This window comes from Aotus nancymaae, unplaced genomic scaffold (assembly GCF_030222135.1).
Source record: "Aotus nancymaae isolate 86718 unplaced genomic scaffold, 86718_ANA_hifiasm-v0.15.2.pri h1tg000064l_1, whole genome shotgun sequence".
NCBI classification, from domain to species: Eukaryota; Metazoa; Chordata; class Mammalia; order Primates; family Aotidae; genus Aotus; species Aotus nancymaae.
The window spans coordinates 17270596-17341750 of NW_026988479.1; the positions used below are offsets into that span (position 1 = coordinate 17270596).

At 48.0% G+C, this 71155-nt stretch overlaps 1 protein-coding gene and 1 pseudogene across 2 annotated transcripts; one reads left to right on the top strand and one right to left on the bottom strand.

The window, feature by feature from the left end:
• The first annotated feature begins 13880 nt into the window (after positions 1-13880).
• LOC105723059 (proteasome activator complex subunit 2-like) lies at positions 13881-14624 on the top strand (annotated as a pseudogene).
• Positions 14625-39590: 24966 nt separating this feature from the next.
• On the bottom strand, positions 39591-54571 carry SPRY4 (sprouty RTK signaling antagonist 4). 2 transcript variants are annotated; one of them, XM_012460804.2, is made up of 2 exons: positions 54394-54571; positions 39591-44289 (listed from the first exon to the last, which is right to left on the bottom strand). In XM_012460804.2, exon 2 carries the CDS (start codon positions 44240-44242, stop codon positions 43343-43345), a length of 900 nt encoding a protein of 299 aa, XP_012316227.1. In that variant the 5' UTR covers positions 44243-44289; positions 54394-54571; the 3' UTR covers positions 39591-43342. The 2 variants fall into 2 exon arrangements, with proteins under 2 accessions (XP_012316227.1, XP_012316285.1); XM_012460862.2 differs by lacking the exon at positions 54394-54571 and adding an exon at positions 53437-53834.
• Positions 54572-71155: the final 16584 nt, after the last annotated feature.

A 71155-nucleotide genomic window follows, 5' to 3' on the forward strand; every position in this document is an offset into this window, starting at 1 on the left:
GAGAAAAAGAAAGAGAGAAAAAGAGAGAGAGAGAAGGAAAGAAAAGAAAGAAGAAAGAGAAAAGAAAGGAAGGAAGGAAGAAAGAGAAAGAAAGAAAGAGTGGTTAGTCTCCTTTGGGTCTCTAGGGCTTCACGGCACAGGCTCTATAGCAAAAAAAAATTTTTTTTTCTTGAGACAGGGTCTCACTCTGTCACCCAGGCTGGAGTACAGTGGTGCAACCTTGGCTCACTGCAATCTCTGCCACCCGGTTCAAGCGATTCTCCTGCCTCAGCCTCCCAAGTAGCTGGGATTACAAGCGCCCACCACCACACCTGGCTAATTTTTGTATTTTGAGTAGAGACGGGGTTTCACCATGTTGGCCAGACTGGTCTTGAACTCCTGACCTTGTGATCCACCGCCTCGGCCACCCAAAGTGCTGGGATTACAGGCGCAAGCCACTGCACCCAGCCTATAGCAAAATATTATAATAATGACAACTAAAAAAGAGGGAGAGAGTATTTTATTACTCAGGAAACTGAAGCCCCAGAAAGTGAAGGTTCTTATTTATTGATGGGTGGCCAAGAAGCAACTAAGCCAGGATTAGAACATGGAGTTGCTCCCTTTTCTCCTCCCCAGTTCTGCTGAATGAGAAGAATCAAATATAGTCCTAAAATTCCATTGAATAGTCATGATAAAATCTAGCAAATGAATGGTTTCTGTGGTCCAGGAACTTGGGAAAGTCTTGCTAGGCAGTACACATTTAGAGTCTCTTACGCGTAACTGCAGTCACGTATTAGTGAGGGCTGTAGTCATCTGAAAGCTTGACTGAGGCTGGAGGGTTTGACATGGCTGACTCCCATGCCTCAAAATTGGTGCTGGCTGATGGTTTAGGGCTCCTATATGAATTACCTCATGCTGTGTAACAAATTACTCCTGAATTTAAAGACTTAATGATAGGTTTGGCTGTGTCCCACCTGAATCTCACCATGAATTATAATAATCCCCACATGTCAAGGGCAGGGCCAGGTGGAGATAATTGAATCATGGGGGCCTTTTTCCCCATACTGTTCTCATTGTAGTGAATAAGTCTCCTGACATCAGATGGTTTTGTAAATGGGAGTTCCCCTGCATAAGCTCTCTTGCCTGCTGCCATGTAAGATGTGACTTTGCTCCTCCTTTGCCTTCCACCATGGTTGTGAGGCCTCCCCAGATATGTGGAACTGTGAGTCCATTAAACCTCTTTCCTTTAAAAATTACCCAGACTCAGGTGTGTCTTTATTAGCAGCATGAGAACAGACAAATACACTTAAAAACAATAGTATTTTAAATAAATATAGGATAAGCTGGGCACTGTGGCTCACACCTGTAATCCCAGCACTTTGGGAGGCCAAGGTGGGTGGATCACCTGAGGTCGGGAGTTCAAGATCAGCCTGACCAACATGGAGAAACCCCGTATCTACTAAAAATACAAAAAATTAGCCAGGCGTGGTGGCGCATGCCTGTAATCCCAGCTACTCAGGAGGCTGAGGCAGAAGAATTGCTTGAACCTGGGAGGCGGAGGTTGTGGTGAGCTGAGATCGCGCCATTGCACTCCAGCCTGGACAACAAGAGCAAAACTCCATCTCAAAAAAAGAAAAAATAATAAGATGAGGGTATGGGGGTAGGGTGGTTGCAAGATAAAACCTTTCTAGGACTGGGCACACCTGTAACAAAAAGGGCAAACCTTTCTACAGTGGTTCACACCTGTAATCCCAGCCCTTGGGGAGGCCAAGGCAGGCAGATTGCTTGAGCTCAGGAGTTTGAGACCAGCCCAAACAACATGGTGAAACCTCATCTCTATTAAAAATACAAAATAGCCAGACATGGTGGTGCATGCTTATAGTCCCAGCTACTCAAGAGGCTGAGGCAGGAGGATTGCTTGAACCCAGGAGGCAGACGTTGCAGTAAGCCAAGATCATGCCACCAGCCTGGGAGACAGAGCGAGACCCTGTATCAAAAAAAAAAACCCAAAAACAGAAAAACTTTCTAGGAGATAGCCTGGGTATCTCTGATGGCATCAACAGCACCAAATGCCGATAAGGATGCAAAGCAACAGGAGCTTTCATTCATTGCTGCTGGGAATGCAAAATGATACAGCCCCCTTGGAAGACAGTGTGGTGATTTCTTACATAACTAAATAAACTCTTACCATATGATCAATTGTATTCTTTCTTTTTTTGAGACGGAGTTTCGCTCTTGTTACCCAGGCTGGAGTGCAATGGCGCGATCTCGGCTCACCACAACCTCCGTCTCCTGGGTTCAGGCAATTCTCTTGCCTCAGCTTCTTGAGTAGCTGGGGCTACAGGTGTGTGCCACCATGCCCAGCTAATTTTTGTATTTTTAGTAGAGACAGGGTTTCACCATGTTGACCAGGATGGTCTCGATCTCTTGACCTCGTGATCCACCCGTCTCGGCCTCCCAAAGTGCTGGGATTACAGGTGTGAGCCACCCACCGCGCCCGGCCCAATTGCATTCTTTAGTATTTACCCAAAGGAGCTGAAAACTGATTTCTGCGCAAAAACCTGAACAGGAATATTTATAGCAACTGTATTTATAATTGCCAAAACTTAGAAGCAACCAAGATGTCTTTAAACAGGTAAAAGGACAAACTGGTTCATCCACAATGGAATACTATTCAGAGCTATAAAGAAATGAGCTATCGAGCCATGAAAAGATACAGAGGAAACTTAAATACATAGTGATAAGTAAAAGAAGTCAATCTGCAAAAGCTGTATACTCTATGTTTCCAACTATATGACATTCTGGAAAAGGAAAATCTATGGAAACAGTGCAAGATCAGTCAGTGGTTGGCAGGGTTGACTGGGGAGGGAAGGAAGGATGAATACGAGGAATGCATGGGATTTTTAGGGCAGTGGAAAGATTCTGTATGATACTGTAATGGTGGATCCAGGTCCTTACACATTTGTCAAAAGTCATAAAAGGTGCAACGCAGAGTGAACTCTAATGTAAACTATGGACTTTGGTAGGTAATAATTTATGAATATTGGCCATCAATTATAACCAATATACCACGCTAATGTAAGAGGCTAATAATGGAGGAAACCCTGAGAGGGAGAAGAGCTTATATGGAAACTCTGTACTTTCTGCTTAAGTTTTCTGTAAATCCAAAACTGCTCTAAAAAAGAAAGTCCTAGCCCTGGCAACATAGCAAGACCTCACCTCTCTACACAGATTTTAAAAATTAACTGGGCTGGGCACAGTGGCTCACGCCTGTAATCCCAGCTTTTAGGGAGGCAGAGGCGGGAGGATAGCTTGAACCCAGGAGTTCGAGACCTACCTGGGCAATATAGCGAGACCCTGTTCTCCATAAAAAGGAAAAAAAAAAAAGATAAAACATTAGCTGGGTATAGTGGCACATGCCTGTGGTCCCAGCTATTTGGGAGGCTGAGGTGGGAAGATCATTTGAGCCTGGGAGGTTGAGGCTGCAGTGAGCTGTGATCACACCACTGCACTCCAGCCTGGGCAACAGGGTTAGACCCTGTCTCAATAACTCAATAAATAAATAAGTCTCTTAGTTTTTAAAAGGATGAGGGCATGGGTGGGTTGGTCACACGACAAAACCTTTCTAGGAAACATAGCCCAGGTGCCAGTGAGGGCTTTGTGCCACACATTCTCTGAACAAATCAATCTTGAGGCAAAGATGCTCTGAGGATAATGATGTACTTGGGATAATATAATATCTCCACCCTCCTGAAATGCAGGCCGTGCTTGGGTGACTTTGACATTGCCTGGAGATTATATTTTTAATACATTTGAGCCAGAAAAAAGAGAAGCCCTTCATCTTGATAAGTTTTGTCTTCTCCTCTCTCCCCCTTCTCTTTATTGTCATTATTATAATGTTTTGCTATGGAGCCTGTGCCATGGAGCCCCAGAGACCCAAAGGAGACCAGGCACTCTTTCTAAAAGGGCAGAGTGAGGCTGGGCATGGTGGCTCACACCAGACAGAGTGAGGGAGTTGAGTCCACTCTTTCTCCCTCAGTGCAAGACCCCCCATTGCAGCGGTCCCTATAAAAATATAAATACATACATACATACATAAATGGAGTGAGTCATGCTTAATGAAAAGGAATTTTCAACAGAGGAGCATTGTTGAACAAAGCTGATATTGGCAGCCCCAGCCCCACACCTACCTCGGTGACTCACTCCATCACCTTTAGATTGGAAGTACAGCTGAGGGCACCCAGCCCACAGAGATTCCTGGGAAGGCAGGCGACACCTCAGATAACCTAACTGGCCACCGACAGCTGGCACTGCCCCATGTAAACCTCAGGGAGGAACTGTACCTGACAGTGGCACCAGATCAGTCCTCGGCTGGGGCAGATCTAGAGACCTCTCTCCAGACACACTGCTTAGTGGCTTATGAGTCTTACACATTTGTAACTAAACATATCCTAACATGGAGAAGAAAGAATTATAGGGAACAGGATAAAGAAAAGTACTGGGGGACGTTCTATGTATTTCTTTTTTGGAAACAAGGTCTCACTCTATTGCCTAGTCTGGAGTGCAGCGGCTTGATCAAAACGCACTGCAGCCTCAAAACTTCTCAGCTCAAGCAACCTTCCCACCTCAGCTGCCCAAATAGCTGGGATCACAGTTGTGCACCACCACACCCAGCTAATTCTTATTCTTCTTATTTTTTTTTTTTCGTAGAGATGAGGCCTCATTATGTTGCCCAGGCTAGTCTCAAACCCCTAGGCTCAAGTGATCCTCCCACCTGGGCCACCCAAAGTGCTGGGATTACAGGCATGAGCCACCACACCTGTACATGGGTGATATTCTGAATGTCTGCAAGCAGGTCAGAGAAACACAAACAAGCTGACTGTGTGTAAGTGCCAAAGGGTTTACGGAAAACCAGTGTGTGCAAGTGACAGAGCTCTCTGAGGTTCCCCAACAGCAACTGAACCCCCATGGAGGCTTGGAGATCTCTCCATTACAAGAATCATGATGGGGGCCGGACACAGCGGCTCACATCTGTAACCCCAGCACTTTGGGAAGCCAGGGCAGGCAGATCACCTGAGGTCAGGAGTTCAAAACCAGCCTGGCCAACATGGAGAAACCCCATCTCTACTAAAAATACAAAATTAGCCAGGCATGGTGGCACATGTCTGTAATCCCAACTACTCGAGAAGCTGAGGCAGGAGAATTACTTGAACCTTGGAAGGCAGAGATTGCAGTGAGCCGAGATTGTGCCATTGCACTCCAGCCTGGGAAACAAGAGTGAAACTCCATCTCAAAAAAAAAAAAGAATCCTGATGTAAGGATCTACTTCTCACTACAGAAGCCCATCCCACCCCTCCGGAGGTTACGATGAAGCCAAGTGATTGATGCTCCCAGTGGGATTCAGGACCCAGGACCAGTGATGCAGAGAAGCAGGAAAAGAGAATTCATCCTGGGTAGTAGCAGCCATGAGCAACTGTCAACAGAAGCAAAGCTAGTCCCGGCATCCAGTGGTGTCGTGATGACACTGGTATCCTCACCAGGTAGACTAGGGTCTATCTCCTTTGATTCCCGTTTGTTTTCCAAGCTTGATTCTTTACTTTTCTAGCAATTCTGTGGGCTACCTAGTAACTCCTAAATAAGTCCTTTTTCTGCTACACCTATCAGAGCTGTTTTCTGATGTTTGCTAGTAAGGATCTCAAGTGACTAGGCAAGGTGGGTAGTCAGTACTGCTAAGAAGAGGACTCATCAAGACTGATCAGGCGAGAAGGCTGTGAAGGTCTCCTGAAAAGAAACTGCCTGCATGTCAAGTGCAAGGCATCTGGGGACAGGCATTCCTGGGTTGAACCCCAGCTCTGTCATTTGCTGCCTGAGTGACCTTCAGCAGGTGATTTAACCTCTCTAAGCCTCAGTTTCATCGGTAAGAGATGTTTGACAGTAGCACCTACTACTCCTACATCCCTATCACTATGGAGATGATTGACTTCGATGACGCAAGTGGAGTTCTAGTTCAGATCCCGGTACAGAGCTGGTCTTCAGGGAATGGTCGCTATTGCAATCACCTTTAGCTCTCTTAAGAGGCGAGCTTCCTGACAGGCAGCTCCACTGCAACCTTTCTTGAATCTATTCATCCACCTCTTTATTCTTCATTCGTAGCAGAAAGGGAAAAATTCCTGATGTGCAGTGGGAGAAATTTAAGTTGGATCAGACAGACATGTGCTGGTAAATGTTTAATAACCAGCTCTACAGGAAAATAAAAGCACTGATCTGTGGCATTTGTGAATTTCCACCCCTCCATAGCTGGTTTCAAACAGCCAAGGTGATGCTGCTGAACGTGGAGCTGGGACGAGACGTGTGCAGTTGGCTCTTACGAGTCAGCGCCAGTGCGCCACTGGACTCAGGGGAGGATACCTTTAAAATACTAGGGAGTGGGGAAAAACAGGTGCTTTCTAAGCTCTGAAGCAGATTGTCAAAAGAAATTCCTCAAGTACTATTGGCAGGATGGGGGATGAACTCACATTATGCTTGACTTAAAACTCCGGAGTTTTCCTTAAATGATAGCCTTTAAACCCTCTCTCCTGCTCCCACATATGACCAGTCGGCTCTCTGGCTCTATTTGTTCCTTAAAATATCCCCTGCAGGCTGGGTGCAGTGGCTCTTGCCTGTGATCCCAGCACTTTGGGAGGCCAACACAGGTGGATCACTTGGGGTCAGGAGTTCAAGACCAGCCTGGTCAACATGCTGAAACTCCATCTCTACTAGAAATACAAAAATTAGCCAGGCATGGCATCATGGACCTGTAATCCCAACTACTTGGGAGGCTGAGACAGGAGAATTGCTTGAACCCGGGAGGCAGAAGTTGCAGTGAGCCTAGGTGACACCACTGCACTCCAGCCTGGGCAACAATCAGACTTTATCTCAAGAAGAAAAAAGAAAATATCCCCTGCATCCATCCATCCCTTTCTCTTCATGGACCCCATGGCCACCTTAGTCCATGGGCTCTGACTGTCAACTCTGAAATGCTGCACCCTGTCTCTGCCCCTTCCCACCCATTCTGTACTAGAACAGACCAGCTGTGCCGCCCCTAAGCCAGCTTTCATTGCGTCATCCTCATTCCAGCCTCACTGCCACATGGCTCCAGGCTTACTGTCCCATCCATTGTAAGTACTGCTGCCTGGCTGTCTCAGCTTTCACCTGGCCGCCTCAGTCTGGAAGTGGTCTATGCGTGAATCTCAGATGTCCTGCTTACTAGTGATGAGTTCTTGGGAAAATTACAGAACACTTTCTCAGCCTTTACTTCGTTATCTTTACAATGGTGATAATAAAAGAACTTTCTTAGGGACGTTTGAAAGGTCAAACAAAATAGTTCTAAGAAATGCTTGGTATAATACCTGGCCCCATTGTAAATGTGGGATTGAATATTGTCAATGACGACTCTGATGATAATTACTACTAGTGCTAATGGGGAATGGCAGCTAGTTGAAGGATCACTTTCCTCCTGCCTGCAATTCTACCGAACTCTCCTTTGCTAGTCCAATGCCACTTTTCTTTCGGCTTTAGTTCTGTTTTTTTCTGATATACTTTTTCTCTGCACTCATTAGCTCCTTTTTCTCTGAGCTTCTGGAGCAATTACACCCTGCAATGGAACATTTAATTCAATATTGTCCCTGACAATTCCCTGTTGATGTCAATCTTGTCTTCCTGGCTCATCTTTTTCAGCTTCCAGGGAGCAGGCTGCTCTATCATTTTCTCCCCTGGAGGGTCTTGGATCAGCAGCCTCAGACCGGCAGCCAAAGTGGCTGTGGCTGTGAATGGTACCGAGCTGTGCCTGGTATTTTGCCTGCACCATCTCATTTATTTTTTTCATTCAGCCAAGATTTATTGAGCACCAGCTATATGCTGGGCACTAAGGCTACACAATGAATAAGACAAGAGCCTCTGTCTTCCAGGAGCTCACGGTGTAGCCAGAGGAGCTAACCCTGAACACACAATTGCCCAAACCAATGTCCAAAGATGGACCATGCCCAAGAGCTGTGGACAGAAAAAGGAGGGTGTGCCAAGAGGTTAGAACAGGGGCCTGATCTGAAGAAGGATGGGGGTCCAAGCAGGAGCTAATCAGGGGAAGAGATTTCCCACGAATCTCAGATCCTGGGGGCCAAGTGGAATGGCTGAGTACGGAGGACCTGAGATAGGCGGGAGCAGCTGGAGGTGCAAGCAGGAGGGGGAGCACCGGCAGTGACAGGCAGACAGGCAGAGCCAGGCCATGCAGGGCTTCCCAGGTGGGTTGGGTATTTGGGTCTCTATCCTAAAGTTAGCAAGCATTTAATTATCTCCTAGATCTTATGCGGTAGCATCCATTATCAGCTCCATTTCACAGCAGAGGAAATTGAGGCCCAGAGAGATGAAGTCACTTGCCTAGGGTCACACTAGTCAGCCACAGAGCAAAGGCCAGCGCTGCCAAACACCCTGCCTGCTGAGTGATTGATGGCAGCACTGACCACTGTGAGCCTGCCCAGCCAGCCTTCCCACGGGCTGTCTGGAAAGCACCCTCTAATTGGAGCTTTCCGCCAACCAGGGCCAGCCTGAGGCCCTCCCAGAAGCACTGAACCAGTTTGGTGGGAGTAAAGATGTCAGCGGTTCTGATGTCATGACTGGCTTTGAAGCACCTCGGCTCCCACGGCTGCGTCCCTTCCCAGCCCCTGGGGAGCTGCAGTGAAACTCTCTGGGTTGTGTTTTGTTTGCCCCAGAAGTCTGGGGCCAGGGTACTGAGAAAGGGAGGAGGGTGGTTTATGGTGAGCCGTGTGATTTTTCAGGATTTAGCTGGAGTGGTCTTGGCCGAGAAGTCAACACTGGTACAAAGGGACCTGAGGAAGCGCCACATCCTGGTTCTCTGGGAGACAGGATGTGCTCAGGAATCTGTGAAAGAGGCTGCGTTTGTCTCTCAACTCCTCTGAGTCCCCTTTCGTCTAAGGCCTCCTTCCTTTCTCAGCACATCCCCAGGGAGATCTGGTCTGGAGCTCTTTCCTTGGGCCTCCCTGGGGCCCCAGCCTTCCCAGCCCGGCCTCCAGAGGGCCCCGCCCCCCACATTAAAACTGACTCAGATGCTACTAGGTGATGATGACACCTCAGGGTCAGACCCCAGGCGGCAGGAATTTCAGGCACCAAATGGAGGGCCTTTTGGCCCCCCTGAAGTCACCCTGTCACTCTGAGGAGATAATTCTTTTTATTTCCAGAGTCTTCCACGGTAGGCAGATTTCTTTTCATCCAACGTTAAAACCACTCGGTTTGTGGAGAAGAAGGAGCTTGAAGCTCAGTGCGCCAGAGGGGCCAGCAGAGCAGGGAGCGGTGGGAAGAAAATGAGACAAGCAACTCTCTCGCCTGGCATCCCGCCAGGGAAAGGCCTCTGCTTACCCTGATCCTGGCCCTTCTGCCACGGCATGACCAGAGGCCCTGGGTCAGGCTGCCCTTTATGGCCTTCTCATGGCCCTTCCTTCTGGCCGCTTGACCAAATGCCCCTGCCTGCGAGGGGGCTGCGCTGCTCTCCAGCTGGTTTGTCAAGGACCCCTGCTCCCACCTCACCCTATAAAAAACTTAGCACCTCCGGGGACAGAAGAGGAGGATGTGCAGCAAATTCCCACCAACAGTTTCGTCTGAGGGACAGGAAGGTTTGCTGACTCACCGGCCCTAAGGATGCACTCTCTGTGCTTTTCCTCTTGCGGTTTGGAATCTATCTGTTTGCAGCTTCCCTTTGGTTGCACCATGTTGTGTGTCTTAGGCTCCATCAGCATTTGGTCAGGACAAGTTGGCCTGTGGTTTCTCTGATGCAGAAATGGTGTCAACAGATCCCAGGAACCACTGATCTGAGCCTGCACACACCGCGCGCACACACACACACACACACACAGCCGCAAACAATGCCTTCAGCTCACCCTGACCTCCCTGCCCACCACACTCTAGCTCAGGGCCTTCCTGGCTAATCTCTGACCTGTCCTCTGCCTCTCTAATCCATCCTGTAAATGGCTAGCACATTAATTTTCCTAATAATAATTATAGCTAACATTTGGTGAGCATGTTCTGTGAGTCCAGTGTACCAGAAACTTGCATTATGTTGTCCAGTATCATATCCATGTTGTAACTGAGGAAACAGAGAGGTTGAGTAATTTGCCTAAAGTCACACAGCTAATAAGTGGTAGTACTGGGATTTGAACAGTCAGTCCGGATGCAGAGCCTGCGTGCTGATCATCATTAACACTGAATTTAAAACAAACAAACAAAAAAACCCCACTTCTTCTAAGTGTTTATGATGAAGAAAGCATTAGGCCAGACACTGAGGCCAATTAAACATTAGTAACATGAAACTTGCTTCCTCCTGCAGTTCTGGCCCCAGGGAGTTGACTTGTCTGGGAAGACAAGTAAGACGAGTCCAGAAATGGGCTATGGGGGAGAGGGTAGAGAACCTTCCATGGAGAATATGCACACAAAGGGCCTTTCCTACAGAGGATGGAGAAACCACATCCAGTTTGTGAGAATCCAAAGTTGGCTGGGCGTGGTGGCTCACACCTGTAAACCCAGCGCTTTGAGAGGCTGAGTGGATCACTTGAAGCCAGGAGTTTGAGACCATCAGCCTGGCAAAGAAAGCAAAACCCCATCTCTACTAAAAATACAAAAAATGAGCCAGGCGTGGTGGCGCCAGAAAGTTAGGAAGAGTTCCAGGGTGGCAGGTGGGTGGGGGATAGTTTGGAAGGTCAGATAGGGCTCAGGGTTCCAGGGGTGAGGAAGGACCAGATAGGAGCAGAGATGGTGAGTGATGCCCGGGAACTGCAGGATGACCTGAGGTAGAAATACCCTGATCACAAGACACAAATCCCTGACAACCCAACATTGAATTGAGGTTTAGTTTTATTTTAAGACAATGGGCTCTGGACTGTCTGGGTTCTCATTTCTGCTCTAGCACTTACCGGCCCTGTATCAAGACAAATAACACAACCTCCCTCCACTTACCTATCAGTTTCTTCATCTGAAAAGTGGGCAAATTCAGAGCTAGGACCTGGGAAGGTGAGCAAGGGCAGGTGCTGTGAATATAAAATTGAAGGGGTATCCCCCCGAAAACCTCAGTCATCAAGATAAGTAATGCTTAAATGCAATTATTTTTAGAGAGTCAAAATCAATGCAAAAAATCTGCAATGAACAAAGCATCAAACCTTTAAATAAAGGAAGCTTACACCAAGCTAGCCCGGAGCCTGAGACAAAAGAAAAAATCAGTAATAATGATCCTGTCTTAAGATAAAGGCACTTAGCCTGGGCACAGTGGCTCACGCCTGTAATCCCAGCACTTGGGAGGTCGAGGTGGGTGGATTGCTTGATTCCAGGAGTTCAAGACCAGCCTGGACAACATGGCAAAGCCCCATCTCCAACAAAAAAAATACAAAAATTAGCCAGGCATGGTGGTGCACACATGTAATTCAAGCTACTAGGGAGGCTGTGGGAGAAGTGCTTAAGACTGGGAGGTCAAGGCTGAGTGAGCTGTGATCGTGCCACTGCCCTCCAGCCTGAGCAAAATGACAGAGAGATCCTGTGTCAAAAAAAAAAAAAAAAAAAAGATAAATGCACTCATCTCACCCTGGTCCTGGCCCTGATTTGTAACACTAGGTATTGGGTGGCTGCAAGGATTAGACAAGATCATGCATGTTAAGTGCTGAGCGTGCATCTGGCAGGGAGTTCCCTGTAGAACCTGGGGATCCAAGGCCTGTGTTTTGAGGTGAGCTGGAGCCGTGTCTGAACACCTGCTCCCCGACTTCCCAGCCATGAGACCTGGGCCGCAGCCTGTTTCCTCATCTGTAAATGGTGAGAGCACCTTGTTTGCTGGGGTTGTTGGATGGGGTGTGATGGAAGATGCAAAGTGTTTCACATGGTGCCTGGCACGGAGAGTCAAAGGATCATGCTTGTAGCAGATGCCTGCATTCGCCAGCAAGCATATGTTGTATGTTGGATCCGCACACGGAGGCTTTCTGCTTGCTCCTGGTAGATTATTGCACTTGCTGGCTTTTCTTTTCTAATGAGTTTTCATTTTGTTATTGGGGCACGAGATTCAGCTGTGTTCCATGGGTCTAGCTGCCGAGTCCTGGAGTCTTACTGTATTCCTCTGTGCCATTCACCCCTGCAACTCTCTGTGGTGCTGCTCCTGACCAGACTTCCATACTCAGAGGGGCCTGGCTGCCCTGACTAGCAGCCCTGTCTACCCCTACCCATTCTCTGCCCAGGCCAGAACTAGGTTCTGGGTTGGATGATTTGGTGGTATTATCACTTAAATGACGGAGTCCTTTGCCTGGACTTCACAAGGCTCAGAGAGCCCTATTAATTCCAGGTTCTCACTCCCCGTTCCTTGTGCCCCCACTCTGCTACCCCACCCACCCCTCCACCTTGTTGGTGGGAACACTCCCCCACTCCCCCAGGTACCAGCAGTCCACCTATGACATCTTCCTTTGTGGTGCAGCCGAAGGTGCTCTTTGCTAGTGCCCAGACCTAACCATTGGCATAAAATAGCCATTGTCATTCAAGCAATGACAATGACCAGCCTGGCCAGTATGGAGAAACCCCATCTCTACTAAATATACAAAATTAGCTTAGTGTGGTGGTACATGCCTGTAATCTCAGCTACTTGGGAGGCTGAGGCAGAAGAATTGCTTGAACTCGGGAAGCGGAGGTTGCGGTGAGCCAAGATTGCGCCATTGCACTCCAGCCTGGGCAACTAGAGCAAAACTCCATCTCAAAAAAAAAAAAAAAAATCCCTTTAAAAATCTACCCTGCCACTGCCTACCCTCAGGAGGAGGCCCCAGAATGTTACCTGTGAGACCAGAGGAGCCATTTCCCATTGTGTTACCCTCAAGGCCTTCTCCGAAATGGGGCCTGGAGCCTGGGCAGGAGGTAGCATGGTGCTTCTCCCACATTCTGAGGGTTCCCAGAGGTAGGCCAGCCTGGGCTAGAGTCCAGGCTCCACCTCTTACAAGTTATGTGATCTGATCAAGTCACTGAATGCTCTAGCCTGTGTCCTCATCTGCAAAAATGTGCTGATCGCAATGGCTTGCTGTGAGGGCTAAACAGGAAATCAATGTTTGCACCCATGTTATTTATTATTTATTTATTTATTTATTTATTTATTTGAGATGGAGTCTTGCTCTGTCACCAGGCTGGAGTGCGGTGGCACAATCTCAGCTCACTGAAACCTCCACCTCCCAGGTTCAAGCAATTCTCTTGCCTCAGCCTCCTGAGTAGCTGGATCTGGTCAACAAGGTGAAACCCTGTCTCTACTAAAAATACTAAAATTAGCTGGGCATGGTGGCGCGCGCCTGCAGTCCCAGCTACTCAGGAGGCTGAGGCAGGAGAATTGCCTGAACCCAGGAGGCGGAGGTTACGGTGAGCCAAGATCGCACCATTGCACTCCAGCCTGGGAAACAAGAGCGAAACTCCGTCTCAAAAAAAATAAAGAAATTAAAAAAAAATAAATAAATACATAATTTTATCAAGTTTTAAAAGTTACATGAGGAGATATAAGGATAAGATGCAAATCCTGCACCTAGCAGTGATCAAATGGTGGAGGAAAGAAATATGAGTGAAAGACTGTATGGCAAGATAGAACTGTGAGGTGTCTGACACTTAGTAGGCACTCAGAAGTATTTGTCGAATAAGTCAAAGAAAGAAAACCAGACCGACATTAAAAATTAGGAGATATTTAGCCAGGCACAATGGCTCACATCTGTAATCACAGCACTTTGGGAGGCCGAGGCGAGTGAATCATTTGAGGACAGGAGTTCAAGACCAGCCTGGTCAACACAGTGAAACACTGTCTCTACTAAAAATAAAAAAATTAAAAAAAAGAGACCAGAGATCTAGCGACTAGAAGCAGCATGGCCAAGCCGTGTGGGGTTGCAAACAGGTGGAGGTCTTCAGGCAGAATCTTTTCCAGGAGGCTGAGGAATTCCTCTACAGATTCTTGCCACAGAAAATCATATACCTGAATCAGCTCTTGCAAGAGGACTCTCTCAATGTGGCTGACCTGACTTCCCTCCGGGTCACACTGGACATCTCCATCCCAGATCCTCCACCCAAGGATGATGAGATGGAAACAGATAAGCAGGAGAAGAAAGAAGTCCCTAAGTGTGGATTTCTCCCTGGGAATGAGAAGGTCTTGTCCCTGCTTGCCCTGGTTAAGCCAGAAGTCTGGACTCTCAAAGAGAAATGCATTCTGGTAATCACATGGATCCAGCACCTGATCTCCAAGATTGAAGATGGAAATGATTTTGGGGTAGCAATCCAGGAGAAGGTACTGGAGAGGGTGAATGCCGTCAAGACCAAAATGGAAGCTTTCTAGACAACCATTTCCAAGTTACTTCTCAGAACGTGGGGATGCTGTGGCCAAAGCCTCCAAGGAGACTCATGTGATGTACGACCGGGCCTCGGTGCATGAGCGAGATGAGGCAGCCTATGGGGAGCTCAGGGCCATGGTGCTGGACCTGAGGGCCTTCTATGCTGAGCTTTATCATATCATAAGCAGCAACCTGGAGAAAATTGTCAACCCAAAGGGTGAAGAGAAGCCATCTATGTACTGAACCCAGGACTAGAAGGAAAATAAATGACCCAAATTAAAAAATAAATAAATAAATTAGCCAGGCATTGTGGCAGGTGCCTGTGATCCCAGCTACTCAGGAGGCTGAGGCATGAGAATCGCTTGAACCCAGGAGGTGGAGGCCAAGATTGTGCCACTGCATCCAGCCTGGGCGACAGGGCCAGATTCTGTCTAAAAAAAAAAAGGAAAATTTTTGTGAGCAATCAGGCAAGGGTCCCTGGAAGATGATGAATTTAAGCTGTCAGAGGTCAACATCATTTTAAAGGAGCAGGCACTAGAGATACAGCAAAGTACATGACAGATACTATCCATAACTTCAAGGGGTTTACACTTTATAGGCAACATAAGTAATAGCAAATACTTCAGACTCACTAATTAATCTTCCCAAGTATAATAAGTGCAAGGCAGCGATACAGGGTACTGGGGGACTGTAAACTCCTGAAAAACAGGAACTGAGTACTGAATTTTTCTTTCTTTCCTGCTGTATTTATAAGCTAGATCTGAGGGATCTGCGTTTTTTTTTGTTTGTTTGTTTTTAATTTACAAATAAATTTCAAGCTTTATCTCTCTTTTTTTTTTTTTTTTGAGATGGAGTCTCACCCTGTTGCCCAGGCTGGAGTACAATGGCATGGTCTCAGCTCACTGCAACCTCTGCCTCCCAGGTTCAAGCGATTCTCCTGCCTCAGCCTCCTGAGTAGCTGAGACTACAGGCATGTGCCACACAACTGGCTAATTTTTGTATTTTTAATAGAGATGGGGTTTCACTATGTTGGCCAAACTCCTGACCTTGTGACCCGCCCACCTCGGCCTCCCAAAGTGCTGGAATTACAGGCGTGAGCCACCACGCCTGGCCTACTTAGATTCTCTTTTTTTGAATAGGTATTACTTGCACATGATACAAAATTTAAAAACATAAAAGGGTATAGCATGAAAAATCTCCATATATCCCTTCCCCGGAGGTCAGTGACATTGGAATTCCTTGTGTATCTTTCCAGAACTAGTCTCCCCACAATCAAACAAACTCATGTATAATTACGTAAGTGGGAGCATGCCATACTCACCAGTTAGCACTTACTTTTCTTGGAGATTTTTCCATATTGGCACATAATCTGTATGGCTGCATAATACTTCACTGTGTTCTATCACAATTTGTTTAATTAATAGCTCATTGATGGACTTGTAGTGTTTTGTTTTGTTTTTGAGATGGAGTCTCGCTCTTGTTACCCAGGCTGGAGTTCAATGGCACAATCTTGGCTCACCGCAACCTCCCCCTCCAGGGTTCAAGGGATTCTCCTGCCTCAGCCTCCCAAGGAGCTGGCATTACAGGCATCCACCACCACACCTGGCTAATTTTGTATTTTTAGTAGAGATGGGGTTTCTCCGTGTTGGCCAGGCTGGTCTTGAACTCCCAACTTCAGGTGATCCGCCCACCTCAGCCTCCAAAAGTGATGAGATTATAGACGTGAATCACCATGCCCAGCCTTGTTTTGTTCTTTTAAGTAATAGGTTTTATCTTTTTGTATTTTTCATAGAGACGGGGTTTCACTATGTTGGCCAGGCTGGTCTCAAACTCCTGACCTCATGATCCTACCGCCTCTGCCTTCCAAAGTGCTGGGATTACAGGCACGGGCCACCGTGCCCAGCCATAATAGGTTTTATCTTTTAGAGCAGTGTTAGGTTTACAGAAAGATGAGCAGAAAGTACAGTGAGCTCCACACGCCCCCTCTCATCACTTTTCCTTATTATTAACACTTTGCTTTATGGTACTTTTGTTACAATTGTTGAGCCAATGTTGATACATTATTATTAACTAAAGTCCATAGTTTACATTAGGGTTCATTGTTTCTATTGCACATACTATGAATTTTGACAAGTATATAACAACATGGATCTACCATGGCAGTATTATAGGGAATAGTTTCACTGCCTTAAAATCCCCTGAGCTCCCTCCCTCCCTCCCCAAGAATTCCTGGTGAAATGTAGCTTTTTCCAAAGTTATTTGTAGTTTGGTTCTGGGATCCTTTCATAACCCGACTGCAAGCTTCCTTTACAGCTTGTTCCCTGCCACCTGTGCTCTGGACACACCACATGGGGCCTGGTCTCTGAAACTGCCCTGCAGACCTCACTGTGGCAGGTCCTCGCCAGTCTCCTGCTGCCCTCCTGCGGGGTACACTCTCACTCCCGGTTTCAGGTCCAGCTCAGATGTCACCTTCTCTCTGAGGGCATTCTCATTGCATTCCAATCCCCATGCCCCCAAGTCCCCTAACAGAGTATGTGTTTATTTATTCATTTATGCAACAAACATAGAGGGCATCTGGTAGGAAACACAGGGCCATGAAGCCCAGCTTGCAGATGGGCAAAAGTTCCTTGAAGAAAATAAAACTGAGTAATGTGATTCAAGGTGCACGATGATCAGGAAGGTAACATTTAAGAAGGGACTAGGCCGGGCACGGTGGCTCACGCCTATAATCCCAACACTTTGGAAGGCCGAGGAGGGTGGATCACCTGAAGTCAGCAGTTCGAGACCAATCTGATCAACATGATGAAACCCTGTCACTACTAAAAATACAAAAATTAGCCAGGCGTGGTGGCGGGCACCTGTAATCTCAGCTACTCGGGAGGCTGAGGCAGGAGAATCGCTTGAACTTGGGAGGCGGAGGTTGCAGTGAGATCATGCCATTGCACTCCAGCCTGGGCAAAAAGAGAGAAACTCCGTCTCAAAAAAAAAAAAAAAAAGACTAAGGAGGAGTGTTCCAGGTGGAAGAAACTACAAGTGCAGACCTCCAGGAACATCTGCATGGCTCACGTATCTGCTCTTTCTAGTTGTTGTTGTTATTGTTTTGTTGTTGTTGTTTTGTTTGTTTGTTTTTTGAGACAGGACTCTATCACCCAGGCTGGAGTACGGTGGTACAGTCATACTTTACTGCAACCTCGAACTCCTGGGCTCAAGTGATCTTCCTACCTCAGCCTTTCTAGTAGCTGGGACCACAGGCATGCACCATCATGTCCGACTAATGTTTTTAATTTTTTTTTTTTTTTAAAGAGACAGGGTCGCCGGGCGGGGTGGCTCATGCCTGTAATCCCAGCACTTTGGGAGGCCGAGGCGGGTGGATCACGAGGTCAAGAAATCGAGACCATCCTGGTCAACATGGTGAAACCCCGTCTCCACTAGAAATACAAAAACTTAGCTAGGCATGGTGGCGCGTGCCTGTAATCCCAGCTACTCAAGAGGCTGAGGCAGGAGAATTGCCTGAACATAGGAGGCGGAGGTTGCGGTGTGCCGAGATCGCGCCATTGCACTCCAGCCTGGGTAACAAGAGCGAAACTCCGTCTCAAAAAAAAAAAAAGAGAGAGACAGGGTCTTGCTATGTCACCCAGGCCGGTCTCGAACCCCTGGCCTCGAGTGATTCTCTGGCCTTGGCTTCCCAAAGTGCTGGGATTACAGCCATGAGCCACTGTGCTCAGCCCATTTGCTAGTTTTTGAAGAAAGAGAACGATCCTTAGGCATGAGTTAATCTATGTACACTTAGTAACCAGCTGGGCCTGGTACACAGTGGAGCCTGGAAATGTACAGCAGGACTGTCTGATCCACGGCCAGGCCCTTCGCTGTGGCTCCTACCCTTCCCTGCAAACACTCCTCAACCTCACTCTCCCCAGCTGGGCGCTGGGGGCTTTGTTTGCTGAAACATTTGAGCCCTTGATACCAAGCCCCAATTACTCAAGGGAAAACTATTGCCTCTTTAAAGAGTTCAAAAGCCCAAGACTTTTTATAAATAGCTCGTATCCTTTCACCAGCCCTTAAGGCTGCAATTTATGGCCCATTTCCCCAAAGGCAGACAGACCTACAGACAGGTTACTTCCCTTAGAGTCCGGGTTCCTACAATTGTGGGATGCTCCCACTTCCTTTTTGCATTTTATGACCTCCTGGCTGGCTAATCCTGAAATTGGTTACATGGGAAGAAGGCGAATTGTGGAATTGTGCGAGGCTGCCGCTGCCTCGGAAACCAGAGGCCATACCAGACTCAGGGAAAGGCTGGTGGGTGCTGGGGAAGGCCTGGCAGCCTGGTCCCTTGCTGTGGCTGGCTGTTCTGGTATCCAGAACATTTCTGCAAGACAGACCCAGAGTGGAGGCCTCAGCCTGATAGGTCCGCTGTGGAGTCTACCACAGAGGGGCAGACAAGAGGCAAAACAAAAACGGAAACAAAAACACACAGTCCGGTGGTAATGCCGCAACATCAATGAGAAGCCGCTCCTCACACACACACAGGGCTCTTTCGTTTTTAGAAATGAAAGAGAAATGAAAATCAAAGAGAAATGCCTTTCATTTAGTTATTACAGATCTTCAGCGAATTGGATTTTTTTTCCTTTTTTTTGAGATAGAGCCTTGCTCTGTCATCCAGGCTGGAGTGCATGGCACGATCTTGGCTCACTGCAACCTCCACCTCCTGGGTTCCAGTGATTCTCCTGCCTCAGCCTCCTGCGTAGGTGGGATTATAGGCCTGCATCACCACACCCAGCTAATTTGTTGTATTTTTAGTAGAGACAGGGTTTCACCATGTGGGCCAGGCTGGTCACAAACTCCTGACTTCAAGTGATCCACCAGCCTTGGTGTCCCAAAGTGCTGGGATTACAGGCGTAAGGCCACCACACCCAGCCATGAGTAGGGCTTCTGACATCCTTCTGACAGATGAGGACACAGCTCCAGAGACTAGGCTGGGTTGCACAGCCAGGAGGTGGCAGACCATATCCTGATCCTGGCTTCAAAGGCAGAGTTAGGGGCTGGAGGTCATCAGAGCAATGAGAGGTAGGGAAAGAGAGTAGCCTTTGGGATGGGTGGACCAGCTTTCAATAGACTGTAAAGAGTGAAAGGGTGTTCTAGCAGGGGGCACAGCAGAAGGGGCAAGGCCTGTCACAGGACCACGCCAGCACTAGCCTGGCCCAGGGTGTGGGGAGGTGTGAGCCTCTTGCTGATATGTCTTGCAAATCTCTTCCATTGCACACTAGCCTCCTCCTTCCTTCCCTACAGTCTTTTCTCTAGTTCATTCCCTGTCACCCAGATGGTGAGGCAGCATCCAGGAGCACAGGCCGCGAGTTCAAATCCCTTTTACCAGCTTTGTGGCTTTGGGCAATTGGCTTATCCTCTCTGGTCCTCCTTTTTCTCATCTCTAAAATGAGCTTGGTAACAGCAGGACTGGGGTGAGCACTGGCCTCAACAGTGATGGCTGATACTGTATTATTCCCATGACGGTTGTCCTAGCAGTGCTCCCTTTCCCAAGTGCAGCTCATAACTCATCGCTTGCCCTGCTCAGAAGACCAGCACTGACCGTGTTTTTTGGTATTCAAGGCCTTCTAAGCTCCGATCCCAAACCTTCTCCAGCCCTACTCTGGGCCTCAGTTACCTTGTTCTGTCGATGGTCTGAAATCCTCAGAGGAGAGGGGACATACTGGCATGAATTCCCTATGACACCGTGGAATGAACATCAGCGTGGGAGTCAAGAAAAGCCCGTTCATAGTCTGGCTCTTCCAGCAATGCCATGTGAGGAGGGCACCTCACTTCCTAGAGTGCCAGTGGCCCTGCCTATAGGGAGGGGTCCTGGGCCTCTGCTGGCTTCTCTGGGAGGCTGGCACCATGGCATGCTTCACCTTCTGGAGCATCATGGATACCCTTGGAGTGTTTCCTTTTCCTCATTCAACAAATGGTGTCTTCATTTCATGCTGTCCATATAAAAGGGCTCTATGAAAAACCCAGAGTCAAGGGGCCCAGCAGTGTAACTTACAGGATCATCTTGCATTTGGCTCTGCCACCAAGCATGTGTATGACCTCCCAGTTGGATGGCCAGACTGAGAGGGCAGGCTCTGCGTCTGTTAGGTTCATCCCAGCTCCCGGGCCTGACAAATAGTGTTCAATAAATATTTATTGGATAAATTAATTATGCAAGAGAAGCCTTGAGCACTGTGCTCAGTGTCCAGGGAGCATGTTTGAAACTGTACTGTGAATCTCAAAGGCCTTTGGAAATGAACTCATGTTACTATGAATATGACGGTGAATGATAATCAACAGGTCACAGCCATGTGACCTGGAGAGCAGTGATTAAAGAACATGTTTGTATTAGTGATAGGGGCCCTTTGTCTGAGCAGCTCCCCTCAGCCCTGCTCTGGCCCTCTCTCTCCCTCTGAGGGGATGGAAGTAATGTCACAGTGTGCCTTCTAGCTCCTCTGTCCTCTGTATTTTACAGCCAACATCCCTCTTAATCCCAACAGCAATTAGGTCAGGTGAGAATGATGATACCCATTTTACAGATGATGAAACTGAAGCAAAGAAGGGATAAAGAACTGGTCTAAGGTTCCCTACCCAGTGGATGCAGAGCTGGGATTTGAACCCAAGGCCACCCTGAAACGCACATTCTTTGGACTACCCCATCCTTCCTGTATTGTGGCCTTCAAGCAGCACATTCTTTTTTCTCAGCATCCATTTCCCAGGCTAACAGGACCACTTGTGAAAGACCAGACCGACCCAGTTTGTTTCCAGCCTTGGACAAGCCCAAACCGCTCTGTGCGCTGGGTGCTGGCAGCAGTCGGCCGAGTGTTTCCGACAGTCCCTGAAGGGGTTGAAACTCAGGGCAAGTGGAAACTTCCCCCAATGTGGTGTTCAGAGATGGAATTTTTTTCTCTCTCCTGATTTTGAAAGAGTGAGGATGGAGGCTGCAGTCTGGGCTGTGCTCCTCGAGGCCTGATGATTTATTCATCAGGTGGCTTTGGTACGAACATTCCTCTGCAGGAATTTGTTGTAGAGGGAAGTGGAGAGGCAAGGAAATCCACAGGCTTGCACACCATCCCCCCTCCAACCCTCAACCAGAGGTGAACAATGACAAGTCTCCAGGGGAAAAGGAGATCTGCACCCCCACCCCAAGCTGGGTGCTTGAGAAGCAGAGATAGTATCAGGGCAGCAGGAAACAATTAACTGCCATTGTATTACTCAGGCTGGAGCCGGAGGGCGGGTAGGGATTGGGGTGGGAGATCTGCAAGTTTGTTAGCGCTCCTGCCCTTTTACACGCAAGTGTACACTAATCCCCTTGAGCTCTAGGTTGGCTAAGCCAATAGTAAGGTCAAGTTGATTATTTCCTTCCCTTCCCTCCCTCTCTTCCTTCCTTCCTTCTTTCATTCCTTCCTTCCTTCTTTCCTTCCTTTCTTCCTTCCTTCTTTCCTTCCTTTCTTCCTTCCTTTTAATGTGAATTCTGGCTTCACCATTTACTATTTGGGTGGTAATTTGCTTAAACTTTGAAGGCCTCAGTTTCCTTATCTGTAAAATGACAAAAAATAATAGCACCTTATGTTTTTGTGGTGAGGCTTAGGTGAAGAGCTAATCCATTTCAAATGTTTGGCATGGGCCTGGCATATAAAAAGAACACCCTGAGTGTCAGCTTTTACTGTGACTATTGTTGACTTAGCAAACAGTGCTCATTAACCTACTGTGTGCCATGCATTGTATTAGTGTTAGTATGGTCCTGACTTCCAGTAACACTTGATTAGTAAGAGAATCTCTTAGGCCATCTGTTCTGCTATAACAAAATCCCTGAGACTGGGTCCTTTGTAAACAATAGAAATTTATTTCTCACAGTTCTGGAGGCTGCGAAGTCCAAGATCAAGGTGCTGGCAAGATTTGGTGTCTGGTGAGGGCCTGGTCTTTGCCTCCAAGATGGCACCTTGAACACTGTGTCCTCCAGAGGAGAAGAATACTGTATCCTCACATGGCAGAAGGGATGGATGGGCAAAAGGACTTCACTAGCTCCCTCCAGTCCTTTTATGTGTCACTAATCCTATTCATAAGGGCTCTGTCCTCATTATTTAATTGCCTCCGAATGGCCCCACCTCTTATTTATTTATTTATTTATTTTTGAGACAGTCTCACTCTGTCGCCCAGGCTGGAGTGCAGTGGTGCAGTCTCTGCTCACTGCAACCTCCACCTCCCGGGTTCAAGCGATTCTCCTGCCTCAGCCTCCTGAGTAGCTGGGACTACAGGCGCATGCCACCACACCCAGCTAATTTTTTATTTTCAGTAGAGACAGAGTTTCACCATGTTGGCCAGGCTGGTCTCAAACTCCTGACCTCAGGATGATTTGCCTGCCTTGTCTCCCAAAGTGCTGGGATTACAGGCGTGAGCCACTGCGCCCAGCGGTCCCACCTCTTGATACCATTGCATCGAGGATTAAGTTTTAACATGAATTTTGGAGGGGATACAAATATTCAAACCATAACAAAGGGGATGGACATTAAACAGTTATAACACAGCATGGTCAATGAAACGCAGGCACATCATAACACTAGCACTTACTACATGTCAGGCGCTCTCTGAAGGTCATCACTTGCCTTATTTAATCTTCACAACTGTCTCGTGAAGCAGATATTTTCTCCCTCCTTTTAGATGCAGAGACTAAAATGCAAGACTAACCTCCCTTAGGCCACCCAGCTGTAGGAGGTGGGATGAGAAGCCAGGCAGCCTACACTAAGGGCAGAGGGACACCTGACCAGCCTGACACAGGAGAGTCTGCATGGAGGAAAGATGTCTGAGTTGACCTTGAAGGTCAAGTACATCAGGCAGGAGTGACCAGGAAGCAGGGGATTCCAGGCAGAGGGAGCAGCGTGTGGAAGGTTCACTCTGCTGTGCAAAGCTCAGAATTTAACCTGGTTTCCTTTGCCTTTAAAATGGGAGTCAACTGGGTCAGGCACAGTGGTTCATGTCTGTAATCCCAGCACACTGGAAGGTCAAGGTGAGCGAATTGTTTGAGCTCAGGAGTTTGAGACCAGCCTGGGCAACATGGAGAAACCCCATCTCTACAAAAAACAAAAAAATTAGCCAGCCAGGTGTGGTGGCACACTCTGTAGTTCCAGCTACCCAGGAAGCTGAGGCTGGAGGATCACTTGAGCCCGGGAGGTTGAGGCTGCAATGAGGAATGAGTGGGTGACACAGTGAGACCCTGTGTCAACAAAAAGGGGGAGTCACACTTTGTAGTGATGATAATTGTGAGGATGAACAAATGTATATATAATATGTAAACTGCTTTACACAGTGCTGTGGTGCATGAACGCCCAGGAAATTCATTCATTTGTTCATTCATTCAACACATTTTTATTGAGTACCTACCATAAGCCAGGTTCCTGGGCACTGGGAATATAATGGTGAGCAAAGACAAACTCCTTGCCCTCATAGAGCATACATTCCAGTAGACAAGACAGACAATAAACAACTAAACAAAAAATGTAAATATAAGAGCAGGTAGTGATGAAATATAAACTAGGCTAAGGGGAGGTAGGAGGTTGAAGGACAGAATATTTTGGACAGGGAGGTCAGATAAGCCCTTTCTGGCTGGGCACGGTGGCTCATGCCTGTAATCCCAGCACTTTGGGAGGCGGAGGCGGGTGGATCATCTGAGGTCAGGAGTTTTTGACCAGCCTGGCCAACATGGTGAAACTCTATCTCTACTAAAAATACAAAAATTAACTAGGTGTGGTGGCGGGTGCCTACAATTCCAGCTACTCAGGAAGCTGAGGCAGGAGAATAGCTTGAACCTGAGAGGTGGAGGTTGCAGTAAGCCGAGATCACACCACTGTACTTAAGCCTGGGTGACAGAGTGAGACTCTGTCTCCAAAAAATAAAAAAAGATAAGGCCTTTCTGAGGAGGTGGCAACTAAACAAAGCTGAATGAAGTGAAGGAGTGAGCCATGCAAATATGTGGCCAAAGAGCTTTCCAGACCGAAGGACCAGCACATCCAAAGGCCCTGAGACAGAACATGCTGGTGTGATGGAAGGAGTCTGAGGAAGGCCACGTGTCAGGAAGGAAGTGAGTAAGAGGTAGGGCGGGTGGGAGAGATACAGTCAGGGACAGGTCAGTTGGAGCCTGTGGGCCACTATGTGGGCTTCAGATACAGTTTTAAAGGAAAAGAGAAGCCACAGAGATGGCGGGGGGAGGAGGATTGTTTGAGGGAAGGAGTAACTTCTGATTTTGTGCTAGGTGTTAGGCATGGCTCCTGCCTCCCAGTGGCACCCAATCTAGTGAGAAGAGATGACTGTTAAACAGCCAGTGTGCTAAGTGAAACAACAGACAAATCAGAATAGCAGGACTTCCTGCATACCAGGCACTCTTGGAAGGCCATGATTTCTTTTATGTCATCTTCACAAGTGTCTCATGAGGGAGGTACCATTACATTCTCCCCTGTTCAGAAGCAGAGACTGAAGAGCAGAGGGGTGAAGTAGCCCAATGCCACACTGCTGGTAACAGCTCTCAGCTGATTCCCTGGGGAGGCAGGGGGAGACCTGTTTAGAGATAGATAATTCAGAGGGAGGGTGGTGGCTTGGAGGGTGGTGGCACACGTGGAGACGGTGAGAACTGATAGGATTCTGCATCTGTTTTGGCAGAGGTGGTGAGAACAGATCCGATCATTTGAATGTGCACCTTTAATTGTCAATACGATTTTGCTGCTGGATCAGATGTAGGGTCAGAAGTAAAGAGAGAAATCGAGAATGAGCCCAGGATTTTTGGCCTGAGCTACCAGGTAAATTGAATCTTTACTGAGATGAGGAAAGCTGTAGGAAAAGCAGGTTGAGAGGGAAAGCCGAGACTTCGGCTTGGTTAAAACAGGCAAAAATACGTGTTTACAGAATAAATGAAAGCAGCCGCCACCGAATAGCCGAATGGTGCGCACCCACCCTTCCCACGCTCTTTTATGGCAGTGGAGGGACATCTGCGGTTAAAATGGTTGAAAAGTGCTTTTTAGTCACGTCTTTTTCACACACACGCCTCACCCGCACCCCTGGGTTCCAGAGAGAGAGGCCCATAGCTGCGTGACCTTCTCACTTTGTTTTTACACCTTTAACTTTGTTTTGGTAGCTTTGACCTGAAGACAGCAGTTCCAATCCAGTTTGTACTCCTGGGTCAAGGAGAGGCTTCCTGCCTGGAATGCTTTCCCTGGCTCCCCTTGAACCCCCTACCCCTAAGCTTTTCTTTGTATGTAGATCATGGTCCTATGACCCCTGGCAAAGGCAGAGGTGGGCTGGGGGCCTGCAGGGCTGGGAAGTGTGAAGTTTCTCTGCTGTTAGAGGAAGCCCGGGTGATTCAGTGAGCTGGGCGCTATCATTAGGAAGGAAAACAGCACATAGCAGGGGTCTCTATCAGGGCCATTTGTCTGCCTGCCCCCTCCCTGGGGAGGGCTTCCCAGGGGCCTGGCAGCCCCTTCCTGCTCTTGCTTATGCCATGTGACAGGCGTCTTTAGTTCTGAAAAACTTTGGGCCTGTAGATCCAGTTCATCCCCGTCTTGGGTTATCTGGACAATTGCAGATTTTTCTTTGGTCTGTTTTTTATGGTGTGTGTGGGCATGCAAGCATATAGGGACTAAATCCAGGAAGCCTGCTAGGAAAGACCACATTTGAGGCTCAGACCTCCAAATTTCCCACCAGATTTCAGCTCAAACATAATTTTCTTTCTTTCTTTTTTTTTTGAGTCGGAGTCTCACACTGTCACCCAGTTTGTAGTGCAGTGTCTCGATCTCGGCTCACTGCAATCTCGGCCTCCTGGGTTCCAGCAATTTTCCTGCCTCAGCCTCCCGAGTAGCTGGGACTACAGACGTGTGCCACCACGCCCAGCTAATTTTTTTGTATTTTTAGTAGAGACAGGGTTTGACCATATTGGCCAGGATGGTCTCCATCTCCTGACCTCATGATCCACCCGCCTCGGCCTCCCAAAGTGCTGGGATTGCAGGCATGAGCCTCCGCGCCCATCCTCAGATATCACTTTCTAAGACAGGCCTTCCCTGACCTCTGCCTGAACCATTTGCTACCTTATCACCTGATTTAATTTCCCTGCAGCAGTTTTCACTCTTTAAAATTCTCCTGACCATCTATTTCTTACATACCTGCTTCTTGTTTGCTTCCTTCACTTTAGAATGTATGCACCCTCCGTCATAGTCTTGCTCCTTACATAGCCTGAGCCCAACCCTGTTCCTGGTACCTACTGGGCCCTTAGTCAAAGTTAGTTGACCTGGTTGACCTTGACCCGGGTGATCAGCTGTAGGGCCCTTGGGAAAGTCCAGTCAGCAGGCACTGCCTGCTCCTTGTTTGGATCTCTGCTTACTATTAGAGGACCTGAGTTACAATTTTTCCTTTTTTGGCTGTGGAGCTTCCCTGACCCTTTATCAGCAGTTTCTCCCTTCTTTTTTTTTTTTGAGACGGAGTCTTGCTCTGTTGCCAGGCGCCAGGCTGGAGTGCAGGGGCGCGATCTCGGCTTACTGCAACCTCCGCTTCCTGGGTTCAAGCAATTCTCCTGCCTCAGCCCCCCAGGTAGCTGGGACTACAGGTGTGTGCCACCACACCCAGCTAATTTTTTTGTATTTTCAGTAGAGACAGGGTTTCACCATGTTGGCCAGGATGATCATGATCTCGATCTCTTGACCTCATGATCCGCCCGCCTGTGCCTCCCAAAGTGCTGGGATTACAGGCTTGAGCCACTGCGCCTGGCCAGTTTCTCCCTTCTTTTCCCCTCAAGCACTTCTCACATCATCTCAGCTTCTGCCTTACCTGTGTCTCTCTAGATCTGTGCTCTTAATGTGCCCCCACCCCGCCTCTCACTGTGGATCTCTCTCCGTCTGCCCTCCATTTCTCTATTTCTGTCTTCCTTTCCTCTGCTTTCTCCCACAGCTGTCTGTCTTCTTTCCTTTATTGAGTTTTTACCTCATGGCAAATGCTGTACACAGACTCTCACTGACCCCTGACAACAGTCCAAGTGAGAGAGGTCATTATTGCCCTCATTTTCCAGATGGGGAAACTGAGACTAGGGAAGACTCCTTTGGTCTCACTCAAAGCACTGCTTGCAGGTTGTTTGGTTTTTCCTCATCCCAAGGTCAAAGAAACTTGGGGAAGTCAGAGCTAGAAGGAGAGAGACAGCTATAAACTGCCTCCACCAGGTCATCTGTGTCATCTGCTAACTTCAGCAGATCCTTTGGGGGAAGAGGTGATAAGGAAGATGGGAATAAAGCTTTCTTCTCATTCAGTCTACCAGAAATAGGAGCTCTTCAAATTTAACATGGAGGCAGAAAGGCCAGAATGAATGAGGTTAAACCATGATCTCCCAGACTGCATTTTCAAGAGATGTGTGGGGCAGCCTTGGAAATAGCTACTCCCCAGCTCGCCTGGCCTGTAGAAGTTATTGTTAAAGAGTAAAGGGAAATGATCCTAATACATTCCGCTTCTGGCCTCCCCCACAGAGTGGGCTGGTAACCGTTATTTACAAGGCTGGCTTATTCATGGCCACTGAAGCTAGGAGAGGCAGGATGGAGACAGAATCTAACAAACGGTTTATTTATATCTACATCCCAGACCTCAAAAGGAAAATTCCCATACTTAGACATTCCTAGATGGCCTGCGACACAGGATATTTAAAGTAACAATGGGCCAAATTCTTGCTCACATTTTTGGCAGAGCTCCAGTCTGTAAGTCCACAAGAGAAAGACTTGGGCTGTGTAACATGGAGGGAGGGGGGCTGTTTCTAATTTGAGACCTGTTTAAGATCTGACTTCCCCCTCCTTCCTGGAGTTACAAGGAAAACATGATTTTGATTTTAGAGACAACATTCCATGTGATCTACTTTGGAAGATTTTAGAAGTTGAAGCTGTGTCCTGCCCCTTGCCTCTGAGAAAAAGGGGGTTGTTAAAAGAACTGATAGAATACACTTTGAAAAACCCTAGAACTCCTCTTCCATTTCTTCTACCTGAGTCAGGGGTTGGCGGGGGCGAATAGCCACTACCTATGGGCAGTCTAATAGCCAAATCCTCTGAAGGCTGCAGATGACCATATAGCGCTGTATATGGTTGTCTACAAAATAGTCATGAGCCATTTAAAACAAGGCTTTGTGGCCAGGCGCGGTGGCTCACACCTGTAATCTCAGCACTTCGGGAGGCTGAGGCAGGCAGATCACGAGGTCAAGACATTTGAGACCATCACGGTGAACCTCGTATCTACTAAAAATAAAAAAATTAGCTGGGCGTAGTGGCACAGGCCTATAGTCCCAGCTACGCGGATCACTTGAACCCAGGAGGCAGAGGTTGCAGTGAGCCGAGATCGCGCCACTGCATTCCAATTTGGCGACAGAGCAAGACTGTGTTTCAAAAAAAAAAAAAAGAAATCGTCTTTGTGATGTTAGTTCCAAGGAAAATCTAAGGAAGGGGTTTTAATGGTGATTTATTAGCTTGGGCAACATAACAAGGCAAAAAATTTTAAAAAATTAGGGCCAAGTGTGATGGCTTACGCCTGTAAGCCCAACACTTTGGGAGGCCAAGGCAAGCAGATCACGAGATCAGGAGTTCAAGACCAGCCTGATGAACATGGTGAAACCCCATCTCTACTAAAAATACAAAAATTAGCCAGGTGTGGTGGCAGGTGCCTGTAATCACAGCTACTTGGGAGGCTAAGGCAAGAGACTCGCTTGAACCCGGGAGGCAGAGATGCAATGAGCTGATACTGCACCACTGCACTTCAGCCTAAGTGACAGAGCAAAACTCTGTCTCAAAAAAGAAAAAATTATCCCGGCATGGTGTCACACACCTGTATTCCTAGCTACTCGGGGGGCTGAGGTGAGAGGACTGCTTGAGCCCAGGAGTTTGAGGCCGCAGTGAGCTATGACTGCGCCACTGCACCTTAACCTGGTGACAGAGTGAGACCCTGTCTCTAAACAACAGCAACAACAAAAAAGTGACTTACTGTACTTATAGTCAAGGTGACTTTTTTCCCCCAATAACTTTTTTGAGGTATGATGGACATATAAAAAGCTGTGCATATTTAATATATACAATTCAATGAATTAACCTCTTCCCAATGCTGTGATAATTCTAAACACCAGCCTTGTAAAGAAATAGAAAAATGTGCCAGGCACAGTGGCTCACGCCTGTAAACCCAGCACTTTAGGAGGCCAAAGCAGGTGGATCACCTGAAGTCAGGAGTTCGAGACCATTGCACTCCAGCCTGGGCAACAAGAGTGAAACTTGTCTCAAAAAAACAAACAACAACAAAAAACACTACTCATAGTCAATACTACTGATAGTCAATATAGTGATAACCAATATTGATAACTAGGTAGTGTCTAGAACCTGCAGATAGAGCAGTGAATAAAACTGCCTTTGACGTGGTAGCTCACACCTGTAATCCCAGCACTTTGGGAGGCCGAGGCAGGCGGATCACTTGAGGTAAGTTCAAAACCAGCCTGGCCAACATGGTGAAACCCGGTTTCTACTAAAAATATAAAAATTAACTGGGCATGCTGGTAGGCGCATGTAATCCCAGCTACTTGGGAGGTCCAGGCAGGAGAATTACTTGAGCCCAGGAGGCAGAGGTTGCAGTGAGCAGAAATTGCACCACTACACACCAGCCTGGGTGACAGAGCAAGACTCCATCTCAAAAATAATAATAATAATTAAAAAATAAATAAATAGTCGGGCACGGTGGCTCACACCTGTAATCCCAGCACTTTGGGAGGCCGAGGCGGGCAGATCACCTCAGGTCGGGAGTTTGAGACCAGCCTGACCAACATGGAGAAACCCTGTCTCTACTAAAAATATAAAATTAGCCAGCCGTGGTGGTGCATGCCTGTAATCCCAGCTACTCGGGAGGCTGAGGCAGGAGAATTGCTTAAACCTGGCAGGCAGAGGTTGTGGTGAGCGGAGATTGTGCCATTGCACTCCAGCCTGGGCAGAATGCAATGTGAGACAAGAGCGAAACTCTGTCTCAAAAAAATAATATATACACACATATATTTATAAATATATGTATAACTTTATATATTTTTAAAATAATATATAAAATAAAATTGCCTTTGAAGGGGGAAAGACAGATAGCAAATAAATTAAAAGAGCACATGTGCAATATAATTGCAAATTGAAATAAGGACAGCAAAGGAAAAGACGGGGGCTACAACAGAATATCACGGCAGCCCAGGAAGGCCTTTCTGAGGGTAAGAAGGAGTGAGTTGTGGGTCAGGTAAGGAGTAGAGGACTATGGCCTGGCAGAAGCAACAGCTTCTGAAGCAGGAAGGGCTCAGAAGCAGGAAAGGCTGCTTAGCTTGTTGAGAGAGTTAGAGGAGGTGCAGGAAGGGGCATGAGGTGAGAGTGGGAGAAGATAGAGGTAGGCTGGCCTACGTTAGGTAGGGTCTTACAGACTTCAGTAAGAAGACTGACTTTATTCCTAAAACCAATGAGAAGAAACTGAAGTCTATTTGTTATTTATTCTTTATTATTATTATTAATTATTTGAGATGGAATCTCACTCTTTCGCCCAGGCTGGAGTGCAGTAGTGTGATTTCGGCTCACTGCAACCTCTGCCTCCCAGGTTCAAGTGATTCTCCTGTCTCAGCCTCCTGAGTAGCTGGGATTACAGGCATGCACCACTATGCTCAGCTAATTTTTGTATTTTTAGTAAAGATGGGGTTTCAGCATGTTGCCCAAGCTCGAACTCCTGACCTCAGGCGATCTGCTCACCTTGGCCTCCCAAAGTGCTGGGATTACAGGTGTGAGCCACCGCACTCAGCCTGTTTATTTCTTAATTATTTAAAAACTCTTCTTATTTTGAAATAATTTTAGGTTTACAGAAAAGTTGCAAAGATGGTAGAGAATTGCCCTATATTTCTCAGCCAGCTTCCCCTAATTTTAATATCTTACATAACCATGGTACATTTATCAAAATCAGAAATTAACGTTGGCTCAATCCTGTATAGATTTTATGCAGATTTTACCAGTTTTTCCACTACTAGCCTTTCTCTGTTCCAGGATCCAGTCCAGGAAAACATTTACTTACGTTTTTCCCAGTCTATGACAATTTCTCAGCCTTTCCTTGTTTTTCAGGACCTTGACACTTTTGAACAGTACTGGTCTGGTATTTTGTAGACTGTCCCTCAATTTGGGTTTGTTGGATGTTTTCTCATGATTAGGCTAAAATCATGAATTTTGGGAAAGACTACCAGAGGTTAACTGTCCTTCTCACCACATGATATCAGGGGTATCTGGTAACATGACTTCTTCTCCTTCTTTGTATTTTTGAGGCAGGATCTTGCTCCATTGCCCAGGCTGGAGTGCACTGGCATCATCATGGCTCCCTGCAAGCTCAAACTCCATGGCTCGAGGGATCCTCCCACCTCAACCTCGAAAGTAGATGGGACTACAGGCATGTGCCACTATGCCTGGTTAATTTTTTTGGCATTTTTTTGTACAGACAGAGTTTCACCATGTTGCCCAAGCTGGTCTTGAACTCCTGGACTCAAGCCATCCGTCTACCTTGGTCTCCCAAAGTGCTGGGAGCCACCGTGCCTGGCCAACATGACATTATTGGTGAGATTTAGCCTTCACCAGGTTAAGGTGGCATCTGCCAGGTCGTAAAGTTGCTATTTTTCCTTTCCATATTCTGTTCTTTGGAAGTGCATTACTAAGCCCAGCCCGCACTCAAGAGGAGGAGAGAAGCTAGAGGGTTTTAAGAAGGGCAGTGACAAGAAAGGATTGGATAAGTGAATGATAGTGACTGTGTAATACTCCAAGTTGTGCAGATGTGAAGCTCACAGCCCAGTCAAACTGTATATTTTAAAGGCAGTATCCTGTTATGTCTCCTTCTGTTTATGTTCTTGGTTATCTTTAAGGTGAATCCCACACTATCTAGGACTTTGCCCTAATTCAGAGACATACCACTTGGCAGGTCTTCTGAGGCAAAGGGAATGTCCTGTGCCCCTCGGTGCCTCACAGCTGGCCCCGTGTCTGCCCCTTCCTCCTGACCCCACTCCATGCAGCGACCCAACAAGGCTCCTGTTTTGCTCACTGGCCTCCTGGGCAGGGCAAGCAGAGGGTGAGGCTAGTGTGGTCCAGATGAGGTTTGCGGCTGGATGTGAGAGCAGAGGCTGTCACAAGAAGCGTAGAAAGAGGAGGTGGTAAGACCATCAAATCAACTACAACGCAATACCAGCTATTATAAAAGACGGGGTGGAGCTGGAGGTGTGGGAGAATAGCCATGTATATTGTTACACAACACACAGAAGAAAGCATTTTGCAGAACAGCTTGGTGCAGTGTGATCCCATGTATGGTTTTAAAGATAGAAGGGCAATTCTTAGCACATAGTAGACACTCACTATTTGTTAAATGAATGAATGAACAGTATATACCAAAATGTTACACTGAAGCTGGGGATATGGTGGGCAGAGTTTTATTTTTCCTGCTGTTTTCCTTTTTGCAATAGTCATGTTATAGTTAACATGACATTACTGAGCCATACATGTGTCTGGTAGCCATACATACTCTAGGGGCCGGGAGAACCACATAGCATAAATTCATAAACTGGCCTCCCTTTTATTCTTCTTAGGGGTATTCATCACAGGCAAGCAGTGAAGGGAGCTAAGGGATGGGAATCTACCAGATTCCATTTTGAAAGCTACTGGCTTCGAAGACCTTTACAGCCCATGAGTTATTCTACAGCAACGCAGTCAAAGCTTCTGGTGCAGGCCTCTCCCACTACACACCAACCATCCCCATAATTGGTGACCAGAAGACACCCTGCTGATGCCTCTTCCCAGTGTCCATGGTTGGGTGGCTGGGTAGAAAAGCAAGGGTCTGGTGTCAGGCCTGCACAACCTTGGGCATACAGTTTCATCTTCTAGATCCTCAGTTTCTTCATTTGTAAAACGGGTTATAAAGGTACTGATGTAACCGAGTGCATTGGCTCAAGTCTGTAATCTGAACATTTTGGGAGGCCGAGGCAGGTGGACCACTTGAGGTCAGGAGTTCGAGACCAACCTGGGCAACATGGTAAAACTCTGTCTCTACTAAAAATGCAAAAATTGGCTGGATGTGGTAGCTCATGCCTGTAATCCCAGCACTTTGGGAGGCCAAGGCGGGCGGATCACGAGGTTATGAGATCGAGACCATCCTGGCCAACATGGCGAAACCCCATCTCTACTAAAAATACAAAAATTAGCTGGTGTGGTGGTGCATGCTTGAGCCAGCTACTCGGGAGGCTGAGGGAAGAGAACTGCTTGAACCCAAGGGGTTGGTTGTAGTGAGCAGAGATCATGCCACTGCCTGTGGGGTGGGCATCCTTAGGAAACCACCATACGGGGGTTGGGACAATCACGATGGTTTGAGTTAAAGTGCCCACAGAGGCCAGTCAGACCTGACACTAGCCAGCGTCAAGTGCAGAGAGCACAGCAGGTAGCAGAAATAAGAAAACAGGCGGGGCATAAGGGACATCAAGGTGCAAACACAATGATTGATAGCAACAGGCACCCAGCCCAGGGGAATTGGGCAGTGGTGCTGAAATGGGAGAGGTGCTGGAGGAGACTGAAGGGCCGTGCCTGGTTTGGGAAGGGAAGCTGCCCTTCAGGTCTAGCCCATTGTTGCCTTAGAGAATGGGGGCCCAGAGGGGCAGCTGTTTGTATTTTTCAAGGTAAGTTTTAATCAGAATTTTAAACCTCTTAATTTCTGAATGATGACAACCAACAGTTTTTGAAACACTGTGCCAACAGTTTGTGACTTCCTGCCTACATGGTCCAGACTACCAGGCCGAAGATGGAGATCTTCAGCCTGAGGCTAAGAGGCTTCGAAACTGAGGCTAAGAGGAGAGGAGAGATGAGTTCTACTTTCCTCTCCCGTCTTTCAGATATTAACAACAGCTTTCAATGCCAGGCTCAGTGCTGTGCAAAGTCACAATCTAATCTTCCAAATTATTAGAAGGGCAGCCACTCTCCCAAGACACAGCTACTGAAGGCGGCAGAGCAGGGGCCCACACAGCGGACTGTAAGGCTCTGTACTCTTCCCCACCATGTTGTCCTAAGAGGAGCAGCCAGTGGAAGCAGCAGTCACTTCTCAGAGAGCCCCAAGGCACATGCTAGGCCCACTCTGGGAACTAGCTCTGTCTGGGTGGACACTAGCTCTTTAATCCAGTTAGATGTGCATCTTAGAGCGCTTTAGTAATCCAGGGCTGGCCAGGGAAATGGTCAAGGCATGGCCTGGCAGGGTTGAGTGCAGTACTATTTGTAACATGGGGTTCCCCAACTCCTACCCCTTCCACTGCACCCCAGCTGCTTTGGCACTCTGGTCCTGCCCCATCCATCTAACTCCAAGGCTGGCAGAGGAGGAATGTGCCTTTGACCTTGGAAGAGCAGGAATAGCCTGCACCCCTCTCTGTGTATTACATCTTTTCCACAAAGCCACCAAATGCTGACACTTTTTTTTTTTTTTTTTTTTTTGAGACAGAGTCTCACTCTGTCACCCAGGCAGCAATGCAGTGGTGCAATCTCAGCTCACTCAATCTCTGCCTCCCAGGTTCAAGCAGTTCTCCCACCTCAGTCTCCTCTGAGTAGCTGAGATTACTATTGGTGCCAACTATTATTAGAAGGGCAGTCACTCTCCTAAGATCACAGCTAGTGAAGGTGGCAGAGTGGTGACCCAAGCAGTGGACTATACCTGACACCATGCCCGGCTAATTTTTGTATTTTTAGTGGAGACAGAGTTTCACCATATTGGCCAGGCTGGTCTCGAACTCCTGACCTCAAGTGATCTGCCCACCTCAGCCTCCCAAAGTGCTGATTACAGGTGTGAGCCACCATGTCCAACCAGACCCTGACTTTTTGAATTATCTGAAGCAATTTATAGCCCCCTCTCTCCTCTGTAAGATTATTGCCCCTTCCCCAAACAATCTCTGACCATCACAGCCCAACTTATTCTTTCCATTGTAGAGGAAATCAGGAAAGCTGGCCAAAAGCAGTGTCAGGAGGGTTGACAGCAATGTTGTGTGGTAATAGAGGATCCTTCTTGAGATCCGTTTGAGAACAGGGTTGTGGTTCCCGGGTTCAAGTCCCACCTTGATTACAGTCTATGTGTCATTTGTTGAAACAAACTACATGTTCTGTCAACTTCTACAGAAGCACAAGTGGGAAGGACGCCTCTTTCTGGGGACACAGGAAAGCATCCCAGGGCAGGGGCGAATTGCTTTGGTCTGAAAAGCTGGGCCTTAGCATGCAGTGCGCTGACTTTGGAGGCATATCCGCAGGCTTAAAATTCCAGGTCAACCACTTATCAGCTGTGTGGCCTTGGGCAAGTGACTTTATCTCTCCTATGCAATGGGGCTGATTTTATCAACCTAATTTGACTGTTTTCAAGACTGTAAATGATGGTCAGAGTGGAGGCTCATGCCTGTAATCCCAGCTACTCAGGAGGCTGAGGCAGAAGAATCGAGTCTGGGAGGCAGAGGTTGCAGTGAGCTGAGATCATGCCACCCACTGCAGTCCAGCCTGAGCAACAGAATGAGACTCCGTCTCAAAAAAAAAATTGTACATGATAATGCATGTGTGCTCAGAAGTGATAATTACTATAATTATTATTTTATAAGGCCACTTGGTCACTGTTACCTGAAGGCTTAATGTTATAGAAGCAATCAGTCTGCAAGTATTCTAACTGCTGATTCCAATTAGAATATCACCCAAGTGGGGAAGAGTGAGTGTCTCACAGCTATAATCCTAATACTCTGGGAGGCCAAGATGGGAGGACTGCTTGAGGTCAGGAGTTCGAGACCAGCAATTCAAGACCAGCCTAGGTAATATAATGAGATCCCTGTCTCTGCAAAAAAACAAAAAACATTTAGCTGGGTGTGGTGGCACATGCCTGTAGTCCCAACTACTCGGGAGGCTGAGGTGAGAGGATCCTGAGTCTAGGAGGTCGAGGCTGCAGTGAGCTAAGATCATGCCACTGCAGTCCAGCCTGGATAAAAGAGTGAGATCCTGTCTCAAAAACAAACAAACAAAAAAAGCAAACAACAAAAAACCACATTACCTAGAAATCCATTGTCTTGTCTGTGGATTGTGGTATTTTTTGTTTGTTTGTTTGTTTGTTTTGGTTCAGAGTCCCAAGTATCCCCTCCACCATGCCCAGTGGGAGGGAAGCCAATCAAGAGAAATGTACCTGAGTCTCTTCAGTTACAGGAAAGAAAAGGGCAGGCCCAAGGGAGAAGGTGGGAGAGGAAGGGAACAGGAAGGGTTCCAACCCTTGCAACAGTTAAATGTTAATATAGGTGTCAGCATAGGAAGTGTCTTCTAATGACAGAAGGAACAGAGGGAGTTTTTCAATCATCTCCTGCTTAACACATACAGATGTATTCATAATTATCCCTTGCCTCAGGCCTCGAGGCCCAGGTGGGCTCCAGAAGGCCTGTGTTCCTGCCAGACAAGAGTCCTTAAAGAACATCATGTAGACAATTGGAATGCCATTTATCGTGCAAAACACAATAAAACTCCAAGCTCTCTTCCTGTCTCACAGACCCATAAATTATGAAAATTATACCTGCCCTAGGCCATGGACATATTGTTTTATTAAAGTTCCGATGAATAAACTTAAGGCTCTTAAAAATGTCCTTTTGGCTTTCATTTGGCACACACCTCCAGCATGGAGCTGGCCGCCTGGGTTTGTTTGATTGGTTTACAAAGGTACTTTGGAAAGTGGAGCTCACTTCAAGTTGCAGGTTCAGCGAGTGGGAAAGGCTGTCTGGAGGGCTGTAGGAGGGAGCAGGGGACTCCTGGCCAGATGATGAGGCTGTCTGGGGGTTCTCGCTGCACCCCCCACACATACTCCACCGTCTCCAGACCATTCCTTTTTGTGGGAATGAGCATCAAGCTTGATTCCTTCATAGGAGCTGTGTGGTTATGGGTGTAGAGAGGGCTGAATTCTGCTTCTTTCTCCTGAATTTTAAATTCAGTCGCTGGGGAGCCTTTGATCTACTCCATTCTGGGCTTCTTCCTTCTTCTCCAAATGCTACATCCTTCAGTTGATCTGTTTTTACCCTCTAGCCCTCCATCTTAGTACTGCGTGTGGGACAATTCTCTGAGCCTCAGTGTCTGCATCTCTAAGAGGGAAAGAATAACGTCTGCCATGCATGGTCAGTACCTGGAGAAAAGAAGTCATTCAATAAATGCTGGCTGTTATTACTACCCCAAAGCCATTGTATATATAACTGGAACCAAAAGCACAAGGCCAGAGGGATAATCAAGAGGGGCGCACGTGGAACTTTTTCTCTGGATACTGCTCGGCTCCCGTTTCCCCAAGAGCATTGGGGTGGCTGAGGCGTTCAGCGCTCAAACCCTTGTGTAGGTTTTTGTCATTGTTTTTTGTTTGTTTTGTTTTGTTTTGTTTTTTCTTGAGGCAGTCTCGCTCTGTGGCCCAGGCTGAAGTGTAATGGCACGATATCGGCTCACTGCAACCTCTGCCTCCCGGGTTCAAGTGATTCTCCTGTCCCAGCCTCCCAGGTAGCTGGGATTACAGGCATGCGCCACCATACCTGGCTAATTTTCTTTTTGTATTTTTGGTAGAGACGGGGTTTCACCATATTGGTCAGGCTGGTCTTGAACTCCTGACCTCATAATCCGCCCACCTCGGCCTCCCAAAATGCTAGGATTATAGGTGTGAGCCACCTCGCCCAGCCCTTGTCATTGTTTTTAATCTCCAAGCACTAGAAATTGTTATAGTGCCCACCCATAAGCAAACCCAAGACTGAATCAAAGTGTGATATACACGAACTGGGACTGAGCCAATTTAAAAGACTATTATCTCCAAGTGCCAGTGACTTGTCTTGTCAGTGAAGCAGGACGTGGAACGTTAACCTTGGTCCACACTGCAGGAATGGGACGGGCCACATAGAGAGAGTTCAGCCCCTATCTTTATTCTACAAGTTCCAGAGCAGACAAGCCCATGTTGAAGAACATCCTTTCTGCCTTCTTGGGCAGTGCTGGGGATCCTGGCACGCATTTGGATGTCTGCAAAGGGAACTCAAGGTTTGGATTTCACAAAGAATCCTGAGAGGCCATAACTGGTGACCCAGAGTTCCTGATCTGTCTTCCCCACTCTCCTTTCTTCCCCGATCCCTCATCATTGGTCATCTCCTCCCACTTATTGGTATTAGAAAAAAAAAATCTCTATTAATTTCTAGAAAACAAGAGGCATGTGTTCACATGTTCAAAATAAAGTCCAACTTTCATCATGATTGGCATATGAATAAAAGGTCATCAAAAAGCTTCCATAGCTATGTAAATTGAGAGGTGGCTGAGTGTCTCGTAAGTCTGAGTGCACTGGTGGGGCGGTGGGGGGGGGTTGCACAAGGGAATCAGAAGGAAGGTGCTGGTTGGGTGCGGTGGCTCATACCTGTAATCCCAGTACTTTAGGAGGCAGAGGCAGGCAGATCACTTGAGCTTAGGAGTTCGAGCCCAGCCTGGCCAACATGGTGAAACTGTCCCTGCTAAAAATACAGAAAATTAGCAGGACATGGTGGCGCATGCCTATAATCCCAGCTACTTGGAAGGCTAAAACATGAGAATCGCTTGAACCCATGAGACTGCAGTGAGCCGAGATTGCACCACTGTGCTCTAGCCTGGGCGACAGAGCAAGACTCTGTCTCAAAACAAAACAAAACAAAAAAACAGAAGGTGCATTAGGTGGTCATGAAATGGATGGAAGGCTTCCGAGGTCAAAGGGACTACTTTTGTGCAATATCCACCAATCCCATAAAATAAGGAAATGACCAAGGACTTTTCTATTTGGATCCTTGAAGCATGTATGTGTTCATGTGTATGAAAACCTGTTTTGGGGGCAATCAGGACATAAAGGGAGAGGGACAGGTCAGATGATCCTTTTCCCCCCACCTCTTCTCAGTTTAGGAGCTTTGCTGTCCATCAGCGGCACACACACTCGTTTAGGGGACAGCTTGCCTACTAGGAAGGAGGCTTTAGCAGCTCCTGGCAGTATTCGGCTTCATAAGGAACAGCAGCTTTTCTCCAATGGTCCTCGAAGGGACTCCCCAGCCTGGGAAGATAAGGATCTTCTCTTCTTTACTAACTCCTTCCATCCAGTGCTTATTCTCAGACAAACCTGAGGCCTTGCTGGGCAAAGAGGTCAGGGAAGTGAACACAGAAAAACACCACAAACGGCAGTCCCATGTATATTTAACAATATATATTTATATATATTTTCTAAATCAGTACATTCAGTTTTTAACTTTTTTCTTCACAAACAGAAGAACTCTTACAATAGTAGACTTTCTAAAATAAATACTATTAAAATAGAGCTTCAAAATAAATATTCTATACAAAGAAAACCTTCTGTGGTAACTTTGTGGTGGGGCGAAGGTGGGCTACGGTGAAGGGGAAAATGAAGTCAGGATGTGGCAGGGTGGGAGCCTCGAACAGCTTTTCTGTTTGTAACATGAAACCAAGCTGTGGGACAGTGAGAAGAGAAAGCAAGGCAAGACACCGCACGGTTACCCACAGCAGAAAATGGCAACGCAAGATTCGTCATCGACTGTCACAGTAAGCAGAGAGGGCATGAAAATGCTTGTCAAAGGCATGAACCAGAAGGCTGGTGAGGCTCGCGGGATGCCCCAGTGAATTGTACAGTGTAGAGCTGCGCTGCACATGCCCGCCAGACACTTCCTGGGACAGCAGGGAAGGAGAACGGGACGATTCAAGGTGACAGTCATCCGGGTTCTGGTGCAGATCACTTTCCACGTGTGCCATCTCGGACAAATCATTATCTAGCCGGGCCTCACTGGAGGTATGATGGTGATTGACAGACTCCACGAGGCTGAAAGAACCAGCCATGTCCTACAAGGTCTTCCATCTCAGCGGTGAGAGGGTGCGTACCAAAGGAAGGGATTGGTCTTCACCTCCTTCCGGCTCGGGAAAGCCTTAGCTGTGCCCATCTTTTTATCTGGGGGCGGGATTTGCTACCTAGGCAAAGTTCCCAGGGTGCTCGCTGGAGCGCTGTCCTTCATAGACACGGGCAGCCAAGGCCCCCTAGGAGAAGGGTCCTGGATCTCAGCTGCCCCTGGAGTTAAGGCAGAACCCCCACCCACCCCAGGTTTAACAAGGGTGAGAACCAGCCAGCACTTTTCAATAAAGGTCAAGCCGAGACATCGTCCAGCCAAACAGGCCATTGGTGACAGGAAATACACTCAGCCAGAAGCAGCTACACATGCGTGTTATGTTTCTGAGTGCTGGGTCCCTCAGTGGCCCTTGACTGGCCCGAGCTGGGGAGCGTCCACAGGCAAGCCAGCTTTATTCTTTTGTGTGTGTGTGTGTTTAAATTTTTGCCAAGAAGCTGACAAAAACAATACTGAGGGACTGCTACACAGCCAAGCTGGGAGAACCAAGGATGGTTCCTTCGCTCCTTCCCATGACCACAGAGCACACGGGGCACCGAGGTGGACTTTCAGAGAGCGCTCTGCAGACATCCATCAAGCGGGCTGAAAGCAAACCAAGAAGAACAAGCTAGAACAGGGGCAGGGGAAGAAAGGAAAACGCAAACCCAAACCCAGAAAAATCCGTGTTTACAAGTATGTACACAAAAAGGCAGGGTTCAGGAGGCTGTTTGCCAGGAAATAGGGTCTCTGTCGGTAGACAGTGTGGGGTGTGTGTGTGTGTGTGTGTGTGTGTACACAGCTTATGTAAATCGACTCTCCACAGAACAGATGTGTAGACCATCAAGATCACCAAAGTGCAACTTGCCACTGGGTCAAGTTTCCCATGGAGCGAATTTGAGGGAGGGGCCCTTGGGAAAGTTCTGAGGCCTCACAGAAAGCGTGCACATGTGTGCTATCGATTTTGGGGCCACCTCATGTAAGGGAAACATCTCCAGTCCCTTCAGTACACTTCTGATACATTCAATTCATATAAGTGGTTGGCTGAAAGTGTGTTTTTTTTCCTACCACTCCCTCTGAAATGTTCAAGAACATCCATACATCCATCACAACGTGTGGCAAGGTAGCTACATGAATCAGCCTTGGAAAACGCAGATGCAGTATTTCACATTCGCCTTGTACAAGCTAGCAAATGCTACATAAATAAAGCCGGATAATATGACCCTCCCTTCCTCCAATCAATAAATACCTAAGGTTACAATTAACTTACTCTAAATCATAAGATGTTACTACTAGTCTTCAAGAAGGAAAAAAAAGTCCTTGAGAAGCATTAGGTGCATGCCTATCACAGCTACCTACCTCGCGGCCTCCTTCCCGGAGGTACCTCTGTTCCCACAGAACAAACCGGAAATGCTACGGACGCTCTGCCTCATGCGCTTCCAGTTTCACCTGGGGTTGTAGCTCTTCTGACTCGGGCCATGCCCTCTCATTAGAGGGGAAAACGAAATACCACACAAAGCAAAAACCCCACACAACAGCTGGGGAGGAAGGACCAGATACACTACAGCTTTTGCATGCAACAAGTACCTACCCACTGGACGTGCTGCACCTTCTGAGTCCTTTAGCACCTTGAGAGAAAGAGTTGCTACAGTCTTTGAGGGCTGTCGGGAGAGGGCGGTGTGGCTGTGCACAAAAGCAGGGCTCAAACCCAGTGGCCCCAGGAAAAACCTTTCCCCTACCCTCTCTCGAGCTCTTCCAAGCTCTTCCGACTCCCCTGCTGGGGCTTCCTAAGACTAAAATAGACTCTTTTTTCATCATCTCTCTATTTACAGGAAAGATACAGACACATCACTATACACAAAAGGCTATGATAGTGAGCAGCAGAATCAGAAGAGAAGAATCCCAAACCCAGCCTGGCTCAGTGGCCATTCTGCCAATGGGAGGTGCTGCCTCTCTTCTTTGCTGTTAAAATCCTCTTCTTGGTGGGGAGGGAAATTGTGTTCCTTGAGGTTGCTCACCCCCAGATTTTGAAATCAGCCCTTCCTGGGGGTGGCCCAAAAGGAAGCAAGTTGTTTTATTATTATTTTTTAAAACACCGTTAGCATCTGGTTTAATTATTCTATAAAAACATAATGACTGGATCCAGAGACCACAGCCTCAGACTCATTGGCAAAATGATATTTGGTCTCGCATTTGCCGCCCTGGCTTCCTCTACCCATATAAAGTTTCTGGAAGGGATCTGAGTAGAGAGAACCCAGGACACGTAGTGGGCAGGCGAGTCTGTGACTCGGTAAGAACCGAAGGACGGTGTGGTGAGCGGAACACCCCCAAGAGTTAGTTGATGCAGTTGGAAGGGAGAAATGCACTGAGCAGTGGCTCCTAAATCCGTCCTGTGGCTCCGGGGAGGCAGAACGAGGCTTGGACTCACTGGCCGTCCTCTGTTCTCAGTGGGCTCCCAAGTATATACAATAGGAACTGCTAGGGTGTTCTATACCTTCCCCAAGACATCAGGGACAAAGTGGGGTACAGTGAGGTGGGGGGGAGAATAAGGTATAGAAGACTCCAAAGGTCTTCTTTAAAGGTACCCTGGTACTCAGCTAACAATTCCTCCCAGGCAGCTAGCTCCTGTGAGAGCCAAAGACAATGGAAAAGAGGAAGAGGGAGAGAGAGAGGGAGGGAGGAGGGGACGGAGAAGGAGGGGCTGGGAAGGCATTCAAGCAGCTGCAGCTTCCGGATATGTGTCCACATCTGTGTTCCGTCTTCTGAAAAAGAAAAATCCCCCCCACCCCCCGCAAACCACACCCTGCCCCTGCATTGTCTGTTCGACACAAAGTTCCAGGACCCTGAAAAAAGCCCCAAAGTGCTTCTTCATTGTCTTGGGGAAGACAGGGTAGGTGGTGGTGGTCTCTGTATCTTCCGAAGCTGGGGGTGGGGAGTGGGTAGACTAGCAAGGTCAGCCTCAGGAGGCTAAAACCTCTGAGCTTGCTGCAGTCTTCTCAGATGTCAGAAGAGAACCAGGTTTCCAGGAGGAGCACTGGGGCTTCGACACAAACCGTCAGAAAGGCTTGTCGGGCCTGCTGGTCTTGGCATCCCCGCTGGCTGCTTTGCAGATGACGCTGTTCGTGTGCTTGCAGCGGCAACCAGGGCGGCGCAGACGGTCGTAGCCGCGCTGGGCCAGCTTCACGCAGCCAGTGGCAGGCAGGTAGCAGAGCAGGCAGGGCAGCACCACGGAGAGAGCACCCATGAAGGACCAGCGGGCGCAGCAGTTGGAGCGAGAGCAGGAGCAGGGGTGGTCAGCACAGGAGCCCTCATCGTCCTCATTCGTGCAGTGGTAGAAGATGCCCTGCACCAGACACATGCACGTGCCGTAGTTGACCAGGGTCTGGGCTGAGCACAGGCACTCCTGGTTGCAGACCCAGCAGGAGGGCAACGTCCGGGGCGACGCACACTCCTTGCATTTACACTTCCCACAGGCCTCGCACAGCAAGAAGTGCTTGTCCAGCTCGGGTGGGACCGCCGGGCCCTTGATGTCCAGCGGCTTGCAGTGGACCACCTTGGGCTGGATGCGCACAGCTCTTGGCGAGGCCTGGTCGGCCACGGGTGGTGGTGCCATGTGGTCTAAGAGCCGTTGGTCAGAGGATGTGCTGCTGCTGCTGCTCACAGAACTGGGGCGTCCACTGAAGGAGATCCAGTGGTGGGTGACGTCCTGGTCACAGCGGGCGGGGGTCGGGGCCAGCTCTGGGGCCCCACCCCGGGTTCGCTTTGGGCCAGTGGTGGGGGCCAGGCCAGGGTTGTCTATGTAGTCATTCTCCACGTGGCTGGTCTTCATCTGGTCAATGGGTAGGATGGTGAGTGGGTGCTGGAGCCGGCTGTGGGACATCCGGCTGTCAAGAAGAGGCTGGACCATGACTGAGCTGGGAGTCAAGGGGGCGCTCTGTGGGATCGGGGGCTCCATGGGGCTGGAGGTCCTGGACTGTATGGAGAAACAGGCTTCTAGGGGCCCTGGGGGTGGGATGGGGAAAAGGAAGAGAGAATGGATTCCAGGCATCAGTATGTGGCCTGCCAATACCTCATCCCCCATCAGGTCTATGGGAACCGCCCAACTGAATTCCCTCTGTGGACTTTCCAGTGACTCCCCAAGCTTAGATGGTTAATAATGACAAGAAGTCAGTGGTGGAAATAACACTTACTGAGCACTTAAGATGGAGGTACTATCCTAAGCACCATATACATTAAGTCACTGACTTCATGATAATCCTAAAACGTAACTACTATTATCCTTTTGCTATTTACAGAAAAGACATGTTCAAATTAATTTGTCCAAAGTCACACAAAGCTATCCAAAACTATCAGTAGCAAGACTCAAACCTGGGCAGCCTGAGTTCATTCTCTTAGTCACTGTGAAACATGCTCTTTATTTAAGATACACAGCTCAGTGGACGTAAACACAGGATATCTGGAACCAGACTCAAATTTGATTCTCACTTTTGCCTAGTGATACTGCTATGAATGAGGTTCTTTCATCTCTATGCCTTAGGTTTGGATTTTGTCATCTGTAAAATGGGTTCTTGTGAGGATTAAATGAGACAATGCATGTCTATTACCTAGCATATTACCTGGCATGCAGCAACAAGTTATCACTGTCCCAGGAAATGAGTTTAGATCTGAACACTTATAAGCAGTGCGTGCCAAGCATTGTGCCAGGTGCTGGGGACAATGTGGTGAACTCAACACACAGCTCTGGGTGCCCCAATGGAGTTTATCAGCTGGATAAACAAGCCCTTTTTCCAGATATTCACAAGAGAAGGAAGGACTGTATCTAATGCCTGCACATGCAAGATATTAACTTATTACTACCACTTCTTGAGAGCAGCAACCTGCAGTGGCTAATAATCCCTAGGTATGTGAGCTTCTGACAACTTGGATGGGAAATCCTCTGGAGGGGCACTCACATCACCCATTTCCAAGTGCTGAGCTGAACATTCAGCCTAAATGCTATTTACTAGAATAGCTAAGCCAACCCTGGATCAGTTTCTAATTTCACCGAGAGAGTGCAATTTTAAGTTGGAATCCAGCCAGAGATTCAACTGCAGTGCCTGACACGGAACCCCAGGAAGTCACTTAAATCAAAGAGCGGAAATGGCTTGGTTCAAATTTAGAAAGTGCACATTGTTTTCTATTAGAAGTGCCATTTCCTTGCCTACTGACCTTTACATTTGGAATTCTGCTGGAGATCAATTTAAAGAAATAGCAGCAGAAGGCCAAGACCTCTGCTCAAGGGGACACAATTTGGAATCCAAGGGAAAGATTACAGTCTGGGAAGATTCTACCCCAACCTTAAGAACCCCAGGGAATGGGGAGGGAGGGTAGAAGAGAAAGATAAGTCTTTAAAACAAAACCAAAGAAAGGCCATTGGATTGATATATTATGGAGTGGGGTTTTAGTAAACGCTTGCATTTACTAAAATTTGCATCAAGATGCTAATGGTGTTCTAATGAGGAAAGCTAATCCTGCACCCTCTGCTGTTAGGTTTATCTAGAACCTGTCTAAAATGAAGAGCTAGCTCTAGATAAAAGTTTATGAAGGGGATTAAAGGGGGGCTATCCACGGGGCTCCAGTATGTTTATCACTTACCCTGCTAAATGCAAAAAGCATCCAGTCTTTTCTGCAAAGTTCAATGCTCAGTCAACTGATATTTCCCATTCACACAGGGCATCAACTATTGGCTTTGCTCCCATGGCCCTGCCTACTTAAAAAGATGCTGGTATTTCTTTACACACTTTGTTTTTCCTGCCTTGGGGTAAGTCTACCTAGTGGCAGTGCCTGCCCCCCGTGTACTCTTCAGATGAAACCAGAGCATCACCTGGGAATGGGAGACTTCCTCGTGGCAGAGTTTGCCTTAAGTGTCTGGCAGGTCTGCCACCAAAGAGTAGCCGCTTGCTAAAGCAGCCTCCCGTGGAGATCCTGTGGTCAGGTCTGGAGAGTGGGAATGCAAGGAAGCCATCTATGGAGAGGAGTTTTTCCAAGGATCAGGCTGATGACAGGGTAGGAACTCCAGGGAATGCTACCTCAGCCTGCCCACTTATTCTCAATAGGGGTTCCAAGGCCTTGCTTCCAGAGTAAGTACGTTTGGGCAAGAGGCCAGGGTTAGGAGCCCGAGGTCCAGCACTGAGGACTTGGCCTGGAGGAAAAGCTGTGACTTGGCCTAAGAATAAAAAATGCCGTGGATAAGGTTCTCCAGCACCAGCCAAAACCCTCATCCATGGACAGTGACGACATGATTCCCTTGTTTCAAAAATCCCTGTCAGGAATATTCAGGGTCCTGCAAACACAATGTAGGCGACAGTTTGAAGCTTCTATTGCCCCATATAGTTGGGTTTTCTCTCAGGATTGGGATTGGGTCTGGCTGTGCTGTGAAAGAAAGTAAAATACTCCCTTCCCTTAAGCAGATTCACTCTCTCTCTTTTTTTTTTATTTGTGAGGTTCTTTAAAAACAGCCACCCTTCCTATAGATAAAGAAAAAGAAATAGGCAACGCTCATTTAATGGGCCTTGGAATCAGAAGGCAGATTCCTCAGTTCCTGGAAAAGTCCCACCAGGAAGCCAGGATGGAAGCAGCCGCAGGCAATGGGGATGTTGGCATTTGCAAGCTCCCATAACCCTCCAGAGGCAGCTGTCAACATCTGGGCCTGCAGCTGAGGCCAGACATGGGGATGGGAGCTTGGCCCACGATGACTCGGCTCTCTGGGGACGAAGTAGCATCTGATGGCTCCACTGGGCATATTCTAAAATGTATTTTTCCTATCATAACCCTAATGTAGTAGGATTCCTTTTGACCACCAGCTCAGCAAAAACCAAATCAAAGAGTTCCACTGCTGGCCTCACCCCACACCAGCAGGGACCCTCCACAGGAGGGCCCTCTAAGAGTCTCTGCTGAATTTGTCTGACAGAGAAATACAATTTCTGAGCTGTCTATTGAATAACTCCTCAGCACAGCTAAATGATGTCTTAAAAAAAAAAAAAGAAAGAAAGAAAGAAAAGAAAAGAAACAAGTCCAGGCGCTTGTAATCCCAACATTTTGGAGGTCCAGGCAGGCGGATCACTTGAGGTCAGGAGTTTGAGACCAGCCTGACCAACAGGATAAAACCCCATCTCTACTAAAAATACAAAAATTAGCTGGGTATGGTGGCAGGTGCCTGTAATCCCTGCTACTTGGGAGGCTGAGGTAGGAGAGTTGCTTGAACCCAGGAGGCAGAGGTTGCAGTGAGCCAAAATCGCACCACTGCACTCCAGCCTGGGCGACAGAGCAAGACTGCATCTCAAGGGAGGGAGAGAGGAAAGGACAAAGAAAGAAAGAAAAGAAAGAAAAAGAAAAATCAGCCAGGTATGGTGGCTCATGCCTGTAATCCCAGCACTTTGGGAGGCCGAGGTGGGTGGATCACCTGAGGTCAGCAGTTCAAGACCAGCTTGGCCAACATGGTGAAACCTCTTCTCTACTAAAAATACAAAAAGTAGCCGGTCATGGTGGCAGGCACCTGTAATCCCAGCTACTCGGGAGGCTGAGGCAGGAGAATCGCTTGAACCCAGGAGGTGGAGGTTGCAGTGAGCTGAGATTGCGCCACTGCACTCCAGCCTGGGCAACAAGAGTGAAACTCCGTCTCAAATTAAAAAAAAAAAAAAAAGAAAGAAAGAAAAAGAAAAAAACCAACTCTAAGTTGATCTGGAAGATCAATCTCCACTCACTGAGAAACACCCACCCTCTACTCTGAGCAATGCTGACAATCTTAAGTGCAGTTTAATATGTGCGCTCTGCTTCCCCTGCAAGGAAGGAAGAGATTTATAATATAAATAGGAGAGAGGAGGCTTTGCTTCATTTAGGCAGTTTGGAAGAGACTGATGGCCAATTTGGAAGACACTGGACAGAGAAACAAAGCCAGCACTCCACTTAGCCAAGGAAGCACCTCTATCAAGTTTAGGTGGTACTCTTACAAATTGGCAGGAGGGAAGGGACTTTTACCTCCACTCAACCTTCTAATAGTAATAAATAATAATTATGGAAGCGGCTAATATTTACGAAACATTTCTTGGTACCAGGCTCCATGCTAAGCCCTCAGTGATTTTATTTTCTCATTTAATCCTCACCATACTTCCAAGACAGTACCCATTTTACAGAGGAAGAGATGGAAGCACAAAGGGTCATAGAGCTAGCAAGTGATCAGAGCAGGATTTGAACCAAGACAGCAGAGGCTTCAGAGGCTGAAATACTAACCATTCAGCCCTGATTTACAGTGACTTGCAAAAGCCCTCCATAACCTCTGGGAATTCACAGAAAGGCATGAAAGTGCCATCGCTTTCACAACCATTGACCCCTCCAGCCCTCACGGATCATCATCAGAACATCCTGGGGTCTGCAATGCAACCAACAGGGAAGACAAGTCTGAACCCCACGTATGGGAAATGTCAGTGTGGAGAGTGAAGGCTGCGGGGGGTTTGTAATCTCTCTCATTGAAGGCTCTGAGTTCAAGTTCTCTTCACTCCCAATTCAGTGTTCTATGCCATAACCCTGATTTAAAAGTGGTTTCATTTTTAGTTTTCTTATAGTTGAATGAATCTCACTTGTAGAAGTTTATTACAAAGCAGTCCCCAAAAGGTAACCCTGGGGTGGAAAGGAATCTCTATTCCTCCCCACCTACATTGATGGGGCTCCCTGGCCCAGGTCTGTGAGGAAGGAAAGGAGCCAGGGAACAGAGAGTCCTAGGATATGGAATCAGCGGGCTATCAAAAACCCCAGAGCACACAACCCTGTATTTGCTGCTTGGCGGGTCTGGGAGCCCAGAGCCAGCCAGTCTGACACTCACTGCATTTGTACCTGTGGGGAGGGGCTGAGCATCAGGCTGCAGACCGCTCAATACAGGCTGGCTGAAAAGAGTCAAGAGGCACGTTAATATGTCCACACAATTGAGCAGGATGCCTAATCCCACCTACCCTCACCCTCCCCTAGACTTACCCCAGGGAGGTGAGTTGAGAAATATTGGGAAAACCTGACAAGTTGTACTTTGCAAGCTACAGCTCAGCTAATGACAAACTGGCAAGAGGCTGTGAATGAATGGGTAGCTTGAGCACTGCCCCATTCAGTCTCAGCGGGTTCTTTCAGTGAAGGTTGTTTAACCCTTTAAAAACTCAGAAGAAAGGTCTCTAGGCTGCCAGAGAGCCTGCCCACCACTATTGCTTGGTTCTATGTGACAATATCCCAGTTTAGCTAATTAAGCTACAACTAAATGATGACTTATTGCTTTAAAAGGACTTTAAAAAGAAGGGGAGGGATGCTGAGGGAGGCGGAGGACTTGCCCCTCCCTATACCCTAGGAAGAAAGACAATCTGCTAAGATGTGGCCCCAGTGGGAGAATAGAGCATTTGGGCAGCTGGATTTGTTTGCAAATCCTTCTTCCTTCCCCCACCTCCCTACCCTCAGCACCAGCACGAAGAAGTTCACCTCTGGCCATAATCTGTTAGAGACCCCAAAAGAAAACAGTTGCTTTTCATCACTGCATCCCATCACCAGTTATCGGTTCCCATCCTTCTTCTTCTCTTCCCTCTTTCACAACCAGTCAGCTGAGCTCCAAAGCCCCAGCACAGGAAGGGTGGGAATCTTGCTGGACTTCGGCTTTGGGCTATTTAATCAGCTTCAAATTTCTGCTTCACTGTATTACCCCCTTAATTGTCTGCTCAGATTCCCAGAAAGAAGGATTAGAAGCCAAGAGTCAGTAAAGAAGGAGTCAGAAGGAACCTGTTAACCACCGGCACGGTTTGGGAACTACTGGCCAAGTCGAGATCTGGGTGGGACCAGAACCCTAGACCCCCCAGGGCAGGGCTTCCTCCCATAGACACTAAGATCTTATTATTTGTCTCCTTACCCTCCACCAAGAAATGAACTTACAATAATAGATTTTAGCTTACTCCTGGGACAGGAGCAGGAAATGACTTTCCCTTCCCCTAACCAGAAAAAGAAAGACCACTGACAAGGGAAACCACTCTTTTGCAAGTGGCCACCTGCCCCAAAGGGCCTCTTCCCTCCTCAGCTAGATCCAGCACATCTGTGCTCCCTCCCCTGTGCCCTTGCTTCCTTCACTGACTGGGGCCTGTCCTTGGAAAGAACAATCGTGATCACAGCTGAACTGTGGAGCCTCTTAAGCCCAGCCACATGTCCCGGATACATTCCCCAGCCTTGTCAGCTGTCCGGATCTGCAGGGTGGCCCCAAACCCCTGAGAGCCAAGAATACCCCGCCTCTTACATCATGCAACACCCCACACCTCCTGTGCAGGAAGGGGGCACCGTTAAAACTAGGCCTTCCTCTTAGGAGCCCAGGAATCACAATGAGCCTGGCCCTCATCCTGGCTGCTCACTAGCAGCTCTGCTGGCCCCTGTCCCCTTGGGAGGAGTTTATTTTCTCTACTATACAGATGGAGAAACTAAGGCCATGCTTAGCAGGTTTGCCTAATCACTCATCTGCTCTCTCCTGGCCCCTGGCTTGGTCTAGAAGGAGCAATACAGCTTTCCGTATGTTGTTCATTCACCTTCCTCTGGCTCTTTTGAAAGAGCAAAAATGTATTCTAATGAGTCACTGCTTTCTCCCCTCAGGGAGATATAGGTTGGCCATGAGATAGAACCTTCTCTGCTCCAGCCATTTTTCCCTTCCTCAAAAACTCGGTCGTGTCTACATACAAAACCCCAAATTTTCAACTTTATCTCCAAATTCAGAGGCCTAGGCGAGAATTCTTAGCCAGGATGTCATCACAAGGGAACTGCCACCTAAGTAGAGGCCAGATGACAGATACTCTGGATTTAGAACCAAATTGAACACTATGATTCTCCAAGAAACACTGGACTTTTCTGAATAAAGAGGGAGGGCTCCTTCCTAAGCCTCCTTGGCACTAACACCCAGGCCCTAATTAACAGGATAGCCCAAGGATAGAAAATCGCTGTGGGGGCCCAGATCTGGGAGTTAGAAGATGTCACACCTCAAGACTTTCAGCACTGGAAACTGGAATCCCCACATATGGTCCCAAAGTATTAAATCCCAGAGCAACACAGCTCAAAGGTCACTTCTGGAAGTATTAATGGGTTTTAGTCCTCTCTTAATTTTTAAATCACTGATTTTCAAATTTTGCACTGAAAAGCTGCTTTCATTTATTATTCTTGAATGTCAGCCAAACCTCTGGGCACAGGTTTACCGAAGTCGGGGGCGTTATGGGTGTGAAATGGGCAGGAAAGATTTCCAAAGAGCTACATCTCTCCTCCAATTCTGGGAAGATGCAGATAAAAATGGCATCCGAAGCTGGGCACGGTGGCTCACGCCTGTAATCCCGGCACTTTGGGAGGCTGAGGTGGGTGGATCAAGGGGTCAGGAGTTCGAGACCAGCCTGACCAATATGGTGAAACCCCGTCACAAAAAAAAAAAAATGCATCCGAGGCCGGGCAGGGTGGCTCATGCCTGTAACCCCAGCACTTTGGGAGGCTGAGGTGGGCGGATCACAAAGTCAGGAGTTCGAGATCAGCCTGGCCAACATGGTGAAACCCAGTCTCTACTAAAAATACAAAAAATAGCTGGGCTTGGTGGCACACACCTGTAATTCCAGATACTCAGGAAGCTGAGGCAGGAGAATCGTTTGACCCTGGGGGGTAGAGGTTGCAGTGAGCCAAGATTGCACCTCTGCACTCCAGCCTGGGTGACAGAGCAAGACTCCATCTCAAAAAAATAAATAAATAACAATTACATCCGTAAGCTCCAAATTTCCACCTGTCCACAGCTCTGCCTTGCTATGTGTTCTGTCTCCTCCTACCAGCCCTAACTAAAGCTTTATAGTAAGATGAGGCCATTTCAGAGGTTGATCTGGAAAAGGTCGTGGGGCTGGGCAGGAGGGCCAAGGGCAAGAGGCCATTTACACTCCACCGAAAGGGAGTGACTCCCATAACCAACAGATGCCTTTAAAGTCTCCTCACCGTAGGTGACCAATATTTGTCCTTTGAGATTTCAGTAATCTGCTACTAAAATCCCCACCCTACACCCATACTGGCCACACGGCTCGGTTGGTTAAGCGTGTGCGCTGTTCATCACATTAGGATTTGTCTGGAGCCTGGAGGCGCGTGAGGACCCTCCCAAGGGATAGGAAAGAGGAAATGTGATTTCACACTGGACATCTTCACTAGTTCTTTCCCACCCTTCTGGGAGACAGAGAGGGAGAGATAAAGAGAAATCTTTAACCTCAGACCAACCTGTCCTAGTCCTCCCGACATCCGCACTTAAAAAAAAAAAAAAAAAAGGCTGAAAATTTCAGAGATGTTTATGCTCCATTTGTGTGAAGATCTGGAGATCTCTAAACATTGTGAAATTCACCAGTGCAATATTGGGTAGGGCCTCAGGCCAGACCGAGCTCATTAAGAGATTGATAAACCCACAGTTCCCCAACTGCTCTGGGCCTTGTACCTTCCAGCTTTGAATCCCCAGAGGCTTGTCAGAGACGTTAGTGCTTCGGTCAGCAACAGAGACAGACAAGTGCCTGCTCCCACCCCTTCACAAGTTCTCTGGCCTCTAGAGTGTCTGGCCTCTCTCAATACTGAAGAGAATCATGCCACTGATTAGAAGGCAGGAAAGAAGGGGCTGCCACTAGGTTTGGGCACCCCACTGTATACTCTTCTTTCCAGCACTAACCACGCTGGGGGTACCCGGAGCCTTGCTGCACCAAAAGGCGGCTTCCTGCCCTCACCGAGGCCTGGCAATATGGTTGCCCCTCCAGCAGCTGGTGAAAGAGGCAGTCAGCAGCTCGCCCCTCTGCCTACCATCTAGCCCCTCCAGCCCATTTCGCCTCTCTTGTCCATCCCTTAGCCCTACAAGCCACGCAACCATTTTCCGTCTCTCTTGCCTCTTCTGCCCACAACCCCCTGCCCCCAGTCAAGGAGAATTGAGAAACCTTCTTGCACAAGAGCAGCTGCTGTCTAAATGCTTTTTGATCGTCTGCATGGAAGGGGAACTGGGCACAGCCTTGGCCCCAGTGATGGAGCCAAGCTCCAGCTGCCCTGGCTAGCCAAACCCGCCCTCACCCTGCTCACTGTCCCCGGGGTCTTGGAGATTCAGAATTTTTCAGAACGTACCGTCTCTATCTTTCTCTCTTCTTTGTGATGTCAAGCCTGGTACCACCAAGAAGAAAGGAGGGAAAGTAGGAGCCTTATCTCTCCTACGTTCGCAACCTCTTCCTCCAGCTCCCACACGCCTGGCGTTATGTAAACGCACCTTCAGCCCCCACCACAGCCCTAGCACGGCCTGGGGTCCCCGGGGCCTGGCACAACTAGGTGCCCGGGGATAGGGAGATACAGGGTGGCCGAGGAGCCTCAGGCCCTACGGAGGCCAGGCAAGAAAAAGGCAACTGCAAGGCAGTTGCACAGCATAAAATGCGGCAGCGGAGCAAAGGTCAGACGGCGAGGAACCGCCTCGCCAAGGAGAGGGAGCAGAAATGCCCAGTCCTGAGCCAGCCCCTCGCTGACCATCGAGGGAGAGGCAGAAGGGGAGGGAATCCAGTCCGTCACGGCTCCAAAGAGAAAGGAAAAATCTACGTCGAGCATAGGCCGCTGCGGCGGGCTGAGAGATACACGGCAAAGCTGGCACCGTGGGCACCGAGCTGGGAGGTGGGCGAGTCGCCCAGAGTAAGGGCGCCCCCCGACCCAAACGGTGGCTCCTGACCAAGCCCAGAGCCGCCCGTTCCAGCGCTCGAGGAGGGTGGTGGCAGAAGGAGGAAAGAGGCCAGGCCAGAGGCAAACTCCCGGGACACGCACGGGGCTTCCCGAGTCGCAGAGGGCGGGGAAGCCGGGCTTGGCAATGCCGAGGGGTCGGAAACGGCGGTGCCAGGCTGTGAACACCCCCGGCGCCGTGCCGGCCGGACCGAGGGCGTCAGGGAGCTGCGGCGCACCGCAGCGACTCAAGGAGGCGCAGGCTGAGGGAAGGAACACTGAGGCGCGCCTAGAAATAGCGCACCATTTGCCCCAGTCCAAGGGGGAGTCGCGTCGCGGCTCACACGGGGCAGTTTCAGATCCCAAAACCGGCCACGGACTTACTTTGAGGAGCTGCAGGGTCACAAGCATCGCCCCACGTCTGTGTAAATCCCGGAGCCGGAGCAGGTCAGCCGCCGCTGTACTCGCAGACGCCGGCCGGAGGAACCGGCAAGGCTCCCTGCGCTCCACAGCGCCAGCTCCGCGCTGTCAGCTCCGCTCGCCACCTCCGCGGCGATGTTGCAACCACTGCCTGGGAAAATGGCTTTTTTATGAATGGGAGGGAAGGGAGCTCCAGTGCGCACGCGCGTCTTTCGCGATTCTATGAATGGGTGGGCACAAGAGACCCCGAGCGCGCATGCGCTGCTCTCCTTTTTTTATGAATGGGGGGCGGGAAAAGATCTTAACCCGTGATTGCTGGGACTGGCTCTAGCTCTACCAGGAGCCGTCGCTCTTTTACAAAGAGGGGTGGAGGTTCCAGTGGAGGTTGTTGTTGCTTTTTTTTTTTTTTTTTTTTTTTAAATGAATGGAGGGCGGCGGCGACTGCTGCAGCTGGGCCAGCTGCGCGGGCTGCACCCCCTCCCAGCCTGCGAGAGGAGGTAAAGGCCACCTTCACGCCACTGCGGGCCTGGGCTGGAACTGTCAGTGTCCCGGGGGGGCAGGGGGCACTGCGGCCTCCGGATCCAGGGTTGAGAGCAGGGTGGGGGAGGACACACCTAGATCTGGGGATCTCTGCCCCCCGCAGGCAGTCAAAAGGGGGGACGGGAGGACGCCTGCTGGGGGCCTTCTCTTTCTCTAGACCGGTGACGCCAGTGGGGAGGGCTCTCGAAGCTGCTTTTACCAAAAATTAAGAAAATGTCCATCATCCATATCACAGGGTGGAGTGGGGGTTGGTGAGTGAATCTGGTTCCTTTTCCTGAGGTTGAATCTCTTGTGAGTGCTGGCCGCCCCTCCCCCCATTTCTTGGGTGTAGACAGTGACTGGGCCCAGGCCTCTTCCGGCTCCAGTACCCCCCGGGGCGATTCTGGCAACTCAGCCGGAGGAAGCCTGGCCCTCGCCTCCCAGCGTTCCCCCTGCCCCCCGCCCCAGTGTTATGTCCGCAGTGCCCGGGCGTCTGCCCGCCCTCTGCCGCCCTAGCTAGGTGTCCTTTCTCTGTCCCAGTCGGTTTCCCAGCCCTCACAGGACGCTGGCCTAAGGAGCCTCGGTCCACTGAAGGCCCATGGCCCTTTGCTGTTGTAGGCGCCTTTCCTCAATTTCCCGACCTCTCGCCAGCCTCCCCTCCGGGGAAGTGGGAACGGCCGAGAACTGGCCAGGTGGATGGGTGGAGCCGGCCGCGCCGAGGATGCTGCCGGGGTGGCCTCAGGATTAAATAACAGCAGGGCTCTTGAGCCGCAGAGGAAATGGAAATGGCTGGGGATCTTTTCTTTGCTGTTAATGATGGTGGCGTTGAGGGGCGGGGGTGAGGATCAGCTCAAGCTGGTGAAAAGAAAAGCCCCCGCCTAATGGCTTGACTCCAGGAAGGCGGGGAGCCCTCGCGGCTGGCTCTGCTCCTCCTTAGAACCGAGGAGCCTGTAGCCTCCGGGAAGTCCAGGGCAAGGGGTGGCTTTGATGCGTGGATAAGAGCAGGGTCTGGGCCAGGGCTTGGCCCTGAGTCCCCTGCAAGGTTTGTCTTGCTGCTGTTGTGGTCTCACCGGGAGATTGTGTGGCAGTCTTTTTCTTCCTACGCCACTATAGGATTGTGCTTGGCTGTTGTCAGAGGAACCAATGAAAGGCTCCCAGCCCAGGGCTGAGGTCTGGCCTAGGGCTGGGGCTGGGACTCTCGAGACAGGCAGCCCAGACCGAAACCCAAGGTCACCGAGTCCTAGTCTAAAATGCCTTCTCACCATTCGGACTCACCTCTCCGTGTACTTACCCAGTTCCTGAGGGCACAGCAGACTCTTCCTAGCGAACCTCAGCCTTCCTTTCAGTGGTGAGACCTTCCTCTAAGACCACGAGAACCCTTGCCCAGGACAATGGGTACAGCTGTCCAGACGTCCCTTTAGGGATGATGAAGTTCAATATCGCCCTCTCCATTTGTCAGCTGTAGAAACTGAGGCCAGGGGTCCTGCATTGGGTATATGGAAGAGCTAGTAAATTGTAGCACTGATTTTCTAGGTCTTTGCAGCCTGGCTCTACTTTGCTACCAACCCTTCCCAGCATCACAGACCTAAAAACCTGTTTCTTGCATGTCATTTAAGCATTTTAAACAATGAAAGTTGAAGCAGTAATTTTCCAGCTGGTGCTCACCTATGGCCCTTGCTGAAACAATTAGAAGGATGGGAATAAATAAATCTTAAATCTATGGCAGAAAAGGAGTATTGGAGGATCTGTGAGGAGAGGGGTTGCTGTCCTGTTTTCTTTGTTAGAGAACAGTCCAAGAGACAGACGGGATTCCATTTCATAGTCTTTCTCAGCTTCCCTGAAAGAGGAGGTGAGGAGACCCCAGCCTGTGGTGTGGAGAAGGAGCTCCCAGTCTTGAGCTGGGAGGGGCCTCTGATGCTTAAAGTACAGCGTGATTCAGAGTGTCTAGGAGGGCTCTGGAGGCCATATTCTGGTTGTGCTTCAAATCTCAGCTAAGGAATGGTCTGGAGCAGCAGTTATGAAAAATTTATTCATTCATTCACTCACTTATTTATTGATAGATTCTGTAGTGGGGCCTGCCCTGACTGCAGAGATTCAGTGGGACAGACAGCCCTTCCTGCCCTTGTGAAGCTCACAGTCTTTTGAAAAGACAGACAGGCTGCAATGCAAGGTTGTAAGTGCTAGAAGGGAAATGAGCTTTCTCTGGGGTATGTTGCTTGCGGGGGAGGCGGGAGATGGTGGAAGAAGCTGATTCTGACTTGGTCATCGGGGAATGTCTCTGAAAGGGTGACTTCTAGTTGTGAGTTGAGACCTGAAGACTGAGAAGTCAATCTTCAGGAGGACTGGAGAGACATCTCAGGCAGAGGGAGCATGGGTGGAGGCCGTGTGGGAAAAGCCTGGCATGTTGGAGGTACTGACAGAAGGCGTCTGTGGCCACAGCTTTATGAGCGAGTTTGAAGTGACTCTGGTGAGGAATTCAGATGTCATCCTATTAAGGATTTTAAACAAGGTCCAACACATTCTGATTTGTGTTTCAAACTTCTCCAGCAGCCCTGGGGCCACAGTTAAGGGGATGAAGGGACAGAATGAAAGGTGGTCGGGGAATGCAAAGCATTTGCTCCATTGCAGGGTGAAGATATCATGTTCATTCTTTAGGACTGGGTGGCTGGTAGGCCTGTGCTGGATTTGTTTTTCTACTTTATCTGACTCTGTTTACTCGAAAGCTACTCGATGTCTTCCCCACATATAACTTTTCTGCTAGAGGCACGTCCCAACAACCTTGCATTCCTGCCAGTGCTAATGACAATCTTTTCCCCCAACTCCAAAAAAAAAATCCTCACTCCTACCAGATTGTGGCCAGGGGAGTAGAGTGGGTTCAGTTCTGGGCTTTGTTCTTTTATTAATCTCTTAGCCTTGCTAGGACCTGGAAGATGAGTTAGTGGGATTGCGGAGAGGCAGGAATTCCAATTCACTGACAGTCACTTCTGGAGCACTTACTGTATGCCAGTCCTATGTGCAACATGTTTTCATGTGTAAAATTGTTTCAAAAAGCTGGCTCTTGATTGTATCACCCCTCTTTTTCAGACCAGAAGTTCAAGGCTGCATTTAAAAATTTTTTTTATTCGGCAAAAAATTGTTATGTTTGTGTGACACACTTAACACTTCTTGTGTGTCAGGCATAGTGGCAGCTGTTAAGAGTTATAGTGAGAGGGCTGGGCACAGTGGTTCATGCCTGTAATCCTAGGACTTTGGGAGGCTGAGGTGGGTGGATTGCCTGAGCTCAGGAGTTCGAGATCAGCCAGGGCAACACAGTAAAACCCCGTTTCTACTAAAAAATTCAAAAGAAATTAGCCGGGCATGGCAGCATGCCCCTGTAGTCCCAGCTTCTTGGGAGGCTGAGGCAGGAGAATTGCTTGAACCAGGAATGTGGAGGTTGCAGTGAGCCGAGGTCTGCCACTACACTCCAGCCTGGGTAACACTGCGAGACTCTGTCTCTACAAAAAAAAAAGAAAACAAAAAGAGTTATAGTGAGAAGAGGGACAGACACAATTTTTGCCCTTATAGGACTTACATTCAGTGGTGATGCCACAGGGAGGGCATGGAGAGGTAAGGATGGCATGTGCTTTCTTCCTACAATCTCCATCAGAACCCCCATTCATTTCTGTGTTCAGTTGACATTTCTCAACCTTATCAAGTATTAAGCAATGGAAGCAAAGGCCCCCCTACTCAAACAGATTATCTCCTTCCACCTGTGTAGAAATTCTAGAACTGCTACCATTTTTAATCAAGTAGGGTAGATAGACATTAAACAAATAGTTGATCAAAGAATCACTTAATTACAGTTAATATCAGCAGTGCATACAAAGTACAGGGAGCAAAGGAGTAGGGGACAGCCTGGGGCCCTTGAGAAGTTTCCCCAGAGCTCAGATGTACGGAATGCAGACTCAGCCAGGCTGGGCTCAGTGGTAGAAGGCCAAGAAGCAGGAGAGAGCCTTGGGGACCCTGGTCCTTTGAGGAAGACAGGATGTGTCAGAACAAGAGGTTAGAACTCTGCTGGCACTACCTCCTCAGTTTTCTGGTTCAGCGTTTCAGCTATTTCAGCTTTGGAGCTGGACAGCTTGAAAGACGGACAGACACTGACCATGGATTACTAGAGATTAAATCCTGCCCTTTCATGCTCCATAGTCTCGGACAAGTTATTCAAACTTTATGTACTTCGGTTTCCCCCTCTACAATATGAAAACTGATAGTAGTACTTACTACAAAGGGTTGAGTGGAGCTGTAATGGAGTATTGAACATAGAGCACTTAGAACAGTGCGCGAGCCAGGCACATACCTCATGCCTGTAATCCTGGTGCTTTGGGAGGCAGGAGGATCACCTGAGCGTAGGAGTGCAAGACCAGCCTGCACAGTGTAAGGAGACCACCTCCCCCAATCTCTACAGGAAAAAAAAAAAGCTGGGTGTAGTAGTACACGCCTGTGGTCCTAGCTACTCGGGAAGCTAAGGTGGGAGGATAGCTTGAGCCGGGGAGGTTGGGGCTGCAGTAAGCCGTGATTAAGCTAATACACACTAGATGATTATTCAACATACGCAGCTGTTTTGATGCAAAGAATTAGTTAGAATTTCAAGAGGAGCTCATTTATCTGGATGCATTAAGAACTCAGAGAAGGAGGCCGGGCGTGGTGGCTCACGCCTGTAATCCCAGCACTTTGGGAGGCAGAGGCGGGTGGATCATGAGGTCAAGAGATCGAGACCATCCTGGTCAACATGGTGAAACCCCCGTCTCTACTAAAAATACAAAAACTTAGCTGGGCATGGTGGCACGTGCCTGTAATCCCGGCTACTCAGGAAGCTGAGGCAGGAGAATTGCCTGAACCCAGGAGGCGGAGGTTGCAGTGAGCCGAGATCGCGCCATTGCACTACAGCCTGGGTAACGAGTGAAATTCCATCTCAAAAAAAAAAAAAAGAACTCAGAGAAAAGCAATCAAAAAATTGTTAAAGTTGTCTTTATTAATAAGAAGTTAAGGCTTATCACAGTGGCTCATGTCTGTAATCCCAGCACTTTGAGATGCCGAGGCAGGTGGATCCTGAGGTCAGAAGTTCGAGACCAGCCTGGCCAACATGGTGACCCCCCCCCCAGCATCTCTACTAAAAATACAAAAATTAGTCGGGTGTGGTGATGCTCGCCTGTAATCCCAGCTACTTAGGAGGCTGAGGTAGGAGAATTGCTTGAACCCAGGAAGCAGAGGTTGCAGTGAGCCGAGATCGTGTACTCCAGCCTGGGTGACAGAGTGAGACTCCATTTCAAAAAAAAAAAAAGTTAAAACAAATATACTACAGTTGTCGTCAATGTTTTAACTAGCACAATTTTTGCAGGACAAAAGCATTTTTAGACTGGGTGCAGTGGCTCACACCTGTAATCCAAGCACTGTGGGAGGCTGAGGCTGGCAGATTGCTTGAGTCCAGGAGTTCAAGACCAGCTTGGGCAACATGGCAAAACCCTGTCTCTACTAAAAATACAAAAAAATTAGCCAGGCATGGTGGCGCGCGCCTGTAATCCCAGCTACTTGGGAGGTGGAAGTGGGAGAATCACCTGAGCTCAGGAGGTCGAGGGTGCAGTGAGCCAAGATGGTGCCACTGCACTCCAGCCTGGGTGACAGAGTGAGATCCTGTCTCAAAAAAAAAAAAAAAATGTTGGCCAGGCACGGTGGCTCATGCTTGTAATCCCAGCACTTTGGGAGGCCAAGGTTGATCACCTGAGGTCGGGAGTTCGAGACCAGCCTGACCAACATGGAGAAACCCTGTCTCTGCTAAAATACAAAATTAACCGGGCATGGTGGCACATGCCTGTCATCCCAGCTATTCGGGAGGCTGAGGCAGAAGAATCGCTTGAACCTGGGAGGCGGAGATTGTGGTGAGCCGAGATCGCACCATTGCACTCCAGCCTGGGCAACAAGAGCAAAACTGTCTCAAAAAAAAAAAAAAGTAAACATCTAAATATTAACATAATTTTAGATATTGGTCAAATCCATGCAGGAAATAATAAAGGGATGTGACAGAGATTGGGAGGTCAGGAAAAGCTGCTCTCAGCAGTCTGAAGCCTGACAAGCAAGAGCGGTAGTATGTGCCGAGACTCCGGGGCAGGTACAACTGATGTGTTTCTTTTTCAGTGCTATAAAATATTCCATTGTATGAATATACAGTACTACCATATATTTATCCATTATTCTCCTGTTGACATTTAGATTGTTTCCAAATACTGCTTCTGTGAACATTTTTATAGATGGCTTCTGTTGACTACCTGTTTGTGTGTCTGTAGGTATACACTGAGGACCGACTCAGCTACAGTAGGTGTTTCCAAACAGTTATCCAGAGTGGCTGTACCAATTCACACTCTGCAGTGCTTTATTCAGTGCCTTCCTGCTGTCAGACTTGGTCCTATGCAAAGCCTCAATATGGAAGTAGTTGTGGGGAGGATACGAGACATGACTCATGGGATGAATCTCAGTTTGTGTAGTGATTAAAAGCACAAGTCAGCTGGGCGCAGTGGCTCATGCCTGTAATCCCAGCACTTTGGGAGGGTGAGGCAGGTGGATCACAAGGTCGGGAGTTCAAGACCAGCCTGGCCAAGATGGTGAAACTCAATCTCTACTAAAAATACAAAAATTAGCCGGGCATGGTGGTGGGCGCCTGTAATCCCAGCTACTCGGAAGGCTGAGGCAGAGAATTGCTTAAACCCAGGAGGCAGAGGTTGCAGTGAGCAGAGATCACGCTACTGCACTCCAGCCTGGGTGACAGAGTAAGACTCTGTCTCAAAAAAAAAAAAAAAGAAAGAAAGAAAGAAAAAGAAAAGGAAAGAAGAGCAGAAGTCTTGGAGTCAGCTAGGCCTGGGTTAGATCTCACTCATCTCCTCTACCTATCTACTACCTCTGTGACTTCAGGAAAGTCACCTAGTGTCACTAAGCTTCAGGTCCTTTATCTATCAAATAGTGTAAATCCAGGAGCTCTCATCTCATTGGGTCTTTCACCCATTCCTTTATGTGAGAAATGTTTATGGAATGCCTGCTGGGCCGTTTCTGATACTGATGATTCAGAAGTGAACAAGACAGATAAGGCTTTGCTCTCATGGAATGTAGATTCTAGTTAGGGGAGAGGGATGGTAGTTAAACAAATACTTAAGATCATTTCAGATAGTGATACACACTCTGGAGGCATCGGGGTGCTGTGGTCGAGCAATGAGGTGAGGGTGGTAGGGGAATCAGGCAGGTGATGGCTGAGCTGAGACTCAAATGAACAGTGCTTTACACAGAAGGGCTAGCCAGTGCAAGGGCCTGAGGAAGAAACAAGCATGGGGTATGTAAGGAGCAGAAGGAAGGTTGATTTTGTTGGGGTTACCTAGCCAAGGGAGAGGGCTGTTTGAGAAAGGCAGTAGAAATAGGCAGAGCCAGGTCATAGGGCCTTGAAGGCCATGGTTAATGTAAGGCCGGTTGCCTCACCGGGAGCTCGGATGCACACCACCCCTCCCCTTTTTGTCCGAAAGCTCGGACATGCTCGGGCATGTTCCCTTCTCCCCTTCTCAAACAGCCTGGCCTTCCCTTAAAGAACCCAGTATGCAAGCGGAGTCTTTTGATTCTAGCCAATAGCAGCCAAGTCTTTCTAGCCAATAGCAGCCGAGTCTTTCTAGCCAATAGCAACCAAGTAATTCTAACCAATAGCAGCCAAGTCCTGTATGCAAACAAAGGCTTATAACCTTACCCAATAGTAGTCCTGCTCTCCCACAACCAATCGAGCTCCTTCACTCCCTATAAAACCCCACGTCAGCGGAGTCCGTGCAACTTCTCCGGCCCCTCCTGTTGGACCGCAGAACCTTGCCCGGGAGCCTGAATAAATTCCTTCGTGTTGGATCTTCTTGTGTTGGCCTCAGTTTCTTCCTTTTAAACTCGGCAGGAACAAACCTTACAGTTAATAGTTTGCATTTTAAGATTGATGAAAAATCACTGGATGGTTTTAGGCAAGGGACCAATATGAGCTGATTTCCACTAAGATTTAAAAGAGATTTTATATATATATATATATAAAATCAAGGACAGCACAGAGCCTCGCACAGAATGATGATCAGTGTATGTTAGTTGCTGCTGCTGTTATTATTGTTATTATTGATGCCCTTAAAGAGCCTAAGGATTTACATCCTCTTTAAGGATAGGAAGCCAAGGTATAGAGCCATTACCATCCACGTGTAAAGTCAATCAAATCAGAGAACAGGATGCAGATTTTGTTAATCAAAGGAAGTGCTTTTCGTCCTTTTCTCAAGTGTGAATTTTAAAGCAGAGGGTTTTCTCTATGGTTAGCAATTATCTGGAATCAACTAAACTCCTTCAGCCCCACTTTGCCAAAATGCCAGGAGTGCAGTCACTTACGTGTCATCGCCTATGGCTCTAGACATGATTTAGGACCCTTGGAAAGGCTCCTGATTGATTTGTTCAATCCAGCTGCCTTTGCTCTGGGTCTGATGGGCCCAGATGGGGAGGGACTCCTTGTCCTCCACCTTGAGTGCCCACTGGGTTTGCTGGGATGCCTGGCCAATCTGCCATCTCTGACTTGGAGGCTTTCCCACCATGTTCATGTCATTAAAAGCCCAGGGGCTGTTTTTATGTTTCAGAGAGGCCCTTGAAGGAAGCTGCCCTTCATTCTCTCTGACACAGAGACATGGAAAGTGAATAAATGTGAATGGGCTAGGCACAGTGGCTCACACCTGCAATCCCAGAACTTTGGGAGGCCTAGGTGGGAAGATCGCTTAAGCCCAGGGGTTCAAGACCATCCTGGACAACATAGCGATACCTTGTCTCTACAATAAATATTTGAATTGAAAAATATATATGTGAATGAATGAATGCAAGTTGTGTAATGAAACTGGGAAAAGCTCTTTGGGTATATAGTACTTGTTTCTGGACAAAGTACACCTGGTGAGGATTTTTCATTCCTTCGTGCCAGCCACTGTATAGCAGTGAACAAAAAGGTGCCATTTTCACCCTCATGGGGCTTCCAATCTAGTGGGACATACATTCATCAAATAATTGCACAGATATAGTCAGGTGTGGTGGTTCGGTTCACACTTCTAACCCCAGCACTTTGGGACCAGCCTGGGCAACATAGCAAGACCCCATTTCTACAAAAAATTAAAAAATTAGCCAGGTGTGGTAGTGCACGCCTGTAGTCCCACCTACTTGGGAGACTGAAGCAGGAGGATCCCTTGAGCCCAAGAGTTCATGGCTGCAGTGAACCATGATTGTATTACTGCACTCCAGCCTGGGTGACAGAGCAAGACTTTGTCTTTAAAAAAAAGAAAAATTGACCAGGCGAGGTGGCTCACACCTGTAATCTCAGCACTTTGGGAGGCCAAGGTGGGTGGATCACCTGAGGTTGGGAGTTCAAGACCAGCCTGACCAACATGGCAAAACCCCATCTCTACTAAAAATACAAAATTAGCTGGGTGTGGTGGCGCATGCCTGTAATCCCAGCTACTTGGGAGTCTGAGGCAGGAGAATCTCTTTTTTTTTTTTTTAAGATGGGGTTTCACCATGTTGGTCAGGCTGGTCTTGAACTCCCAACCTCAGGTGATCCGCCCGCCTTGGCCTCCAAAGTGCTTGGATTACAGGCGTGAGCCACCGCGCCCGGCCACGGGAGAATCTCTTAAACCTGGGAGGTGGAGTTTGCAGTGAGCCGAGATCATGCCATTGCACTCCAGCCTGGGCAACAAGAACGAAACTCTGACTCAAAAAAAAAAAAAAAAGTAAAATTAATTGCATAAATATAAGTAGAAAATGATAACAGCAATAAAGGTATATAATGAGGACAGAGTTTGAAAAAATTTCTCTAGTAAGAGACATTTCAGCTCAGAGCTAAAAGAAGAGTGGTGCTAAGTGGGGTTTGGAGGGTGGAGTGAGAAGTGTTCCAGGCAGAAGACAGCATATGCAAAGGTCTTGAGGCTGGAGGGAACATGGTGAATCGATGGAAGTGCAAAAAGACCAGTGTGACTACAGGGCTGAAAATGAGGTGGACCCTGGTCCCAGGAAGAGCTAGAAATGTGGGGGACAGGGCCCATGCTGAGGACAGATCACAAAAGGCTTTGGAGGCGCTCTCAAGGATCTATACTTTTATGCTTCTCCAGGACAATGCGATGCTCTTAAAGGACTTGAAGCCGTGGAGATGTGTGTGTGGGTATTTGTGTTAGTGGGTAACAAGATCTAATTTGCGTTTTGAAAAGCTCATTCTGGCCACAGAGAGAAGAATGGACTGCGAGGACTACAATGGGTTCTGGGAACTGCCCATCCCCACGCTGCCCCTTCAGTTCCAGGAGTGATAATGGAGCCCTGTTGTTGCTGGTTCCAGGGTGCTGCACCATCCCTGTAGTTTCCCTACACTCTGCAAAGTGTGTCTATGTTTGCCAATAATTTCTCAACTCTCTCCTCAAATGACCACATTTGCTCTGCTTGACTTTATAGAGAAATTATATCAGCTGGATAAAGCGGAGGAAAGTTTAGCAGTCATTTAACCTAACTCCTTTGTTTTGCTCGTTATACACGTGCATTACTGGATTTTGTTTCCTAGCAAACTGGACAAGCTTTGTCTTTTCACTACAGAGCAGTCCATTTCAGTTTGCTTGTATTAATATGAGTATTGTAAATTATTAAATTAGTCAGATTTCTTTGTATCTTATTTTCTTATCTTTGTCCTGGTTTTTATTTTTGTGTTTCCTTCTACTTTCTGGTCTTCTTATGGATTGGGCTTTTTTTTTTTTAATCATCTCTTTTTTTCCCACTGATTGCCTAGGAAGTTACAGTCTCTCCATCCATTCTTTTAGTGGATCCCCTAGATATTTAAAAGTTAATCATAGGCTGGGTGCGGTGGCTCATGCCTGTAATCCCAGCATCTTGGGAGGCCAAGGTGGGTGGATCACTTGAGGTCAGGAGTTCGAGACCAGCCCGGCCAACATAGTGAAACTCCATCTCTTAAACAACAGAAATGTATTTTCTCACAATTCTGGAGGCGAGAAGTCGGAGATCCAGGTGTTGACAGGGTTGGTGTCTTCTGAGACTGCATCTTGGCTTGGGAGATGGCTGCCTTCTCCTGTGTCGTCACATGGGCTCCCCTTGCTCTGTGTCCTAATTTCTTCTTGTTACTATTAGAACACTAGTCATATTGGGTTAGGGCTCACCCTGGTGACCTCATTTTAACATAATTACCTCTTTAAGGATCTGCCTCCAAATATAGTCCTATTCTGAGGTGGGGAGGCTAGAACTTCAACATATGAATTTGGGGGGAATGCAGTTCAGCTGTAACAGTACACAAGAAGCAGAGACTGAGGGGGAGTGAGGAGGATGACAGAAAAGGGGAGTCTCCCTGAGAAGCTGAGGGAGGAGAAAGGTGCTAGGAGAGGGACATCAAGGGTTCAGCGTTGTAGAGAGGTCGTGAGGGAGACAATGGAGGAAAGAGGGGCTTAACAGTGGGCACTCCCTGAGGATTACCTATGAGGAAGCCATTTCAGCAGAGGCGGAGGCCAGGCCAGCGTGGTGAGGAGTGCAGGGGGGCCAAAGTGGGAGATACTCTGTAGAGGTTTACTGAGTGAATATAATGCACTTCTTTTTCTCACTCTTCTAATATTCCATGGCTCTGGGACTTGGTTTCTCCTTAGAAACTCTGAGGTGAGGCCAAGTGAAGTGGCTCACGCCTGTAGTCCCAGCACTTTTGGAGGCCGAGGTGGGCGGATCACGAGGTCAGGAGTTCGAGACCAGCCTGACCAACATGGTGAAACCTTGTCTCTCCTAAAAAAAAAATACAAAAATTAGCTGGGCATGGTAGCGGGCACCTGTAATCCCAGCTACTCGGGAGGCTGAGGCAGGAGAATCACTTGAACCTGGGAGGCGGAGGTTGCAGTGAGCTCAGATAGCACCACTACACTCCAACCTGGGTGACAGAGTGAGACTCCGTCTCAAAAAACAAACAAAACTCTGAGGTGAAGGCTGCATTCTAGGATCCTAACCCTGAACTTATTCATCTTATGCGACTGGGTCTTGAAGATGAGTCAGAGAGACTAGAATATCTTTTCTCCTTGGAAGCCAGAGAAAGAGAGGAAAAAGAAGGGGGAGAAGGAGGAGGAGGGAGGCAAAGAAGAAAGAACTGAGAGAAAAACAAACTAAACCGCATTGTCACTAATCTGCCACAGCCATAAAGAAAAAAAATGGGGTGACATATGAAGTCAGAGAGGCCTTGGGGGGCATTTTTACAGTTTTCCTGTCTGCCCTCCAGAAAGAAAGAGGTTGTTCATTCAGTCATTTATTAAAAAAAAAAAATTCTAATTAAGCACCTACTCTAAGTTGGACGCTAGGCTAGGCCAGAGGGAAACATCAGTGAAGCAAATATCAAATATTTATTGACTGCTTATGTAACGCCATGTCCTGTGCTAAGCATTTGATGTACATCCTGCTCTCAAGGACAGCCTAAGACGGGGACTGTTGGTATGGCTTTTATACCGATGGTGAAATGGGCTCACTGAAGCTTAGGACGGTTCGGAAACTCACAGCAGGTCACAGAGTGATCAGTAAGCCACTTGCGCACAGCCCAGGGGTACCTTTTCCAGTCTATCTTTACCCAGGCCCCTGAGGCTTCTCCCAGGGCACAGTCAGTGGCTGCTTTGAGTTGTGGATGAGTCAGGACGAGCTGGGGATAAGCAGCCCCAGTTCCTGCCCGCCCATCCTGTCCTTGGCCTGAGAAAGGACAGGCACTGGGGATGGATGTGGGCTGGGACGATAGTGCAGCGTCACTGCTGATGAGAGGCCTGTGTTCACCTCCTCCCAGCCACTGCCTGAAGTCCTTGCTGTCAGCTACTGTCCTTGCTGTCACACACCCCTCCCAGCACCACTGAAAACACCTGGGATTGTGTCTCAGGAACCAAAAAGGCATTTCCTTCCTTCTCTGGGGTTTCCTCCCTTCTCTGGGGTTTCCTCAAGGGTACTTGAGAGCACAACCGGTTTCTGAAATTCGATTCCCAAATGCCCAGGATTTCCCCTGTGGTTCCAGAGAAAGGGAGAAACGTGGCTTCCGTGAACACCCATTGAACGGGAGCGTGAGGAAGTTTCCAGTGACCTTTCTTCTATTTTGAGATGAGGAGGTCGGTGGCTGTGCTGCTGACCAGTGAGTCAGTGGGCCAGGGACTGAACGCTGTGTATAGGTGAAGAACTCGGGAGGCTGAACCACATTTAAAGAATTGCTTCTGGTCATTCTGGTCTAATTTGGCAATGAATTAATTTAAAGACTGAAGGAGTCCACAGAGATCTGTATACAAGAATGTTTACCAGCCAGGCACCGTAGCTCGCACCTGTAATCTTAGCACTTTGGGAAGGCAAGGCAGGCGGATCATGAGGTCAGGAGTTTAAGACCAGCCTCGCCAACATGGTGAAACCCTATCTCTACTAAAAATACAAAAACTAGCTGGGCGTGGTGGTACATGTCTGTAATCCCAGCTACTCAAGAGGCTGAGGCAGGAGAATTGCTTGAACCCGGGAGGTGGAGGTTGCAGTGAGCTGCGATTGTGCCACTGCACTCCAGCCTGGGCGACAAAGCAAAAACCCCTCAAAAAAAAAAAAAAAAAAAAGGAGAAGAATGTTTATCATAATGTTTTAGTAGTAGCAACCTAAGTGCCCACCTGTAGGGTATGGAGGAAATCAACGATGGCTGATCTCTACAAAGGAAAGTTACGTGGTCATTAAGCAGTGTGTGGTGGACCTAAGAGGTGTGGATATAGAAAGGTGTTCAAGACTGATCATTAAGAGAATAAAGCAAGACACGGAAGAACAGTGCACATGTGTTTTTGCAAAAGTGTGTATATGTTTCTGTAGTCATGGGTGATTTCTGGAAATACACAAGAGCAACCGCTAACTTGAACTGGCTTAGTTCCAGAGTAGGAATAGGGGTTTGGTTGGGGAGTGAGACATTTACTCTTCGCTTTACACTCTTCTGTACTTTTAAATTTTTTTAAATAATGAGATCTATTGCTTTTATAATACAATGATAATAATAAAGTAGAAGAAAGAAAGGCTTAAGAAGGCATGCAAACCAAAGGTACCAAAACAATTCAGCATAGCATCCAGGAGTGCTGGGGACAGGAGGAATGATGAAGTGAAGTACAAGATGACCCTGTATGTTGGAAACTGTCCCTAGCCACTGCTTGCACAGCTATAATCAAGGATGGTTACAGAGACAGGGACTGATGGGAAATCACTATTTGCAAAGATGATCAGTGACAGAAAGAATAAAACAAAATCAAGGCCAAAGTTCAGCTCCAAGAACAGGGATTGAATTGTCTATTATAATAGCTAAGGCTGGGCACGGTGGCTCACACCTGCAATCCTGCACTTTGGAAGGCCAAGGCGGGCAGATCACCTCAGGTCAGGAGTCCGAGACCAGCCTGGCCAACATGGTGAAACCCTATTTCTACTAAAAATACAAAATCTTAGCCGGGCGTAGTGGCAGGTGCCTGTAATCCCAGGTACTCTGGAGGCTGAGGCAGGAGAATAGCTTGAACTTGGGTGGTGGAGGTTGCAGTGAACGGAGATTGCACCATTGCACTCTATCCTGAGCAACAAGAGTGAAACTCCATCTAAAAATAAATAAATAAATAAATAAATAATAGCTAACATATATTGAGTACTTAACTGTGCATCAAAGCAATGTGCAAATTGCTTTTACTTAGTATTATCTCATTTAATCTTCAAAACAACCCTATGAGGTAGCTCTGTTATTATCCCAATTTACAGAGGGGGACACAGGCTCAGAGGGTTTAAATTACTTGCCTAAAAACACAATTAGTAATTGGTAGGGCTGCGATATGTCTATTTCTTGAGGCAATTTTCTTACTACCTGCTGAATGCTAGTATGTGTTGAATTTGTAGACATCCTTACCATCAAGGAGCTCCCAGGCTACCTGGGGGAAGACCACACTAACCTACATAGAGTGGTTAGTGTCTTGGATAAGGTACCTGTATGGATTTAACTGGGCTGCAAAGATGGTGAGTACTATTTGGGTTTTAAAGTTGGGGAGATCTGCTGAAGGTGTGAGGATGGCTGAGGTCAGGAGTTTGAGGCTACAGTGTGCTATGAGTGCACCTGTGAAAAGCCACTGCACTCCAGCCTGGGCAACTTGGTGACACTCCATCTCTCTGGGAAAAAAAAAAAAAGTAAGTTGGGGAGATCAGCAAGGTCTAAAGTTGTCAATGAAGGTCTCCTGGAGGAGGAAAGATTTAAACCAGGTGTGGAAGGATGGATTGGATTAAGAGAGGGGTGGGGAGAACATTCTAGAGAAGAGAATGCACAAGGTGTGCATAAGTGTGGTCTGTTGATTCTGTGACATTGAAGCATCTTATCTAATCAGACTGAGCTGTGCATATGCAGTAAGCAAGCTGTTATATGTAGGGAGGGCAAACAAAATATTAGAAGTAATTCTGAAGGCTGAAGACTGGCTGAGGAGTTGTGATTTAGTGTGAAAGGAAATTAGGAGCTTTGGAAGGTGTTTTGGGCAGTGAAGAAACAATATGAAAAGTGTTGCTTTCGAGAGATTAATGTGATAGAGGTGTCAAGGTGACTTGGATTGAAGGAGGGAGCCAAGTGAAATTCTAGGTATGGGGTGATTCAGTCCCTGAAGGGGGAGCCAGCAAGATGAATGCAAAAGGAGGGTCAGCATGAAAAGCTGCCGTCAAGGGAGAGGAGGCAACAGGGCTTGGCGATTGGAAAGATACAGACTATCAAGGAGAGGATCAGGGCCAGGGCTTCCAATCCAGGTGTCCAAAGGAGATTGCCTGCGTCTGGTATAGGGAATTGGGAGAGAGTTCTGGCTGTTGGAGGTGGGGTAGAATGGGAAGATATGATGAATTGAATTTTCATTCCAAACCTCCCTTCTTCCCAAGATGGTAAAGACAAAAACAAGAATTTATAAGAATTCTTTCTGTGCTCCTAATATCAAAGTGACATTTTCCCCCCTAAGGCAATCCTACTCTCTACCCTAAAGTCTGGAGCATGCACCAACTGGTATATTTGTCAAACATTTTATTGTAGATTATATCCTTTAATAAAAATATTATTATGACCATTCATCTATTTATTTGTTCTATAAATATTGATTGAGTGGCACTAGGCTGTGAATTTTCAGTTGTT

What these genes read in the sequence shown, in the direction of transcription:
- SPRY4 (XM_012460804.2), bottom strand. Translation starts at nt 44,242, where the DNA reads ATGGAGCCCCCGATCCCACAGAGCGCCCCCTTGACTCCCAGCTCAGTC.